Raw genomic sequence first — 72,089 nt, forward strand, 5'->3', positions numbered from 1 at the left:
CACGTCCATCACTTGAAGTCACCGGGTTCCCCCATCACCACACTCCCCCAGGGGTGAATTGCACCCTCGGCGTCCCTAGAATTAAGACTCTCAATTGAGATGTGCTCCTTTTGCTTCCCAGAGTCCGCGTCTGATGTGAGGCAGGGGTAGCAGTCACCATGGTAACCAATCTAATCTAATTTTAATTTGTGCTGAGGATGGGATCCCATAGCCGTAGTCTGAATTAGAGCCGTCTCTTGCCGAAACTCGCCCCCTTTGGTTAAACACACAGAAGGCTTTTTTATATATATATATATCTCGGGAATATGTAGGTTTGGGTTGTTTGTTTTTTTTTAATTTAATCTTAATGAGCCTGCAGACTCTGGCAGGCAGAGGAAAGAGGAACGCGCACACAGAGCGCATCACGCTGCTGAAATCTAACAGCTATGACAAGGGCTTAAAATGAATGAGGGTTGTGGGGGAGCGGGGGCGGGGGCAAGATTAAAACATTCACACTGCGTTTGGAATGGAACCATCACCCCGGGCATAACCACTTCCTCCCACCTCTAACGTTTAGAGCTTCCCAAGCAGAACTGGGCAAATCACTGATTTTTCGGTTTGCTGACAATTAAAAATAAGCATCATCCTAATTTGGGGTTGCTCCAAAACCAAATTTTCCTTAAATTTTGGCAAATCAAAAAGCCAAAACAAAACTCTTCATTTCGCGTCAAAAGACACATTTTGCGGGACCCAACGTGAAACCTTGAAAAGAACTTCTTTATTCAATGAGCTTTTAAAATAAAGTTGTCAAAAATTTCAAAATGAAAAGTCATTTTGAATATTAAAAAAAAAATAAAAAAATCAAACCATTTCATTTCAAAACCATCAAAATGTAACTTTTCCACTTCGGGGGAATTTGTCTTTTTAGAGGTTTTTTTCCCAAACCCAAACAATACAGTGAATTTGACGCACATTTCACTAAATGTTTTGGTCGATCCAAATCCGCATGTTTCACCAAAACAAGTTTCAGTGGAAAAATGTCACGCAGCTCTATTCCCCAAGTTCCTTCCTCTGCCATCCACAGTCACCTCCTTCTGCGGGTCAGCTGCTTCTCATTCAGGGGAGGGCCTGGGAAAGCGAAGAAATTGTCCCAGCTGGAGAGGATTGACAGCTGGATATCAGCTGCAAGTGGGTGGCATTAAAGCCCAAAGGCTTCTCCTATGTTGTATTGAGGCAATGATCTACTCTACATGAAATATCTTTAATGGCTCCTCCCAGGGTTTATCTGATCTCTCTCCTTTCCCTCCCCGCCAGGTGGTCAATGATCATTATCCATCTAATTTTAATTGTAAGATCTTTGAGGCAGGGTTGGTTTTTGTTGTTTTTAATTACAGAAAGGCTGGAACTAGGGACATGAATTTGAACCTCGGTTTCAGAGTAGCGGGGGGGTGGGGGGAGACTTGTATTTGGAATCCTAAATCTGAACTGCCCCCGCCTGCCCAGATTTTTTTGCTAGGGCTTATCTCACAATAAAGAGGCTGTATAATTCATCTCGCTCATGAGAATGTCTGATCCTGCGAGAGTTCCTTAATGTAAGATGGCAGATCTGAACCACCTTCAATCTTATTTGGGTGCCTGAACTGCTAATGCTCCATACCAGCATGAAATTGATACCTATCAACAAGGTCCTCCAGCAAAAAGGAGACAGTCAGGGCTCAAAATTCTGAATATTTCTAATCTTCTTATGTGGCATCTCCGTTACCGGATGTTTGCCAGCATGGTAGCCCATTCTGTACTATCCTCTGCTAATCTCTTGGTGGATGAATAGACCTTTTGAACCACCCAAGCTACCACATTGTCCAGCCCAGATCTTTTTCTGCCTTGCACTGTTGTGCCATCAACTTTCCCTTCCAGTGCCCATAATCATGCATCACCCATTGAATTTCTTAAAATGTGCCTCGCAAATTGAACCTTTCTTTCCACTGTATTAAATAAAATCAGAATACACATTTAAAAAAAAAATCCTAATTAGGCCATCTTTGTGTAACATCACCTTTAGTCATGCCTCGCGATTGAGCCTTTGACCTCCAGGGCTAAAAACATCAGAGCCTTAATACCCTAGCTGGAGGCTACAGTAGACTCACATCCTCCGTGGATCTGACACAGGAAGGGATGCTGACAGCAGGCTGAACAATGACTCACATGTAGACTTCGCAAAGGGGACAAACTATTATTTTCTTTTGCTTTGCCGTTCACGAACTCTTAAAAGCTACGAGCCAGGCGAGAGAGCTGCATGGCTAGCAAGGGAAGAAAAGAAACCGTCCTTGGCTCAAAGCTCGGAGACAGTGGGGTGATTACTCATCACATGATCGCCTTCCCCAGCTGCTACAAAAATGGAGCACTTATGTGTAGCCCACGCACGGAGGAAGGGCCAGGGAGAATCACAGCGGATCAGAACATTGTTCCTTCAAGGTGAAGCTCTGATTTGAAGCTGCTGCCTTAGTTTAGTTTGATGCGAAAAGAGATGAATGTTAGCGCCTGGAGAAGCAGGATCTTGATGGAGGAGATGCTTTTAGATATTGCCGAGTCATGTTACCAAAAGCAAGAGCGAAGACTATGGTCTAGATCCTCAGGTGATGTAAATCAGCATAATTCATAACCTTTGATGGAGCTGCACTGACTTATACCACCTGAGGATCTAGACCATAGTTTCTACTGGCTCATCTTCAGCAAGCTCAAGGAAATCCGTTCATTTAGTCCCACAGTTCACAGCAGGCCTACGTTCAGAAAGGTGCCGAGCGCCTGTGACGTCAGTCAAATTCCACAAACTCACATCCCTGTAGAAAACAGACAAGGCCAGAGAATACCAAACACACGTTGCTGTCTGCTGTCACTCTTAAGGATACCACCGTTGCTCTGACTGCAAGCAGGGCATTAAAGGTCTATGGCAGCAGCAATTAATAATACTTGGACGAGCTAAATCCTCCTCAACGGCCGTGTAAATCCAATCTCACGCAAGCCAAAGGGGTGTGTGTGTTCCTTCCACTAATGGCTCAAAGAGGAGTCAAGAAGGCAATGAGCGCCATAGGACACGGCCAAGAGGAAGCCTGCAGGCTGATTATGAACAATAAGGTGGCAATGCTGAGGCCAGGTGGCTGAAAGCCTCATGCAACTAGAAGCCAAGCTGCCTTTTAAAAGCAACAGTGGCAAGCTAGCATTCCCCTAGGGATGAGCAAAGGGAAGGGTTTCATTGTGGGGAGCATTGCATGAGATTTTACCAATTATTCGCCTTGCCGGGGTTTTTTTTGTCCATGTTAAATTCACTTCCCTAGTTTTTGGATACATCAGATCTAGCCAAACAGCAACCCAGATCCTTAGCTGCTGTAAGCTGGGCCAGCTCCACTGAAGTCCAGTCAGCTCTGCCAATTTACACAGCAGCTTTGTGTCTGTTAAGGGGACGTACGTTAATACCAGCTATGTGAACGGGACTTTTCGTTCATTTCAAATTCACAAATGCTTCTCTCGAGCCAGGACTGCTAAATCTTGTCCGGATCTGAAATTCAGCTCAGTTTTCTGCATCTCGATGAATTTGCTTCCAGTAGTAAATCCAGGCCACACGAAACCAGGAAAGCAAAGTTTAAGCTCTTTGTGGCAGGACCTGGCTTTTTGATCTGTCTTTGTACAGCGCCTAGCGCCAGGGGGTCCTGGTCCATGACTGAGGCTCCTAGATGCTACTGCACTACCAATAACAACACATTTTTAAAAGCAAGATTTGAGGGAACAATTTGTAAATCAATATAAATAATGATCTTTAATGGGCCACTCAAGTCAAATATCACTGGCTAGATTTTAAGCTGGCATAAAATCAGCATCATTTCATTGCCTTCAGTGGAGCCTTGCTGATTTACAGGAGCCGAGGATGCATCCTCAAATATTTTAACAGACAAAGGCGTTTTGTGATACTGCAAGCCACACCTTAGAGAGTGTTGCATCTTAAAGAAGCTGCGAAAATTAAATTGTTTTTTTCATGGTTAGTTTCTTTTTGTTTGAGTTATTCTCACTGCCCTGTGCCTCAGTTTCCCCAGCTGTAAAATGGCGATATTGATGCTGAGCTCCTTTGTAACGTGGTCTGAGATCTGCAGCTAAGTAAGAGCTAGGTATTAATTTGGTTTATAGCCAGCTTCTAGAGGGATTCACTTTCAAATTCTCATGCCCTAGAAATCCTGTTGAATTTCACTGTACAGAACTTTTAACGGGCACTTGGGGGTAGGGCTGTGCTTGGAAGCAAAAGGAAGGTGGGTTTGCTGCAAACCTCAATGTGTCTGTCTGTTCCTCTGCCACACAAAGTGTTGTGGGTGTACAACATGACAACACTAACAAATAAACACAACTCCTTGATTTAGTGGGGTTTGAGAGTATTCAGCACCCGGAAGACTCTGACCCTGAAATTCAGAGGCCTTGCTTCTACCTCGCTTTGCTCCCTGTGTAGTCCAGCGCGAAGTGAGTCTAACATCACCACTCCCATTCAGCTGGGGTTTTCCCCAACTGCTTTGCACAGGTGTAAATAACTACACAACATGCAAGTCAATGGAGAATGAGGCATTCCGGTGGTTGACAGTAAGACAGGACTAGACTGACCCTGGTCCCCAGATCTCATAGAATCATAGAATATCAGGGTTGGAAGGGACCTCAGGAGGTCATTTAGTCCAACCCCCTGTTCAAAGCAGGACCAATCCCCAGACAGATTTTTGCCCCAGATCCCTAAATGGCTCCCTCAAGGATTGAACTCACAACCTTGGGTTTAGCAGGCCAACGCTCAAACCACTGAGCTATCCCTACCCCATAATTTCTGCACAGGTCCACGTGAAAGCATGAGGCATGGCTGCTGTAACACAGTCTCCAGGAGTGTGTACTCAGAGATGGGGTGCATCTGGTTGCTTGCCAGCATTAAAATGAGGAGGTGAAATCTGGGCACCATGACCCTAGAGCCGTGGAGGTAAACAGACAGGTCAATCCAGGAGAGAAGCAATGCAGCGTGGGATAACACTGGGAGGACTGCCAGAGGTGGAAAAGATGATCCAAAATACAGATGCATCCACATGAACCTCTCTCTGGACTAACTCATCCTAAAATAGCCTTAATCCACTTAATCAAAGGAGATTATCCAATTTGCAAGAAGTAGTGAAATAACAACCAAAAAATTGTCTTACATGGGTGCATTGAATCCGAAGAAAACAAATACAAATAATAATACAAATTACCCTCCCCCTCTGTAGACAATCTCTTTTTCATGCTCACATAGCTAGAGAGAGCTGGAAATAGAAATATCCAGTTTTATATTCCTGTGCTCTAACCAGTGTGGCCCTCTGTCTTTGGAGAGCCAGCGTTCTTCCTTTCAAACATTACGTCGTTTGCAACAGAGAAAGCTCTTGGGCAAAGCTGTCAAGATGCATCTCTTGCAAGCGCCTCTTTTCACACACATTTTACTCATGAACATTAGGTCAGGTTTTTCGCTCCATTTACTTTCTTCTTCCCCACTTAAGTTAAGAAAACAACATTTTGTTTAGTACCTCCAAAGTTATTCCATGTTGGTCTGCAATCAAATGACTGGAAAGCTGGCCAATAACTTCCCTCATTAGAAATCACAGGTCTCAAAAATTTGCACTACAGTGGATAGGATCAATAATTCATTGGCAGGAAAGGCGAAAGAAAAGAAAACCTCCCTGAAGTAGGTGGTGGTGGGGAGTCATTGACTTTGATGCCACTAGAAAAGTCCGGCATCATTCCTTGAAGATACACCATGGAGTTAAATTCACAAAACAAATACATACAAGGCTAAGTGGCTGTGTGTGAACAGACAGAGCCTGCTGTTAATAATTCAGTGCTGGTAACACTGCAGTCTTTAGATCTGACATTAATGGGCAGAAAACGCCGGGAGGCCAAATCATTCTTAATTCTTGCAACCAAGCCAAGGCTACAGTGAAGTTCTTTGTATTTTCATTGGTTTAAATGCATTAACCGGCAGATCCTTTGGGTAATTTAGAATAAGACTTAAAATGTAAGCAATGTTTAAAAAGGATGCAAAAACGTATGGCTGACGCAATATATTGACAGACTGCTGGGACTTTTATGCCAGGGAGTGGGCCTTTACGAAAAATGAAAATGAGGCTGCTCCCACACTGGCTGCACTCAGTGAGAAGCACGCGGGAGAGAGCTGCTCCCTGGCTCTGAGTGTCTCCTGTGTTGTGTACTCACATAGGTCCCGAGCTAGAAAAGCTCTGAACTTAAAAGATGCCCTTAAGGACTTCACTAGATCAGGACCCTGTAGCTGTGCCAAGTGGCTGCAGGACGCTAACAGAAAGAATGTGAATTCTGCACCAATGGTGACATTTTATGCCAGCTGTGCACAGGGGTATCCAATTACACAAGGTGCAAGGGGGAGTCAATGCCCTTGTCTCCAAGATGTGCCGATCTGGGCTCTGGTGATAGGCTCTGTTGCACAAGGCGAAATCTCTGAGCCTATAACACAGACTCCTGGGAAAGAATGCCTCTAACCATGGGAATTTGCCTGAGTTTTCCCGACAAGGATTATAAACGTAGGCTTCCACTTTTCATTGCTTTTGGCACGGATTTCCTCAGCCTCCAATTGTGGGGAGAATCAGAACCTTTGACAGAATGTAGCTTCCTCTGTATTCTTGTCCGAACCATTAGCAGACTCTGAAGTAACTGCCCCATGTTAGTAGGGGTGATTGATTGAAATTAAAAAAAAAAAAAAAATCTAATTACAGATTTTCAAAAAACAAATGGGAAAATTTTGGCAGAAAATATTCCCTTTGTTCAGACCATTTGTAGATCTGGTTATAGTGTTTGGAGTTTCAAAATTTCAACAAAATTTGGACGGAGAAAGGAAAAAAATACAAATTTTCCTTCCACCTCAAATATTCTATTTGCTAAATTGTGATTAGTATTTAACGTGTATTGCTGGAACCTGAGTCATGGATAGGGGATCCGTTGTGCTAAATGTTGGGCAAAAACAGTCTCTACCCCTCAAGAACTTAGGTCTGATTGATTAGATAATCCATTGGTGCATTTTTATTTCTCTCCCTTAGCAAAATCCAATTAGAGGTTTGTGTAGCTACTGCATGGTTTCACCAATGCAGCATTGTCCTTTTAAAGTACATTGGTGAAAGATCAGGTTTTTTTAGATAGCTTTGCATTAAATGGTAGAATTTTGTTCTTGAAACTTTCCTTTGCTGTGATAGCTACCAAAAAATGGACACCTCTTCAGCTGCTGCACCGATATGACTGCCAATCACGCTGACCAATAGTGTCGCATTGTTTCCTTGTATTCCCTCAACTGTCCGTCTATATCCACGTGTGCGTTGACGTATATTGTAAGCTAGTTGGGGCATGCACCATCTCTTTGTTCTGTGTTTGTACAGCCCCTAGAGCAATGAAGTCCTGATCTGTCACTGGGACTATGGTAAGGAATGGTGTCCCTAGCCTCTGGGTGGCGATGGATGGCAGGAGAGAGATCACTTGATCATTACCTGTTAGGTTCACTCCCTCTGGGGCACCTGGCATTGGCCACTGTCAGTAGACAGGATACTGGGCTGGATGGACCTTTGGTCTGACCCAGTACGGCCATTCTTATGTTATGTTCTCATACAAATAAATAATGTTGCAAGACTCCTCATGCTCTTTATAGATATGCTATTTCAGAGGAAAGATGGGCCTGAAAGAGGAACTTCAGCTCCAAACAACTGAATTTGGGGAGTCTTTGGACCCAGGATGCCACATCTATCTTCTGGGCTTCTGTAGCCCTGAAAAAAATCAATTATCTGCTTCTGAGCTTCAGCAGTGGAAGATACATCACTCTCCCTCCCCTCCCCCACTACCCTCACTCACCATTGGGCTCTTCTGGGATGAGGCTTCCATATGCCTTGACCCCCTCTGACTGTTCAGGTGAATGTTGGCTGCTCCCCTTCCACTACTTCTGGGGGAGCGACGGGGAGCTTTTCAGATCCAACCCTGGCCCTAATCCACTGGAAGTCTTCCACGGATAGTAGATGATCTGATACACACAAAGGGCAGCAGTCCCTGGTACTTTCTGCTCCCAGTACCGCCCACTACAGCTACACATCCCAGAATCCCTTGCATGTTTGGCTAGAAGTCTGAACCCTGAGACCTTGAGCATCACTGCTCAGTCTGCTTTTATGTGTAAAAAAAAAAAAAAAAAGGGGGGGGGGGAGATGAGAAGCCTTTTTGCTTACTAAGACTTGAGGCCAGGCACGTGTTCCAGAGGGAATTCCTTGAGAGCCCTGACTGAATCATAAAGGGGATGTTAATAATTATTCCATCTTACATTTATATAGCACTTTTCATTACCAAGGGCTCCAGTGTGCACAGGAAGGAAAGTACTTACTGAGTGAGCAGCTGTTTAAGTTTCTTTTAATCTATTCGGTATTTCTTTTTGGCCTCATCATTCAATGTTCGGCTCATGCATTAGCCATGGCCCATCATCCTGCACTCAATAGAGAATTATTAATTTCCTTAGAAGTTTTTCGATGATGCTCTTATTGTAGTCTCTCAGTACCTTAAAACACTAATGAATTTATGTTCACAACACCCATGGGAGGTGAGGTGATATCTTTAGCCTCGTTTTGCAAACGGGGAACCTAGGCACAGAGATTAAAGCCCAAAGGGTCAAAAGTGTCCACTCATTTGAGACATCTAGTTTGAGACGCTTACGCTTTATTTTTCAGAGTACTTAGATTTTCTATGGTACTTTGTACGTTCAGAGCAGAGCTTCCCTTCACCACAGTCGGTTGTGGGGAAAAAAGTCAACCTCTAGAACCATGTTTACCCTCCCCCATGACATAGGTCATCAGCAAGGCTGAGATCTTTGGTGCCATACACAGTCCTCAGCCACTCGTGCTAGCTAGCTAACTGGTAGCAGTAGAAATTTTATTTTATATGTGGCTCTACCACTAGAGGAGGATGGAGACACTTTACCAGTGGGTTTCACAGCTACCTGCTGACAATGATCTGGATGATGGGATGGATTGCACCCTCAGCAAGTTCACAGATGACACTAAACAGGGGGGAGAGGTAGATACATTAGAGGGTAGGGATAGGGTCCAGAGTGACCTAGACAAATTGGAGGATTGGGCCAAAAGAAACCTGACGAGGTTCAACAAGGCCAAGTGCAGAGTCCTGCACTTAGGATGGAAGAATCCCATGCACTGCTATAGGCTGGGGACCGACCGGCTAAGTGGCAGTTCTGCAGAGGACCTGGGGATTACAGTGGACGAGAAGCTGGATATGAGTCAGCAGTGTGCCCTTGTTGCCAAGAAGGCTAACGGCATATTGGGCTGCTTTAGTAGGAGCATTGCCAGCAGATCAAGGGAAGTGATTATTCCCCTCTATTTGGCACTGCTGAGGCCACATCTGGAGTATTGGGTCCAGTTTTGGGCCCCCCACTACAGAAAGGATGTGGACAAATTGGAGAGTCCAGCAGAGGGCAACAAAAATGAGCAGGGGGTTGGGGCACATGACTTACGAGGAGAGGCTGAGGGAACTGGGCTTGTTTAATCTGCAGAAGAGAATATAGTAGAGGACACCCCTGGCTTCAAGGGCTATCACAACACAAATAAATAATGGAGATATGAGTTGACAAAGGGGAATAGGAGACAAACATTTTCCCCAGCAAGCAGCCTGCAGCTGGGAGTCTGAGACTTCACCAAGGACTTTGCTTTTGCTATTTGAGCTGGCTGATAAATTTTCATTGAAAGACTTTTCTGTCAAAACGTTGTGCCAGCTCAAAAGTTTAGGTCAAAAAATGAGAGAGACAGCCACAAGCCTGGTGAAGGCACTCACCTGGGCTGTGGAAGACCCAAATCCAGATTCAGAACAGAGTTGGACATTGGGTCTCCCACATCCCAATTGAGTACCCCAACCACTAGGCTATGCTCGGGTGTGTTTTCATAACAAGTTTCCAAGGTCTTGTTTTCATTCCATATAAATAATATATAAATATATGGAGATATACCTATCTCCTAGAACTGGAAGGGACCCTGAAAGGTCATTGAATCCAGCCCCCTGCCTTCACTAGCAGGACCAAGTACTGATTTTGCCCCAGATCCCTAAGTGGCCCCCTCAAGGATTGAACTCAAAACCCTGGGTTTAGCAGGCTAATGCTCAAACCACTGAGCTATTCCTCCCCCCAGAATTTAATTAAATGCTGTCTATGGGGATGCCTTGCTTATGACTAAATATCAGAAGGGAGCAAAAATTTTGAAGTCTTGAATGGTTTTTTTTGCTAAATAGAATGTGTTTTCCAGTCCACACTGCTATTGATCTTATGTGGATGTTATTCAGATATTACTGTATAAAATTCAGATACATAAGCCAGAAGGGACCAGTCATAGTGCTGGTATTCTGTGCTTCTCTGCTGTGTCTACAGCAGGGGTCGGCAACCTTTCAGAAGTGGTGTGCCAAGTCTTCATTTATTCACTCCGATGTAAGGTTTCGCGTGCCAGTCACACATTTTAACATTTTTAGAAAATGTCACTCTATAAGTCTATATTATGTAACTAAACTATTGTTGTATGTAAAGTAAATAAGGTTTTTAAAATGTTTAAGAAACTTCATTTAAAATTAAATTAACATGCAGAACCCCCTGGCCAGGACCCGGGCAGTGTGAGTGCCACTGAAAATCAGCTCGCGTGCTGCCTTTGGCACGGGTGCCATAGGTTGCCTACTCCTGGTCTACATTTACAAGTGGTGGGTGAAATACACACACTGCACATATATCCAACACAGTATGAAGAGCAGTGTAAACAGTGAGGCACTGATTAGCTGAATAGAGTAAAAACTTAGGGTACATAATATTCTACATATCCAAGCAGTGACTCCCCCGAGTACATTGCTATTTTTAGCAGGGTCGCGTCCCACTGCCAGAGCCTTTCACTGCCGCACGTAGCTATACACTGCATTGTGGACACAGCCTGCAGCTACGCATCCTCTCCCCATCACCGCCAGTGTCCACAAGCCCTTAGGTGACAAACCGGCTCTTACTCTCAGAGATCGTTACCACCAATTTACAGCAATTTGCACAAAATGTGATTAATAAAGCAGCCCATTATCACTACTCCCATTAAGCCCACTGGCAAATAGTATAGATGAAGAGTTCACTTTATGAAGTAGTCTCCTCCTATTGTCAGAAGAGAGATGTGCTTACTGAGAACATCTCCCTCTAAACTTGCAATAGTTTTGCACAAAACCAAACCAGAATACTGCTGCTTTCAAAACTATTTCTTCCAAGGAAAGTGCACTTCTCTACTGCACCCATCACTGTAGTTTAAGCAAGTCAACAAACATATTTTGTGGTGAATGAAATCAAGCGGCAAGGGAAACTGGAGCCATGAGTATGTCTTGGTACAATTATATATTTCCTCAGCATTGTCAGGTCTTTTGGTTGCCATGGCAGTGTGTTTCCATGGAAGTCAAACTTGAAGCCTGTTTCTGCCACTGGAACCGTCCAAAGAAAATTATCAGCCTTGGAAATTAACCAAGCTGCTCTTACCTTGAAAACCAGCCCTCCCACAGCTCCTGAAAAAATAAACATGTCTTTCCATTTCTGACATAGGAGTAAGAGGGAAAAACATACACCTAGGAACATTAGCACCCTTTTGTGTAACGCACAATATGGAAAGTAAACCCTTCTAAAAAGCTTTGCCAAGATTGAGCATGAATAAGGTAGTAAGGTCACTTGAAGATATATTATGCACACAGACTGCAAAATCTTGCAAAATGTTCTGTTCTGCAAGATTTAAAAGAATGTAATTCGGTACTTTGAGATTAATGCAGGTTGATTACTGTTCTTTTAACATCAGTAAGGGGTTAATTAAATGCTGTCTATCGGGATGCCTTGCTTATGACTAAATATCAGTTTACTAAAGGAAACAGTAGGTTAGTGAGTGTCCCTAGCCTCTGTTTGCCCGAAACCAGGAGTGGATGATATCACTTGAGGATGGCCTGTTCTCTTCATTCCCTCTGAAGCACCTGGCATTGGCCACTGTCGGAAGACAGGATAGTGGGCTAGATGGAGCACGAGCCTGACCTGGTGTGGCTGATCTTAGGCTCTAGTTAGATCTTTGATGCTTACCAACAGCCTCACTGCTTATCCTGACGGTCAGATTTCACCTGCCAAGGCCCACATGTGGGAAACAACATACGACAGAAACCCAAAATGAGGGACCAAGTTAATGCAGGAAAGTTTAAATGATATCTGATTCCTCCTTGTAGAGAAATGACTTTCTATAATCTCACCTTCATAATCATGTGAGGTGAAGGGACACCAAGATGTGTGCAGAATATGTGACTAAAGTGAGACATTCCTTGAAAGGGACAATTGTGTTACAAGAAAAATGGTTATGCTGCTCACCAGCTCAGATAAAAGTCATGGGGATGAGTCATCAGGTCCTGAAGGTGAGTGGGGCCTGTGTCACTCTTACCAATCTGTAGAAACACTAATCCTCTTTAGATGGCACCTTGATATGTTGCAACCGGTCAAGGGAGTTCTCTCAACTGCTAACCTAAGTGATTCAGTGGTGATTCACCCTCTTTTATATTGTCCCACCGGCTCTGATGTGATTCAGCAAAGAAATGGAGACACTTTCCAGTAGGCCACCTTAAAGGCACGGCTTGTGAAGACCAGGGCAAAACCATTGATACTCCAAGGACGCAGCTCAGCCAGTACCTAATCTTTCATTCTCCATCTTCAGGAAGCAAGAAAAGTGAAGAATTTAAGCTGCTGGCAAAGGGGTGCACTTGTATAGAAAAATGGCAGACACGTACCAAACATACCAAACTCCTTAGAAAACACTAGGACGTAACATATTTGAAATCATTAATTCTAATATGAAGACACAGGAGGTAGGAGGGGGTAAAAGCATTTAGTGGTAACACAGCTAAAAAGCACTATTAGCCCCTGTATGGATATTGTAGTATTTGGAGCCATAGCTCCTATCTTATTTATCAAGACAAAAAAAAGTGAACCTCCCTCTCCCTTTTGCTGTATTTCCTGCAAGAGAATGTTAACACAGATGCATCTAACGCACATTTTAATGAAGTACCTGGAACAGGATATGACCAGAGGGCTGACTTTAAAATGAAGGTGATCACCAAGGAGGGACTCAACAAGGCTGATGAATGTTTGGCTTTGAATTCCGGCCATGTTCAGAGCTCCTTGAGAAGATTTACTGAACACTACAGGATCTTTCATCTGCTTCTTCCAGTTTTAAGATCGAACACTGCACCCCTCAGTGTTGCAAGCTGTACTCTGCCTAGTGAATTGCTGTTCATTTAAAGACAAGACGGCAAATTTGTGATCATCTGTCCCTGTAGGATCTGAACTTGGTTTGTTCATTAATTTTTAAAAACACATTCAAGATGAAGATTTTGGGACAACATTCAAAACCTTAAAGTTCTTAATGGAGTAAAGAAGTTTGCTTAAAGGTTAGTCAAGTTCAGGAGGTTCACTTAGTTTCTAACTTTGTATGGGAGGAATCTACAACCAGTTTCACAAGGTAATTTTTTTCCTCCGAACGCCTAAAAAATAAGAATCAGCTGAAGTTAGGAGGGATGCAGTCATCTGAGCTCTTAAAATTCATCGTCTCCAAATCTTAATATGTTCCAACTAGAACTTGAGACCACAGGACATCAGGGGACGTTCACAATCTTTTCATAAGCTTTGCTTTGACACCAAATATACATTGTTCACCGGCATTCAAGGGCATGGTCTCAAATTTAAAGGGACGGTTGAGAAATGTCTTCTGGATTCTATGTACCCGAAGGCTAAAATTCTCTTCTATATGCATAGTAGTCTTTACCCATTTACGGTGTAAAACTAGCTATAATGGGCTGCATCGATTGTAAGGGTGCAAATCTTTACATCAATGTGACCACATTTTAAAATCAAAATGACAGTATGACCTACATTTACAAGAGCCGGATGCTACGCTAAGAGATACTGAAGCATCTCTCCTCCATCCCTCCCAGCAGGACCTACAGGGAGCAGCAGCTCTATGATTTTCAAACGGGCAATTCCTCGTTGTATGTTTGTGTGTAAATACACCTCTACCCCGATATAACGCGACCCCATATAACACGAATTTGGATAGAACGCGGTAAAGCAGTGCTCCGGGGGGGCGGGACTGCGCACTCCGGCGGATCAAATCAAGTTGGATATAACACGGTTTCACCTATAACGCAGCAAGATTTTTTGGCTCCCGAGGACAGCGTCATATCGAGGTAGAGGTGTATGTGCATGGTATGCTTCATTTCCTACCGTTCCCTAGAATGAGCAGGGAGAATGGGCCAGTAAGCCAGCAGATCTTCCAAGATCCATGGAGGTGCAATGGCCTCTGCTCAACTGACCTTCCCTCACCTTGACAATGCGGCTTCTTCTACCTCCACTGGACAGTAGCCATCTGCAGAGGTATTGGGCTTGACGCAGGAGATCACTAGGTGAAATTTATGACCTGAGTTACTCAGGAGGTCAGACTAGATGATCATAATGGTTCCTTCTGGCCTTACAAAGCTAGAGATTAGTTTTACCATGAAAGAGATTATTACAACACCAGAGATGGATAAAGAAATAAGACAATATAGAAGTAAATTAAGTTTAATTTTCAGTAGATAAGTTAACAAGAGTGTCACAGAGAGGGGTAAGCAAATTGCTTCCTGAGTTTTCAGTCTCCAAAATCAGACCAAAAAATACATAGTAAAGTATGGAATGTATTAAATCTATAACTTAACATATTTTAAAAAACAAGGCTAAGTACAATTCATAATCTTTACCACTGGCACAATATATAAAATAGTTTAAATAAAGTATAACATTTTCTTATTAGTCACCAATACAGCATGTTGTATAAAAATATTTATATATAAAAATACACAGACACTTACTTCTCAAAAGGCAAATGTGAAACTCTGACAGACTGGGTGATGAAATCTGCTATCGTTCAGATTTCTCCATTTCCACTGGTTTGCTGGATTGGTTTCCAGTGTTCATTCTCTAGCTGTTTGGGATGGTTAATCCAGAAATTTGAAGGCATATTTTTCACCTGCCACGACACATTAGTGTAAATTTTTTAAAATGACTAGCACTTTTGGGTGCCCAGCCTGAGACAACTTAAAGCGGCCAACTTTCGCAGTGTGGGTGCTGAGCGCTTTCTGAAAATTAAGTGCGGTTAAGGTACCTCAAGTTGAATACTTGAAATTGCTAGTGACTTTTGAAAATTTGGGCCAATGCACTTCCATGATAGCTCTTGAACTACCTTGGCTCAGTATGCATAATGTAACAAAACCATTCTGATCTAAACTTCACCCACCTGGTTTGACTGCTGCAAGTGCCTGACCATGCCCCCTCCCCCATCAGACACTATCTTCCCACTAGCTGGAAAAGCTCAGATTTCTCACCAAAATAATACTTGACTGGAACCTGTGCATTCACCCGCCTACATCAAGAAATACAGTCAGGATAACACAGGAAAAAGTAATTAGGGACATGCTCCTCATGAGGTAAAGATTCCCTACATCATTATCCTTAGTGTAACACACATTGGTTTAAAGTTTCTTTGCGAAGACTACTGTATCCGATTCAGATTTAAGAATGTAACTGGCAAGAAATAAAACAATGTTCTGGGTCCACATGCTTGCCTACACCCCCCTCCTCAAAAGATGAAAATCTACTCCCCGGCATTTGTGTTCATTTCCAAGGCCCTGAGCTGGTGACATGCTTGAGCATCCTCAACATCTTGCAGGATGCGCTTAACTCCGACTGAAGCCAATGGGAGTGGAGAGTGCTCATCAAATTGCAGGGTCCAGCCTTAAGCATCCTCTGCACTTCCTGAGTCAGTAGGTGCGAAGGACAAGGGGGGCACTCACGGCCTTTTGGTGGGTTAAAAGAAAGGTACGGAGTAGGTCATTAGCAGCAGCTCCAGCTGATGAACGGACCAGCACCAAGAGGCCCCAAAGGAGCAGCACCATGGTTTCCTACCCAAGGGTGGTTGAGTTGGGGTTGGAAAGCCTTTGTGCTCTGACATGCAAAGCAAGAGAAGAACTTTTCCAAATGTCCTCAAGTCTACATTTTGAAGTGTGCTCTTTTAAGAGAAAACAAGGAAAGCTAGTGGTATATCATCTCTGGTAACAAAGCAGCAACCTTGCTTTCTTTAGTTTAAAAAAAAAATTTCAATTAAATTGTCTTAATCAACCAAATCAGTCAAGCAAAAACATTCCTACAAAATGCATCCATTTAAAGGTACAAGTCCCTTTATAAATGAGCTTCCTACTAAGTCATTAAACCTTGATGTCTATTAGACTTTAAAATACATGAAGTAAAGCTGACCAATCCCATTAGAACCTACAGCAGTGTCCGCATGTCAAAGGGCTGCGTGAGCGACTGGTTGGAAGTCACCATTTTTGGTGGCTTGGGTCATCGCTCTGCGTTTGGCTAAGCGGGATTTGGATGGGGGAGAAAGCTTCATGGAACAAATGGCCTGAGCAATGTTCTCTTGCTCTTCATCCAGCTCGTTCTCATGCTGCGACAGCTGACGGTTAAGGGCAATGGCCTCTGCTGCAAACAGCGTCAGGTCTTTCGTGCTGCTGTTCCTTCTGCAGGAAAAGGAAAATCAGGTTATACAACGTGTGCACAGAAACCATTGGACCCAACTATGCACCTGCCCAGTCTTCTTAAGGAAACATTTGTTTAGCAAGTAAGACACTTTCAGGTTTTGTTTTCACACTTGTACTTGTTAGTACGACTAGTGATTCACATTATAATGTGGATCTGGTCCCATGGTTCGGGCACAAGCCCGGGACTCCAGAAACCTGGGTTCAAGTCCCTTTTCTCTCACTGACTTTGTGATACCTTGGGCGAGTCACATAGTCTCTCTGTACCTCATTTCTCTTCTGTAAAACGTGGATAATAGTTTCCCCTCTGACAGGGGTATTGTGCAGAGGAATACATTAGAAGATTGTGAAGCGTACTGATACTACAATAATGGGGGCCACAGAAGACAGACTTAGAAAGCACTTCAGGAATAAGTTAACCCTGCTGCTATTATGTATTACGGTAACATCTAGAGACCCCAGCCTCTCTATAACTAGACACTGTACATAAACCTCAGTGAGGTAAGTACAATGCTCTTGTTACAGAGGGGAATGAGCCCCAAGAAGTAAAGTGACTCACCCAAAGTGAGGGGGGAGGGATAGCTCAGTGGTTTGAGCATTGGCCTGCTAAACCCAGGGTTGTGAGTTCAATCCTTGAGGGGGCCACTTAGGGATCTGGGGCAAAAATCAGTACTTGGTCCTGCTAGTGAAGGCAGGGGGCTGGACTCAATGACCTTTCAAGGTCCCTTCCAGTTCTAGGAGATGGGATATCTCCATTAATTTATATTTATATTAATTTAAAGAGAGACAGTGATCCAGTGGCAGAGCTAGGAATAGGACCTGGGTGTTCAGACTTGCAAAACCCTTGTCACAGAGCCCGTCGCTCAGAATTTTTCACCAAAACTCTGTCTCTGAGGCCTGACCTTACTCCCTCTTGAATTAATGGCACAATTCCCACTGACGTCAATGGGAGAAGGATCAGACCGTGTGTGTGCAGCAATCATTCACCCATCATTGAAACACAGCTTCCTTAGACAAGGTGCGCCTACACATCTTTCCTCCTGTGCCCCACACCTCCCATCTCGCCCTTCAAATCCCTCCAAGCATCTTAACACAGAGGAATGCCCTTTATTGCCTCTTGCACAACTAATCAAGATTAGATTCATTAGCACAACAAATTATAGCAACCAGATGTGCAACATAATTGTGCTTTCCTTAAAGGAGCGCTCCCAAGTTGTTACCCTATCGCTCTCCCCCATAATCCAGGTGGTGAGATGACTTTAGTCAGTCAGTGTCATCTCAACTAAATCTCTCTTGCTCTCATGCCTTTTTATTCCATGTGGAACACAGGGCCTCCACCACTGCCTTCCATCTTTGGTGGTCTCCTGCTGCACTCTGGGCTTCTTCCCATGCCATTTGGGCAGCTTTCAGTTCTGCTTCTACTGTGCAGGTCCATGTTAGCTTAGGTCTACTTTGTTGCCTCTGGCCCTGAGGGTTCCAGTCCAATGCCTGTCTTGTTATGTTATTCTCAACTAAAGCAACAGATTCTTAACAAGGATGGTTACCTTTGAAGAACTTGTGGCGTGGGTAATCCCCTTTCAGGAGCCTGCTATAAAATTTTAATTACAAAGTTAGGTAAATTTCCTTACTGTACTTGCATTTGTGCTGCCCAAGATTTTCCAACTGAAATCTACTCTCTGCCCACCCACCCCCATCGTTACAACCAAAACACTTCATACTTAATGACAGATTTTCTATTTTCCAAAGACATTAATAGGACAACACATTTCTCAACTTCCCTGTCTTTAAAAGAGATCCCATAGGGATTCAATAATTGCGCAGCTTTAAGGCAGTTTAATAACTGGGAAGCTCTAAATATAGTATGACTACAACAGCAGAACAAGCTATATTTGTATCTAGTTCAAACATGATGTACATGCTCTCCTGAACTGGACACTAACATACAAGATCATGCGAAATATTAAGGGTCCTCAAAGCCCTCACCTAGAATTTACCAGGATTCTTAATCACTGTATTAGAGATATGTCCCCAAAATATTTTCTCCAGTCCAGTGCCTCGCAGGCACAGGGAAAGCTATTTAAATGCACAGGCCAGTAATGCTGGGGAGCAAAAAGAGTGCCTTACGTTAGCACCTAGATAGATTCCTATTAATATCACATATCCATGGTGCTTAATAAAACCACTGGATTTTATTTACTTGATTAAACAAGGCACACACTAATACAGATATGGGCAGTGGCCATGTCTGAAGATGGCGGCTTGCTGTCTGACTCAGGAGAAGCCAATCTGCAATGCTTTAAAAGGATACCTACCCCTTGCAGCCATACATGCTGAAGAACCTGAGCAGCACCGAGTCTTGCTTTGGCATCACGAACTAGCAACTTTGAGATGAGATCTTTGGCATCATTGGATATATGAGACCAGTCCTTGTCCGGAAACTCATACTTGCCTTCCTGGATACTCTCAAAGAGCTTATTCTGCCAAAAGAATATTCATTTACACTAAATATTAACTACAAGAGAAAAGGTTTTGTTCCTGCCCTTTACAACGTTCCAAACCCCAAAACACTACACCCTTCGAAACAGCAGGTCCCAACTTCTCACTCTTAGCTGGAGGGCTTTGGTAGTGTATGTTAAACCCAGCTAGTGACAACGTAACCAGAGGCCCAAACTCCGAGATGCAAGTCTCCTAGCCCACGAGAGGAAGAGGGGTTGCCAAGTCTCAGACTTCAAATTTAAGAGGGGCACTCAGTATATTGGCATCCATAACTCACATTTCTACCTCACCCTCCCCACTTATCAGTTCAAGTTTATTCTCTGAGAGGATCACTAGTTGGGTTCTAGGAAAACCCAGAACAGTTTGCTTTGCAGCCCAATCTCATGTGCCAGCCAGCCCTGTAAAGTTCACACGTTATATATAAAACTCTCCCAAACATCCCAGATTATGCAGTCACCTGACAGACTCTGCAGACTTCTCCCCTGTCCCAGCCGCAGTCCGTGCCACAGTTCCCCACAAAAGGGGGATAGCCACTGAGCATGATATACAAAATCACACCCAGACTCCACAGATCACAGCGCTTGTCGTAGAACGTGGCCTCCTCTGTGAAGACTTCAACCACCTCTGGTGCCATGTATTCCGCGGAACCACACTAGTAAACAGAATTCAAATTCGTTTTCAACGGGAGTGGTGACGAACGATCAATGCAACCAATACAACATGCAAAAAGGGGACCATGAAACTGGATAAGATTGTCATCTTTGATGAACTACTTAGAGTAATGCCAGGTGATTGTAAGAAGTGGTCTAAAGATGGGACTGGGAGTCAAGGTGTACTGAATTTTAATCATGGCTCCGACAGGGGCATCGTAGCTTTGTTAAGTCAGAACGATTCCGCTTTTGCATCCCTCAAGAATAAAATGGGGCTGCGGAGAGGCTTAATGTTTAGAAAGTTCTCTGACCATGCAAAATGCTACGCGAGATATCCGGCTCTAGCTTTCCTAGGTGTGCAGGGGTAAGAGGAGCACAGAGCACTTGAAAATTTTTGAAAAAAAGCTTGTTTAATGCTTATGGTTTTTCAAAATGCAATGCATAGCGAACTAATTCCCTTTATGACAAAAAAAAAATCTAGCAATACAAGTGGACTGTCTTCTATAATTATTTTTTAAATTAACTCCTGCTCCACTGTTAGATTATCCTTTCATTGCACTGCCAAAAATAAACTGTCTGGGTTTATGTAGCAATGTGTGTTACAACTACACAGACAGCGGAAAAGCAGTAATGTAGCTTGAAATTCAGTCTTCTGCACATAATTTAATTGCTCAGTCCTCCGAGGCTCAGCTACCAATTCCAAATATTGGGAAACATACTGAATAATATTGTATAAATATGTCCTGAAAATGCGTTTTAAACCCAATCTAGACCCATAAAATTAAAAGCTACGCCAAAGCCTCCTTATTCAAAAAACACACGAGGAAGGGGAATTTTAGTAATGACGGATTTCACACCACTTAGAAGTGACCAACAAAAAAACAGACAAATAGCTAAATAATCAGCTACTGTACCAGTTGCTGGGCAACAGTCAGAACTACCAGAGAAACAAATACACAAAATTGTAAAAGTTCTCAGAGACCGATCTCTGTCAAGAGAGAGTGTTTAATACACATACAACAAATATTTTAGAATATACAATGCAAAAAAAAAGCTGGTTGGCTTAAGAGGATCACTAGATTTTAGTTAGATGTTTTGGAGAATCCCCAAAATGATGATTCAAGTTGTCTTCCTGGCTGTGAATCACAAAGTCTCAGACTGCACACAAGCACCAACTAATGCACACAGTATGTTACTGCTATCATTTGCTAACTACACCACTGGCTTTTGGATGGCGCAGCAAGATTCGTGATGGCATTTGAGAAGGATATATCATGTGAAAAAGCTACTTGCAGAAACATGTGCAATCAAACAGAATCAAAAGCTGAAACAATTCCATCACAGTCAGTAGCAGATGGACCACCAGGGCACTTTTTCCATCCTTTTATTTTTGTATTGCATCCCCTCAGGACTGAGGAAACAAACCTTTTACAGACCGAAAACCACCTAAGCTGTTTTTGCAGCTGCCCAAGAAATATCCTTTGCATATGCTAACTATATTTCATCTGTTAAACAATGAAAGACACAGAATGTTCATAGCAGGTTCATCCAGGATGGGTAAGGAATGGTGTCTCTAGCCTCTGTTGGTCAGAGGGTGGAGATGGATGGCAGGAGAGAGATTAATTGATCATTACCTGTTAGGTTCACTCCCTCTGGGGCACCTGGCATTGGCTACTGTCGGTAGACAGGCTACTGGGCTGGATGGACCTTTGGTCTGACCCAGTATGGCAGTTCTTATGTAATGGGTGTGACTATTGTCCTTTCCCTCCTCAGATGGAAAATGAGGTAGTGGTTTAGAGATGGACAGTACCTCAGATGAGGTAGTGGTTTAGAGATGGACAGTCCTAGCTACTAGACCCGTGCTCAAAGGGTGCATCTTCTACTGTGATGTGTTTCTTTATTCCTTTACTATTTACAGAATGATTATTTTTAAAAGAGAAGCAACAGAGCTCAGTTACAGTGATTTGATTTCCTCCCCAAACAGAACTTCTCTCCAGTTGGAAGTTCATTATAACTGGAATTGCAATGGGCACATTTTAGTGCTTTGAAACACTTTGTGATTTTTGTTCTGCTTTCCTATTTATAATTTGTATTGAGACAGTGCTCAGAGACATCAGTCAAAATCAGGCATCCGTCATGCAAACTGCTGTACAAACACAAACATGGCTCCTCACCCCCAAAAGTTTACAATTTAATTTCAGACAAGACAACTTGAAAATATAACATATCTCTCGTTTGCAAAAGGCTAGCTGTGTGCATAACTGGATGGTTCTCAGTCATTTACATGGGAGTTCCCTCCCCTATCCCTTAAATAGAGAAAGCCTGCAATCCACAGTCTCTGCGCCTCTAGACAAGGAATAGGTTCTCGGCTCTCTTTGAGCTGTGGCGCAAACCTAGTATCTGATCTCTCCATATTTAGAGTAGTTCCAGTAAGCCTTTTATAACCTGTCCTTTAGCGGTCTCAGTGGTTGCTTTACAGTATAAGTAATGGGGCAGAAAATAGTGGTTTACATACTGGAGTAGTTAATTCAGGAGTAGTTATTGGAGTACATGCACTGTTCAGTTTCACTCCACTGCCAAGGTCAAAGTCACATATTTTCACTGGTGACACCTGAAAATGGGAAGGGAAAAAAAAAAAAAAAAAAAAAGAGTTAAGAGGTTATGGAACCCAGAAACTAACAAAATAATTACATAGGTGTCAGTCCCCGTGGCATGAAAATTTTCACTTTAAAAAGGTATTAAGAAAATAAAAGAGCACCTTTTCTGGAGATTCACACAATATGTTTTCAGGCTTCAGATCCCTATGTGCAATGCCTAAAACATATGAGAAGACACGGATAAAATGTGTGTAGATTCCCTCAAATTTTTATCTCATTCTACCTTTCTTCACTGCAAGGCAGCCTCATAGGGCTATTCTGAGTCTAGGTTTGATATAAAAAGCTATCTAGCCTAAGGTTCCTTAATGACAATAAATAGATGATGAGCAGTGTATATTTGGATGGCACTGTACATGTCCCGCTGTATTTATTTTATGCAATTACATATTTATGAAAGTCAGTAAAGGAAAAAGATCATTTGAAACACTTTGGAATTACTCAGTGCACACCAAAATAATGCCTAAGTGGCTTATTAAAACCAATGAGCTGTAAGAAATATTTACACATACATGCATGGATGACAGTTTAGTGGCCAATCAGAGGGGCTGATGGAATGACCAATCGGGGACCAGAAGGGCCCTATATAAGGGTACGTCTACACTTACCGGAGGGTCCGGCGGCAGGCAATCGATGTTCTGGGATCGATCCCGGAAGTGCTCACCGTCGACGCCGGTACTCCAGCTCGGCGAGAGGAGTACGCGGCATCGACAGGGGAGCCTCCCTGCCGCGTCTGGATCCGCAGTAAGTTCAGACTAAGGTACTTCGAATTCAGCTACGTTATTAACGTAGCTGAATTTGCGTACCTTAGTCCGAAGTGGGGGGTTAGTGGGGACCAGGCCTAAGACTAGCAGCAGAGCAGAGAAGTTCAGTTGCTGGGTGGAGCTCGAGAAGTGAAGATTGGGTGGTGACTGGCTGGCAGAAAGGGCAGCAGCAGTACCGCGGACAGCTCACTGCAGACAGGACTGAAGCCCGGGGAAGGCTGCTGAAGCCCAGGGTGCCTGGCTGGCAGGAAGAGCAGCAGGACCAGCGGAAGTGAGGGTAAGCTGAAGCCCAGGGGGACTGAGCACAGAGCCTGGCCAGGCCAACGAGGTACCCAGATGGGCCCTGTTGGTCTGGTTGAAGACTGAGCCCAAGGAGGCCTGCTGAACCACCACCAGCTGCAGGTACTGAGATGGGCTCCGACTGGGTGGCTGAAGAACGCAGTGCCTCTGGGAAGAAGCTTAAGAGCTACGGCCCCATACCAGGGCCAAAATAAGAACTTGGGACCGTTTACCTCGGAAGGGGGGATAGTGTATGCAGCTCGGCCGGAGGGCTAAGTCGCTGAAGACCTGCCAAGAGAAACATCAGCCGGGGGAGTGCTTGCGAGAGGCAGGCGCTGCCTGATGCAAGACCAAAGAAAAGCAGGCTCACACCTAATTGCGAGAAAAGGGGCCATCCGCGAGAGGTGGGCGTCTCCCCTCCCCCCGTGAGAAGAACTGTGTTTGCAGGCACTATCCGCCAGAGAAAAGGGGACGCCCACGAGAGGTAGGTGCTGACCCCGTTATACCAAAACACAGATAATCGGAGGCATCCAGAAACCCAGAAAAGGGAATAATTTGGAGGTTTGTTTATTTGATTGTTAACTGATTTCTGGAGGGCATCACAGAACAAGTGAGTCTTAAGAAGTCACCTGTAACACCCATCCATACAAACAACATATGAAGGTGGTTTTACAGCACTGAAGCATTTCTTCATGCACCTTAAACTTAAGAAGGGCAGTTATAGCAAATGAACCACCAGAAGTAAATCACTGAACAGCACAACTAACTTGTTTGCAGTTTAATGACCATCACAGCAACACAATTTTTCAAAAGTTGCTAAACTTCGGCACACATGCTATTTACTATTTTGGAGTATGAGAAAGTAAGGGTGCTTTATAAATAAGCAGGTAGGAGAAGAGTCAAAGCCTATTAGTTTAGGACATTAAGCGATTTCCTGCAGTTTAACTACAAAAATAGTTAAATTTCTAACCAAAAGGATTCCTCAAAGTGTTAATACTGGTGCAACCCACCTTTTTGTGTGGAAGAGTGTTGTGATCAAGATTGTGATAAGACAACACGCCTGGGATTTCTAGCTAGTCTCCCAATACTTGTTGCTTTATTTGTCCCCAGCTCCTACAATGTATTTCACTGCTGTGTGTTAAGGTTTTGTGGGTTGCAGATTCTCATTTGCATTTTTGGGTCCATTATGTAACAAATTCACTTTGTAATTACTCCACAGTGCCTTGGAAGGAAAGCAGCCACCTTTTAAATATTCATGCAATGATTTCTTAGCTAGCCATGGGGTTTCTTCCCAAGTGTGCCATGTGAGTGTTCAGGGAAACGATCATTCCCTTAAGTTTTAGAATATCACTAACTGGAAGATTAGTTGTCTTGTTGATAAGGAACATTTGAGTTAAGAAATCACTAGCAGCATTAGCACCATGACAAAATGATGTGTGATAACACTGCTTTAATTTCCTGTTTACTTTAATGTTGTGTGAGCCACTTACTAATTATTTTAATGCCACACAGTAGAACCATAAAGTAAATGGGAAATGAAAGGCGATATTACTGCAGGTGATGCTGCAGCGATGTTCATGCTGTACTGCTCTTCACCAAATGACAAAATCCAAACCAGGACAAACAAAAAGTTGCGTCACTGTTTATGAAGCCATTTTGCAAAAGCTTCCCTTGTCTTCCCTTTCCAAAGGCAAGCTAATGATTGACAGTAATTACCAGAGCAAGAAATGAGCTGAGTGGGGAACTAAGCCATCTTGGATTTTACTACTGACATTTCCCAACACTAAGTGCTTCAATATTAAATGCAAACCATTTTTTTTTTTATAAATTCATCTACTTTTGCTAGACACGCTCCCCTCTCCACGTCTGGGCAAATGTGAAGAAAGCTCAACATGCTGACATCTGTGGTATGCCTTGAACAGGCAATACCCCGGACAAGACAGTAACCTGTATATAGGTTAACGTATGCTTTTACTGTAACCTTAATTTCTGTACTTTCCCTAGACGCTCTGCCTGAACTTCCTGTGGCTCAATTTACCCATCACTCTAAGCCATAACTCTCAAACCACGCCACATGAGGGGCAGATCCTCAGCTGCGGTAAACGGTCATCACTCCATTAGAGTCTCTTCCGCCGCATTTACACTTGGAGATCGTTGCTTCACCTTAGTCGTCATATAGCCAAGCTATTAAGATTAGCAATACATCTTTCTCCATAAATCAGTTCCATCAGCTGATTAGCTAGCTAAAGATCTTCTCTATATTCCACCCCCTAATTTGACTTCTGTACTAAAGTGCATAGAGATATACAATATCCTATATACCTTAAGTCTGCCATTTTATTTGTTCCTCAATTGCTTAACATTACATTAGTAGCCGAAAGCCCATGCTGTTGTACAGGTACAATTTGTAAAGTCACATGTGTATAAACAGCTAAAAATGGCTAAGAACTTATTAACTGGACATCAGACCACAAATCCCACTGATGATTGAACATGAGGATATGCTGAACAAAAACTTTCAACCATGCTTGTAGCTGCTTCAAACCCCTCACGCGGACTCAGACATTTTAGGCTTCAGAGTAACAATCTCGGAATTTTATTACATAGATTCTTTACCTTTTATGGGCTTAATCCAGCAAGGTGCTGAGTGCTATGGCCGCACTCCAACAAAAGACTTAAGCACATGAGTAGCTCTGGGACTTAAAGATAAGCACATGCTTAAGTGCTTTGCTGAACTGGGGCCAGAGTGCTCTTCTGTCAAGATATTTCCTAAACCTAGGGAGCATTTGCAATCCTGATTTGTAGGGTGGAACAAGGGCAAGGAGTAAATACCTTTATACTGTCCATTGTAGACAGAGAGATTTAATGTCTGGTTACATGCAATCTAATTCAGACACATTGATGGTGCAGTGATGAGAGCAGGTGTCAATAAACCAAGTAACTTAATTCAGATAGGACCACCAAACAGCCGAATGGTAATTGTTTTAATTGTGCCCATTGAGTTTTATATCAATATATTAAAGCTGCGCAAAGCACATACAACATATTTAAATTTAGAGCTTGAGAATCCACCCCAAATTGTAAAAAGGATAGGGAACAAATTCTGCAGTGAGATTATTTTCCACAAAAAGACGTGCACATATTTTTGCGCTTGCACAAAGTTCTACTGAAATCAGTTTGTCTTCAAGCAGGCATGAGGATTCGCTTGCTTGCAGCTACTTACCTGGTTGGAGCCTTTAGGCTGGAGAAAAGATCTTACTGTAAAAGTAAGCTGCTGTAACTGACTAGAGCAATTCTCAATAAATATTGTGAAAAGAATCCAGGTAAGACTGAAAGGAGACTGTAAAAAGTAAAAGTAGTTCTGTTCCAATAGCCATCACATGCTGGTTTAAGCACAACACAAAAACAGACCTAACTTTCCATATTAATTCTCCCTGCCTGGTGATTTAAACCTTCCAACAGGAGAGACCCACTTAAACACAACTCTTATTAGAAAATGTTTGGGAAGATAAAGGAAATTTGACATGACTGTAAAGGTTAGCAAAGTTAATGCTTAATGCTGAATATTTATGGATTAAACTTTGTAATTTGTTTGGCATGTAGAACCTCAATCAGGAGCACATAGAAAGGTTTTTTGTTTTGTTTTTTACCTTTTGTATGCAGAAAATCCAGAGCAGACGCAATGTCTCTTACCACCCTGCTGGCTTCCCGTTCATTAAAGTGCTTTCGCTTTTGTATGTGGGCTAGGATCGAACCTGTGAAAGTGACAGGCAAACAGAAGAAGAGAAGCCTATTTGAAGCAGAGCTACTGAATGCAAATACTGCCAGTATCAAACACCAAAGGCCCTGCGTATATTGGGATTGGAGTTGTGTTAGCTTCAACCTCTTTGTAACTAGCACAGGTCTGATCCCAGTGTGAACAGTGCTAAAATTTAGAAGACTATTCATAATTAGATTAGAGTAGGATTTCACGCTTGCTCAATTAACATGTTACATGGGTTTTGTTTCATTTGGTATTAGTTTATATTTTTATGGAAAACATGTCAATGTAACTAGGAACAGAAACTTTAGAATCCTTTATGTCTTTGATTATTCTTTGGATTAGCTTGCTAGTAACTAGCACGTTTGGACAAAACTCAGAATGACAGAAAAAGGATAGAAGGCATACTTGATACACAGTCAGGGCCGGCTCCAGCGTTTTTGCCGCCCCAAGTGGCAAAAAAAAAAAAAAAAAAAAAAAAAAAGCTGCGATCGGCGGCAGCTCTACCGCCACTGTTTCATTCTTCGGCGGCAATTCAGCGGCAGATTCTTCCCTCCGAGAGGGACTGAAGGACCTGCCGCCGAATTGCCGCCGAAAAGCTGGACGTGCCGTCCCTTTCCGTTGGCCCCCCAAGCACCTGCTTGCTGTGCCTGAAGCCGGCCCTGTACACAGTTTTGCAAGAGTGAAAATCTAGCATGTTATAATGAACTGAAAGTGCACAAAAGATACCAAATCAGGGTATTACTGCAGATATGCAAATAGTCTGTGTGTGTAAGATAGCACTGGCCTGGTAGCGAACTTCAAAAACGGATCTAACCATGGCCTAGCACGTGGGCTGCTGCTGAAGGTTTGCCACAGCACAGTGGGACTCTACCTGCTGTGGTACAGAATGACCTGGGTGTCATCTAATTTTGTGTAACCTATGCTTGACTGGTGAATAAATTTTGGCACTTTTGTCCCTCAGTGCCAAAAACAAAACCCCACCCTCTTCTTTTAGATGTGCATTTAAAACTTCCACTAAAGTCAAGGTGAGATGCTTTAGTGGAAGAATGTCCCACTTTGTGCTAGGTCTTGTTCAGGATTCCATTCAGACACAACACTAGTGAACGTAGATCAATTTTCAGACAATATTAGTGTCCCTTTAATACAGGATAAAGATTTTTCCCCCGAATTGGTTCAGATTTTCCTCCAACATAAAATCTTTCAAGGCTTACAGTTAATGTTGACCACTAGGCTCCTACCATAGTGAATGGCCCTAAACTCCTTTTCTTTTTTCCCCCCCCACGCACTCAGCACGATTGTTATATTTACTAGAAAGGTCAGGTAGTGAGGACCAAGGACAAATTCCTGCCTGTTGATATGAAATCCTTGAGGCAGTGCATGTTTATACACTGAGCTACTTCAGTCCTATTATTTTGAATTGGTAGATGCCCAGGAAGGAAACCTCACATACTGTACTATATGGAGGGTGATGTTCCCCCATATTTATCCATCAGGCAGCTGCTGCCACTTTTGCATAGTGGCAACCCATACTAGTGCCAAAAACAGACATAAAATAACCTTTCTACTCCTTTGCGAGATTCCCGTTTATTCATCCCAGGACTGAAATAGCTCTTTTGGCCACAGCGTCACACTGGGAATTCGTGCTCAGCTGATTACAGTGACCCCTGAAAAAGATTTGGGGGCTGTGGTGGATAGAGTCCCCCATCCTGTAAGTATGGCCTCCATGTTTTGTTCTTAGATGTATACATTTACATTTAGACGTACTAAAACGCACATCTGTTTGCTTGCGCCCAGTTTAGCAAGAGATCCAAGTCGTTCCGTATCAGTGACCTGTCCTCTTCATTTTTACAATTTCCCCATTTTTGTCTCATCAGCATCATCACTGATAAAATTTGTTATGTATACCGTATCATTTGTTCAAAAAGGGACTTTTGGGAATGGAGAGAGAAGACCTTTAGGATGCTCTGGAATGAATGATATGTACTTTAAATTCAATCTTGTTCCACATTGAAGTGGGTTAATCATGTAAATTAAGCAACAACAAAAAAAGCTAGATTGAAACATAAGCAATTTATACATTTTGTTTAAAAGCTCTCGGGCCAAGAGATTAGTGATAGTTGAGAGTCTGTTTAACCAATTACCCGGTTATAGTAAGGCATGACTGCAATGGGAAAGTGCAAGTTATGCAACCCTCTGGCTAACTGCACAGCCACATAGCTCGGGCAATGGAGTCCCATACAAATATATTTGCAAAGTGATGTGGGAGCTGAATACAACCTTGCACATAAACCAAATTATAGTCAGAGGTGCCAGACACGCTGCTGAGGACAAAACCAGTATCTGATGGAGTATATGTAGTGTTGCATGTCAGGCACAGGAAATTAGAGCTTCATCCCTAACTCACATTATTTCAAGTGTGTTTCAATGGTACTAGTTGCAATACACAGATATAAAGCTTACACACAGACACCGAGTTCCGATCCCAGCCTCAGCTGGGGAGGTGGGCTGAAGGAGAGAGCCCCTCTTTAACTCATAAGTACACCCACACACACACCCCCAACTGATACAGGAGCTATACACACAGCCCCTTTATTACACTCTGATAAAATGGGTTACAAGTTATTTGGGAAGAGCATGGAAGGAGGGAGGCAGACAGAAAGGGGCCTCATGCTTTCAAAGCATGAACTTAATGTAAGACTGTTCCCATCTTCTATTTGAGATAAGCCTTATTTAGTTAAACTCGTATGGGAAGACTGCAATTCCTGCAAAAGACACAATTCAACACCAAAGAGTTTTGGGACATTATCAGGCAGCATTTTAAAAGGACAAGAGAAGCAGGTTCCTTTTTGAAATATGTCATTACTACTGATGTTTCAAGGGAAAACTTGTATCTAGTGTTTTGCTAAAGAAAAACCATGGATGAACACCGATAACCCTAGCACTATTTCCTGTCAAGCTCCACTTTTGCCTGACTAGCAATGGCAGAAAGCCCACTCCCTTGTGAGGTGGTTAAGACACCCTCCTTACTAACCCATGAGTGCCCAAGCATGCTTAATTGGACGAGCCCTCAAAAGACTCATAAGCAAGCTGTTACAATTCAGTGTCATAAGGCAGAAGCAAAAGTATTATTTGCAACAGCTCCCCATAGCTTTCCAGAAAAATAATAAGTCACTGAATAGCTACATCATATTATTAGGAGGTAAAATGCTGCCACAGAGAATGCTGTGACAATGTGACAGCCTGACAATGTGACATCCGGAGGTGTCTGTATCTGCTAAGATCATGCAAAACATTTCTGAAATTTCACCCTATTTTCTCCCTTTCCCTATTGAGACTATTTGACTTGATAATTATACTCCAAATCTTCCAGCCTAACAAAGTTGAACATTTCATTATTTAACTATAAAGCAGAAGATTTGTAAATGTATGATCAGCTACATCAATATGCACCTTATCATGCATTTAAAATAAATCCTTCATCCTGTTTTGAAGAGATCTCTTTAAAATACTGAAGCAATGACAGATCAAGCTAACTCTTAATAAAAATTCACAAATATGATGTACAATACCTCCTCGCAATTTCTCAAAGACAAGGTAATACCTTGTGTCATCTTCAAAAAATTCTATTAACTCCAAAATGTTCCTTAAAGAGAAAATAAAACAAGCAAACAATGGAAAAAGTGTGTTAAATATTTCTTTATATGCTAAAAATATGAAGTGCTAGAAGTAACCAAAAAATGAAAATATTAATTGGGAAATAGGTTATTTTTGTAGCCTGTGGGATTGAAAAAAATTGTATGTTCACCTTACACAGGTCAGATTCCACTACTTAAATTTTACATAACTGAAAAATAAAGCCGTCTACTAGGCAGGGTTATAAAAAGAGAACAGCTGAATGGTAACAGAGAAAAATGAGCTGTAATAGTTTGCAGTTAATAATTTGGAACAGCATGTCTGTCCTGAAGGCAAGAACAAAAATAATTACTCGCCATTCTTCTCCCCTATAAGTCACAGAGTGGAACTTAACACTGTTTGAAGGAGACAGCAACATCTGTCTGGTAGACTTTGGGCTCAGTGTGATAACCAACAGGTCACAACTAAGTGTTGCTTAGCTAGGTTGTGTTCATTGCGGCAGAAAGTATAAACATCCCTTGTTGCCTTAAGAATTACAACACAAGGTCAGTCTGCATTTAAGTAAATATGAAATTCATACTTTGCACGTTGTCATTAAAGTTTCATTTTTTAATCACTTACGTATTGGATGCACATGAATTGTTAGGTGCATACCAGAAATGGAGATACAATGATACATCCCTCAAAGAATCTAACAAGTTATACCGGTTGTTTTAGAAATGGCCTTACAAAAGCAGTTGTAACACCAGGCAGTATGAAAATGATGCTTAATGAGGTGGTCATTCTTTCAAATTGCCTTTGGTAACTCAACATTATCTCCATCCCTACAGTATTTCCATGGTTAAATGTGTTTGTACAGAGCCTGCCACTGTGGAGTGTAATCCTGCTGCAGAACAAGTAAACAATAAGGAACACTGCAAATGTGGAGATAATGGTATCTAAGGTCTTTTCAGACAAATATGGGACTTTTCATAAATAAATTATTGGAATGAAAGCCATTTAACATTCAAGCATATTACCTCCACGCTGATCTGGCTGCCAATAAGTTTTAAAATTTCATTTCCCCCCCAAATATTTTTTTAAACTTTCAAATAAAATGTAGTAGGCATGTGAGTTACACACCCAAAACATTAAGGCTAAATTAAAGTTGATATGAAGGAGAAAAATGCACTTCTGTCCCTTCCTACACCACCAGTTCTGAGAGACACCTGCTAAAGACGAAAGTAAGCAATACTTACTTGTTACCCTGACATTGATACAATGTTTCTACTTCACGAAAAACACGACTCCGACTGTGTCCGGTATTTTTCTCAATTATCTGTTAAAAGAATTGGAATCTATATTTAAACATGGCTCTGGGGCCCGCATGTACAGTTCTGACTTTGGGTTCAGGAGGTCCGGGTTTAAATCCCAGTCATGCCCTGTCACAGGGAAACATCCATGGCTTGTCTAATTTCACATGTGAAGGCATTCGTCACAGCACTTAATGCAGCACGGGAAGGCATTCAGATACTACAGTAATGAGGGCAATCTAAGAACTGGAAAAGAGTAGAAAAAGGGACATTCAAAATCCAATTACCACATTTTAATTTTACATGGCCGGAAAAGGAAATCCTGAGTTTTTACAAGAAAGAGTTTTATGGCATGACTCAAATCTAGCAATCAAAAGAGAAGAATTGGTTATTACAGGAATCTAAAGACACAGTTTTGACTTCATTGCAAGATGAGAGTTGGTTAGTTAATTCAATAACTTTGCCAAGTGTGATGCATTCACGTGTCTGAGAAACCAGACCTGTTCATCAATACCAGGAAGCTGCAATACAATTCTGCACTTCAGGCACTGCTCAGGGGAAAAAACAAAAGGGTGAGGACTGGAAAAGCAAGGGTGTTACAAAAAAGTTGCAATTAAATGATAGATGTGTGGGCTGGAAGCTTGTGAAGTAGCTACAGGTTCTATCACTGGCTATATCCAATATAATAGTTTCTCACTTTCACAAGCACAAAATTCACCCATAAAAAAGGAAAGCTCAGAAGCGAATATTACTGGTGAGGTATGTACCTTAATGTAGTTTATTCATAAAATTGTTAATGCTCTAGTCTCAGTTTTTAACCTCAACAAATCAAATGATAAAGGCTTTCAGTATCTACAGGGCCAGATTTTTAAAGAGGCTTCAAAACAGCTTCCATTTTTGTCTCTCCAATATTATGTCAGAAGTGATATAGTGTTTAGACAATCAGGTAGTGAGATGTCTAGATATTATCACTTACACTTGCAATTAATCGCTGCCTCAAAACTACAGGCACAAAATGTTTCTTTTTAAAAGCTGGTCGCAAATACTCTCTAATTCCAAAGTTGGTGCCATTAAAGAGTTTGTTGCATCATAGCATTTATCTTTACCAAGGTATTTTCATAGATTCATAGATTCTAGGACTGGAAGGGACCTTGAGAGGTCATCGAGTCCAGTCCCCTGCCCACATGGCAGGACCAAATACTGTCTAGACCATCCCTGATAGACATTTATCTAACCTACTCTTAAATATCTCCAGAGACGGAGATTCCACAACCTCCCTAGGCAATTTATTCCAGTGTTTAACCACCCTGACAGTTAGGAACTTTTTCCTAATGTCCAACCTAGACCTCCCTTGCTGCAGTTTAAACCCATTGCTTCTTGTTCTATCCTTAGAGGCTAAGGTGAACAAGTTTTCCCCCTCCTCCTTATGACACCCTTTTAAATACCTGAAAACTGCTATCATGTCCCCTCTCAGTCTTCTCTTTTCCAAACTAAACAAACCCAATTCTTTCAGCCTTCCTTCATAGGTCATGTTCTCAAGACCTTTAATCATTCTTGTTGCTCTTCTCTGGACCCTTTCCAATTTCTCCACATCTTTTTTAAAATGCGGTGCCCAGAACTGGACACAATACTCCAGCTGAGGCCTAACCAGAGCAGAGTAGAGCGGAAGAATGACTTCCTACACTTTGAATGGGAAACAGCAGTAAATGTAACTATAGTGGTTAGTGGTGCACTCTGTACACTCAAGAGTCCTGTGGCATCTTATAGATTAATAGATGTATAGGAGCATGAGCTTTCGTGGGTGAATACCCACTTCTTCGGATGCATCCAAAGAAGTGGGTATTCACCCACGAAAGCTCATGCTCCAATACGTCTGTTTGTCTAGAAGGTGCCACAGGACTCTTTGCTGCTTTTACAGATCCAGACTAACACGGCTACCCCTTTGATTCTGTACAATGAGCTGCTCTGTCAAAAGCTGATAGCTATTTAATAGGCCACCTTGGACTACTTGCCAATCAGAAATACAGAAGCAATGTGGCAGATCACAAGCTATTCGAACAAGTTGAAGAAAAATGCTTCTGATGGACCTTTTGCCTCCACTTTTATAAATTAAAACACCAGCTGTTAGAATTCCATTCAAAATAGGATGGAAAGGAAAAGCCAGGGAGGTCTAACCATTATAGGGTATATTATTTTGTGTGAACTCTGTCCACTGCTAAAATATTTCAGCTCGTTCCAGAGGGCATGGTACAGAATGTCTATCAATGCTACTTATCACCAGAACTGACCGTTTTGGGTTTTGGTTGTTTTTTTAAATAAAGAGCCCTCCATATTATTGCAGGTACTCTATCACTGATTCAGTGTGAGGAATAAGAGATGCAGCCACAAATGAAAACACTCCCTCCTTGAATTCTAGACTTACTTTTACTGCATATTCTTGCCCATTTTGCAGACTAACAGCACCTTGAACCTTGGCATATGCTCCCTCACCAAGGAGCTCAGCAGTCAGCTTGTACAAGTCTGCCAGAAAAATCAGCACAAAGCAAACATTAGCAGAAGTATTTTGGTGAATTGTAAAGACAAGCTACTGTTTTGATGAGCAGCCCTAATACAACGGCAACTATGAGAACTCCCTTGGTAATAAACTGGGGAAGTTGCATTTATGCAGCATTTTCACTTAGCTGCATCAGCTTTACTTACACTTCCATTTTTATCTGTTCTGATCACCACCCAAACAACACGGGAATGGATTTCCTTGTAAGAGTGAAACTGCAATCCTATTAATATTAGGAAGTGTTTCTAACTCAATGAATGCTGGAATCTCAACTACTTTTCCTATGTTCTCAGTATCTTACCTAATTAGGGATTCAAAGATTAGAAAATCAGCCCTCGGTTTTCAAAGAGGACAATGTTTCATCATTTCTTAATCAGAAAATGCTCTAGGTTTAGAAATCTATAGAATAAATACCTCCTGAAGTTTAAATATTAAAGCTAAAATGATATTTAGGGTAATTACCTCGAGTTTTTGGTTTTCACTCAGTGCTATTTTCCGCAGGTGTTTTTTTTTTTTTTTAATTGATCATAGATTCATAGATTCTAGGACTGGAAGGGACCTCGAGAGGTCATCGAGTCCAGTCCCCTGCCCGCATGGACAGTTACATTGAGCTGTTCTAAAATGGTTTACATTAGCAGGTACATGTTACTTAACAGAAACAGTTTGTATGCAAATATTCTAAAAAACAAACACCTGTTTAGATGTTCTGCACCTTGCCTATTCTAAAAACAAATTTACAATGGAAATACAAAGGCAAAGAGCTCACTATAAGGAATAAAGGCACTGAAGAAAACAAGTGATGAAGAAATAAAAGATGAAGCAGTGTTAATTTTCACTGCACTGGCGAACAGCAATTATTTTGCTTAGAAAATTGAAAGGGGCCAAGAGGACACAGACATTATAAATCAGAGACACTGCAAATTGACACCAACCTTCAAACTTCCCTGGGAGATGGTCTGTGGCTCTGGTCCTCCTTTTTTTCTTTTTCTTTTTGCCGTTATCTACTATGGTGAGAGGCTGACTGCTGACCATCTCTGTGTGGCAGAACAAAGGCAGCTTAAACAAACCTACCCTAAGTTAGGAGGAAATCAACAGGGGTTGCATGTGTGCTCTTAAACTATCCTAAATGTTCACTGCTTTTCTTCATCATTATAGGCGGACATCTCTCCAGCAAAATAAGAAGAAAGCAAAAAAGAATTTGGATGCTAATTAAACACGCACACGAAGTAGTGCTGGTTTGATAAGTAGGACAGAAATACAAGGCAGAAATACAAGCAATTATCATGCATGAAAGTAGCTCCTATTCCTGCTACCACAGTGTATACTAAGTCAGCCCTGCGAGCAGCACTGCTCAGACTGCTGCAAGAGCCACCTGCATGCTACCATCACCTAACAAAGACCCCGGGGGTTAGCAGAATTCAGTGCAAGTACACAGGTGTTGGCAGAGAGTTACAACATTTTATACTTTTTCCAAGTCCTTTTGTTTCAAAAGAAAAGGGGTTCCCATCGCAGCAATTGGGAGAGTCAAGGAACAGGAAGGCACAGAGTCTCAGACAGGTGGGGAAAATGGAGGAACGTAGACTAGACTTGTAAACAAGACAATTAGCATACCAAATCTGACTACTGTTCCATTTCAGCTCATTCCCCAGCTCTGAGCGTGGACATGCTTCACAGACATGTGCAAGCCATAACAAACAATTACACACTAACCTGTCCATAGGGGAGGTTTCTTTCTAAACACAGATCAGTGGTTTGCTTATGCCCTGAAACACAAGTGTTCCTACCCTTTATAGATTTTCTTCTCGTGTTATGTAACTGTGGATTTTATCCCTATCAGTGTCTAGTCCTCATTACCTTCTTATTATGCCCTTGTTTGGACTCAATAACCTCACTCACTCTCTGCCATTAATTTGCATTGTGTACCAAAAAAAACAACAACATATCCTCTTGTTCTTGTACTATAGGAATGGGTACCTAGGAGCATCAGATTTCCCTTTTGTATCATGACCCTTTTATTAGTCTCCTCTCTGAACAGGCCTAATCTTTTCAATATCTCTGCATGTGTAAGCTTTTCCACGCCTCTAATCATGACTATCCATGCTGACAGATACCATGCTAGCTAAAATCAGCGTTCAAACAGTTAAGCACTGTTTTGCCATAACCTTGTCAATCATTTTCCAGAATTCTTGTAGGTAGGATTCCTAAAGAATGAAATGCAAATAATACACTGTTTTACTTTTTTTTTTTTTTTTTTTTTTATAATAAACATAACATACTGCTGTGTTGTGCCACAGAAAACAGAAATCCCTGTAGCAGGTAACATTCTGAGCATACTGGCAAAAGGAAGCAGAGTAGATGTTAAGGGGATCTTGTCAACAAATCTTTTTTTCTTAATTAACCAATTTTTAAAAAGGCTCCAGTTTCTAATGAAGCACCCACTAAATAATACATCTTTTCAATTATTATTGATTTTAAAATAAGGGCTTTTCTGCTCTCCAGTGATGTTTGTAAAGGTCTTTTCAGAATAAGAAGCTATGCAAGTTAAGAGTAAGACAGATTACACAAAGTGCTGTCAAAGGCACAAAATAAGATGGAATACAGAGAAAAGCATTTTTCCTGCCAACACCTTTCAGTGATAGTAATTATGGGAGTCACTTAACTGCCATATGTTGTGTACAAAATTTTCAGGCTAGAGTGATTTGGAAATTGGTGAAAAATCTGTGTCCCTTTAATGTCACTCATTGAAATACTTAATGCATCACTCAAAGCCACAATCATCTTTCAAGTATCAGAGGCGTAGCCGTGTTAGTCTGGATCTGTAAAAAGCAACCGAGTCCTGTGGCACCTTATAGACTAACAGAAGTATTGGAGCATAAGCTTTCGTGGATGAATACCCACTTCGTCAGACGCATGTGGTGGAAATGTCCAGAGGCAGGTATAAACATGCAGGCAAGAATCAGTCTAGAGATAACAAGGTTAGTTCAATCAGGGAGGATGAGGCCCTCTTCTAGCAGTTGAGGTGTGAACACCTAGGGAGGAGAAAATGCTTTTGTAGTTGGCTAGCCATTCAGTCTTTGTTTAATCTTGAGCTGATGATGTCAAATTTGCAAATGAACTGAAGTTCAGCAGTTTCTCTTTGGAGTCTGGTCCTGAAGTTTTTTTTGCTGCAGGATGGCTACCTTTAAATCTGCTATTGTGTGTCCAGGGAGGTTGAACTGTTCTCCTACAGGTTTTTGTATATTGCCATTCCTAATATCTGACTTTCATCTTTCGATCAATGTTACTTTAGACACACCGCAATGAGACTAAAACCTAAGCTTCAAAGAGATGGTTCCTCACACCAGAAAGTAAACTAATCATTTAAACGTAAGTTGAATTAGTGAAAAGTTGACATTTCCAACTTGTGTTCTGTACTAAATTTGTGCACAAACAGGGACGCAAGATTTGTTAATTAGCTTTTTGTTCTGCCTGTGATCTGATTAGGATACCTCTGTATGATGACACCTAGTTTCCTTTTCTGTTGAAACTTTAAGCAAGGAGGAAGCTCATTGCAGTTTTGTTCTCATTAGTCACTCCATTTTGATAAACCACTTCTATGCTTAGGCCCGAGTAGCAACTTGAATGACATGAGAAAACTCCTTTATCCCAGCAACTTGTTTTGAGGCCTCACCTCCTTAATGGAGTGTTCTTTGGAGTAAGTGTTAACAAGAACAAGCCTTTACACTAGTAAAACTGGATAGTTTAATGGGAACAGTCAACTCTGTCACCCAATTAATGGTAATTTTATATTACGGTTTCAGAGGTTTAACCTTCTCCCACAGACATGACTCCCCCATCTTCCCAGCAGTTGATCCTGGTATTGGAGGTTCTAGAACAGCGGTTCTCAAACAGTGGGTTGCAACCTCATTTTAATGGGGTCGCCAAGGCTGGTGTGGGCCCTGGGCCCTAGCAAGTCTGAAGCCCAAGCCCCACTGCCCAGGGCTAAAGTTACATGCCCCCTGTCCAGGGCTTCATCAGCTTTGGCCCCTCCCCCGCCCAGGGCGGTGGGGCTCAGTCTTCAGTTCCCCCTCCTGGGGTAGTGTAGTAATTTTTGTTGTCAGAAGGGGGTCATGGTGCAAGGAAGTTTGAGAACCGCTGGTCTAGAACACGAATGCTAAGTTAATACAGTGAGTGTATTCATTCACTCGTTTTTTTAACTAACATTTTTAGCAGAATATTTGACCTCTTGATAGAGTAATGGGTGAGTAAAAATAACCAGCCATTTTCCAGTCAAGTACACAAAAAATTGCCTATTGGGAGTTTGCCTAGATTGTTTATATACTGGTTAAGAAATGAAAAACAGAAGAAATTAGTTTTCATCACAGCAAGAAGTTAACCTCAGGGTGCCAAAAAAAAGTTCTATACTAGGCCTGGTGTTTACTATATAAATTAATGATTTGGCAACTGTGAATTTTGTCACTTCAGTGCTTCACCACTAACAAAACCCAGACTAGTCAACATCAGATGAATGAGGCACTTCAGAGGGACCTAATCAAGCTAGATGAGAGAACAACATAATGGGAGGTGAAATTCACTGTTGATAAATGCAAAGTTATATGCCTTGGAGGGAATAATTTACACTGAGTTAGTAGTTAATTTAGAAAGAACTCTGGGCATCACTGCAGATAGCTCAATAAAGACCCAGTCTGCTCAATGTGCAGCAGTAGTCAAAAAAACAAATAAACCCAAAATGTTAGGTCCTGTGGCACCTTTGAGACTAACAGAAGTACTGGGAGCATAAGCTTTCGTGGGTAAGAACCTCACTTCTTCTTGCATCTAAAGAAGTGAGGTTCTTACCCACGAAAGCTTATGCTCCCAATATTTCTGTTAGTCTCAAAGGTGCCACAGGACCCTCTGTTGCTTTTTACAGATTCAGACTAACACGGCTACCCCTCTGATACCCAAAATGTTAGGACGCAAATGGAATGGGATAGAAAATAATAGGTCAAAGGTATGCCCTCCTCCGCATTACGGTGTTCTCTTCTTGCAGACTCATCTCAAAAAGGATACAGCAGAACTAGAGAGGGTTCAGAGATTGTTGACAAGAATGATAAGGAGCATGGACAAAGGTATATAAAGAGAGATTGAAAAAAGAGTGGGATTGTTTACCTTAGAAAGTAGACAAATACTAAGTATACAAAAAATAGCAGAATAGATAGTGTGAACAAAAGTTCCGGATTTACTTTCTCTCATAATATGAGGCGACATCCAGAGAAAAAGTCAAAACTGATAAAAGCAAACACTTTTCCATACAACACGCAATTAGCCTGTGGCTTTAGCAGGATTAAAAAAGGATTTAGCATTTATGTGGATAAGTTTTGTAAGACGTACAGACACATGCTTCAGAGCATATGTCAGCCTCTATCAAGGTTAAAAGGAAACTTCTGGGGGCAGGATATCCCACAGCTGCCTACTGGAGGGTTCCAATGAAGTAGCTGGTATTGACCACAGTCAATGCCAGGATGCTGAACGAACTGGACCACTGGTATGACATTCTGGCCACTCCTACATACAGGTTAGACTTGAAACACCTACACAACACTTAGCCACAAAGGCTAGAATTTATTTAGTTTCAGTAGAAGCTAACAACATTCAACCAAAAAAATGTCTTACTCACCAGTAAGAGGACTTTTTAAAACCCCGTCTACAGTATAGACTAATTCCTGCTTCCACTGAAATCAATGGAAATTCTTCCACTGACTTCAGCTGGAGCACTCTCCGGCCTTCTGTCAACAGTGAAAACAAAGACATACTATGCCCACTGACAAGAGATGACAGAATCTGAGAGAAGCTATGGTTCAAACTCTCATAGAATCATAGAATCATAGACGAATTAGGGTTGGAAGGGACCTCAGGAGGTCATCTAGTCCAACCCCCTGCTCAAAGCAGGACCAACCCCAATTAAATCATCCCAGCCAGGGCTTTGTCAAGCCGGGCCTTAAAAACGCCTAAGGATGGAAATTCCACCATCTCCCGAGGTAACCCATTGCACTTCTTCACCATCCTCCTAGTGAAACAGTTTTTCCTAATATCCAACCTAGACCTCCCTCACTGCAATTTGAGACCATTGCTCCTTGTTCTGTCATCTGCCACCACTGAGAACAGCCTAGCTCCATCCTCTTTGGAACCCCCCTTCAGGTAGTTGAAGGCTGCTATCAAATCCCCTCTCATTCTTTTCTTCTGTAGACTAAATAAGCCCAGTTCCCTCAGTCATGTGCCCCAGCCCCCTTGATAATTTTCCCTTCTGTTGGGTCTAGGCATTGCAGCTCTCATTGGAGCCAAAGACGTGAAGCTCTCCTCCTTAGGTGTAATACCAAGGGACAATGGAGCAAGCTAAGGGGAGAATACATTTTGTAGCAACAATTCTGCCTGAGCCTCAAGTATTGCTGCTCTAGTAAGTGCTAGGGTTGGCAGGCCAGCCGGCTGGCCCGGGGTTAACGGTTAAGGTGTGTTAACCGATAAGACTGATGCTTACTGGTTAACCTTTTACATCCCTAGTAAGTGTCTACACACAGGTAAGCTTACTTAGTATTAGAGCCAATGTTAAATACATACAATATTTAAAGTCCTCCATGGGATAGGTCCTGGATACATGAGAAAAGTCTTCTCCTTCCACAACTATGGCCTCCTACAACACTTACGTTCCACTGGATCAATGAATCCATGGACAAGAAGAACAGCACTCATGGGTGCCGAAGACAGAATTTCAGAGAGGTGGGAACAAGAACACAGAACACACTACCAGAAAAGGTAAAAATGACCATAGTTGGGCATTAACTTCTGGTCGCAGTGAAACCTAACTGTTGACATAGCTTCCCCACAAGTACGTACTCCTCTCTCACACATGCAAAAAACCCAAATCAAAAAAGCCTTAATTCTAATCACCGGGGTTGGAAAGACAGGGATATATAATTATCTCTTAAATCCTGGGGGGGCAATTGGGTACTACAGCAATGGATGCCAGCATAAGAACTTGAGAGATAAAAAGTGGATACCTGGTCTGTGTTGGATTGACTTCACTGGAAGAAGGGAGTTTGGGAAGACAGGCTGATTACCATTTGCTTCAAAAACAGGACTTGCTGAAGTAGGATTATTTTGTAACTAAAAAGAAAAGAAAAAAAAAGCATATTCAGAATCACAAATCATTTACCTTTATTATTTATATTACAATAGTGCCTAAAGGCTCCAGAGATCGGGGTCCTGTTACTCTAGGTTCTGTACAGACACACAGCAGGAGACCTTGCAATCCAAAAAGAGACTGTATTCCCAGTTTACAGATGGGGCGCTAATGCACAGTGAGCTTAAATGAACTGCACATGAAATCAGTGACCGACCCAGGGAACTGAACACAGATCTCCCAAGTCTTGGGCCAGCCTTCAAGCACAAAGCCAACTTCCCCCAAGGAAATTTACTATCTTGTTTAGATTAGGAGTACAACTTCTCACTCTCCATAGACATGTACAAATGAGAAAGCCAAGAGTCAGAAAGACAACCTTCGCATACTCTGGGGCAGCGCCTCAGCTGACACAAAACTGCCATAGCTCCATTATCTTCAATGGCGCTACAACAATTTATACCAGTTGAGGATCAGTCCTGCACTCTCAGCACATTCCTTACGTTACTGATAAAACAATTAAGTGGAGTCCTAACGTTATATTCCAACTGCCATAGCATCAAGGGATAATTATTAAGGAGAATCACACACTCCACCTCCCATTTGAAAATGCCCTGGTGACAGGCACAAGGGTCTCCAAAATGACCATATAAAGACATATCTTGCAACCAATCTTGCAGGCTCTGACAGACCATGAGAGTGAAGCTAGGGATCTTCTATTGAAAAGCAGGGCCACCAATACGCAACCATTTATCCCTAGCAACCAACAGTAAAATAGTCCCAGATAACAACTGTCATGGCAAGGCATTGAGAGAAAGAGAGGAATACAAATAGTAATTTGAGCCAGATTCTTTGGAGTTTCGTAGATTATAACCAATGTTCTGAATTTCACCTGGAAATAAATCAAAAGCCAATTCAGAGGACAAATAGCTGGCACAACACACTGAGCCGCCCACTGAGGTAAGTAGTTAAATAAGCACGACAATACATTGGACAATAGAATTTCACTGTAGTCACAGGTAACCAGTGGAAACAAGTGAGAAGACTCCCTTCCAGAACTGCAACTCACTAAGAGCCTTACGACTTTTTCTAGCCAGGGCTTAAAAATTCATATCCTGTTTCTGCTGGCTAATAAGCACCAAGCAGGTGGCCCTCCCTAGTAGAGTAGTCCAAGCATTCTAAATGTAATAAAAACTTTTCTTCTTGGGAATTTGGTTTGTTTACAGGGGCCAAACATTTTCAAGCCAGTTTGCATACAGCTAGACTAAAATCCAAAACTAGGCACCTGAATAGAAGTGGCCTAATTTTCAACAAGATGCTAAACTTACAACTCCCACAGAATTCTACCGCTGTTTGAGTTCAGCACTTTTGAAAGTCAAGCCGTATTTTGACACTGAGGAGCCTAACTTTGGGCATCCAGAATTAAATCTCTCAGAAATTTTCAGCCAAGACCTTCACTTCCCAGAAACTTACCTACATTAGCCACAATTGCACGTGTCAGCCAAATAGGACTTGCTTAGCAGGTGTTGATCTTGCTGGAACACGCTAACCGGGTGAAGTCACAGAAGAACAATGCTACTTTGTTACAAACACTTGTGAAAACGCTTAAGCACAGTGCATTGCAGGCTGCCAAATGCAGAGAGAGGAACTGGTTCAGAGTGAAAAACATATTATTCATTACAGCACTGTGTTAAATCATGTCTCTTTCTCCAGTCAAGTCAATTGTTGCAACATAGGGTAGGATTCAGAGATACACCGAAGGAGGGAAGATACGCGTTTCAAATTCTGTCAAAGAAAAGGCATTGCTACTGTTCACTTATCTATATTAATAATTTGACAAATCACTCTAGTAATTAAAATTGCCTGTGGGTGGTGTAGGGAGTGCCTCTGCTATCATAGTTTGTGTTGGACACTGGTGACCTAAACAGCACGATGAAAAATGAGTCAGAAAAAGATCCCATACCACATACATTCCTGACAAAATGTAAGACTAATCTATTTTGGGATGAAATTCTGAAAATCTACAAGAAGTCTGACTAATCTGGCTCTGTGAAAAGATAAATGTGATAAAATCTACCATGGCCAGTGGCAATCCAGCGCAGCCAACGCCGTTAATGAAGTCTAGCGACCCTGGCTGCAGGGGGGTTTGAGCTACAGCAACTCCTCACTTAAAGCCGTCCCGGTTAACGGTGTTCGTTGTTACGTTGCTGATTCATTAGGGAACATGCTCGTTTAAAGTTGGGCAATGCTCCCTTATAACATTGTTTGGCAGCCGCCCGCTTTGTCCACTGCTTGCAGGAAGAGCAGCCCATTGCAGCTAGTTGGTGGGGGCTTGGAACCAGGGTGGACTGGCAGCTCCCCCATCAGCTCCCCGCTCCCCTAAGTTCCCTGTGCATCAGCTGCCCAACAGGCGATCAATTGCCGGCAGTTCAGCTGTCCCTCCCCCCACTGCCATGTGCTGCTCCTGCCCTCTGCCTCGGAACTGCTCCCCGAAGCCTCCTTCTTGCTGTGCAGGGGAAGGGGAAAGAGGGGGGCTAATGTCAGGGTGTTCCCCTTACCCCTACTCCTCCCCCGCTTACCCCTTCTCCATGTAGAGCAGGGGAGAGACACAACAGGGCTCAGGACAGAGAGAGCTGGCCGCAGCTGCTGTCTCAACTTCCTGATCTTTTTAAAGGCAATGTACTTAAGAGTGTGATGTCAGCATACTTAAAGGGGCAATGCACATCTCCCTCTCTCCCCCACACACAGGGTGTGTGTGTCTGTCTGCCATGCTGTCTCCCCTCCCTCCATTCGTGCTGCCTTGTAGAGTCTGAGGCTACATTAACAACAATGGGTTAACCCTTGAGGGCTCAGCTGAGGGCTAGTTCATCATTTAGCAGTAAGGCAATTCCCTGGGAAATACCCCACCCTCTTCCACCCTCTGACTTCGCCACCTCAACCAAGCTTCACAATCACCATTGCTGTGTACAGTATTAAATTGTTTGTTTAAAACTTATATTGTGTATACATATATATAATATAGTTTTTTGTCTGGTGAAAAAAATTTCCCTGGAACCTAACCCCCCCATTTACATTAATTCTTATGGGGAAATTGGATTCGCTTAACATGGTTTCACTTAAAGTCACATTTTTCAGGAACATAACTACAACATTAAGCGAGGAGTTACTCTACTTAATCAGCATAAGAATGAGTCCAGTGGCCTGTCCTCTACACTTCCTCTGCAATGGCCTCCACACTGCCTTTGATCGCCCATCTTCCAAGTGTACACTGAATGGAGAGGCCAACCCTATCGCTGTTCAGCCACCCACCTCTCTTGCAAGGTAACCATGGGGTTTCTGTGGCATGGAGAGTCAAGTCCTCTCACAATGGGTCAATCTCACACTTTTCAGGCTAGCTCAGATTGATTTTTTTAAATGGATTCCTCCATCTCAAATCTGTTGTTACTTCTCCATGATAACTATTGGAACACTGTTAGAGAACACAGTGGAATATAGGACAAAATATTTGCCGCTTTTAAAGTTTAAATTTCCTCTTGGGAGAAGGTCATGTACTTTTACCACAAAATTTATGGCCACTGATTTTCTGTAGCGGAAATAGATCTATATTAACGTAGGCATTTATACAGCTTTTTAAAAGTGTTCAGAATACCAGCCAGGTAAGCAAGGGCAATTATTTCTATTGGCCAGGTAAAGAGGCAAACAAAGTAAGGTTAAGTGACTTGCACAAGATAATACAATAAGTTAGTTAGCAAGGGCAACAAGCAAGACTTGACAGGTTTCAGAGTAGCAGCCGTGTTAGTCTGTATCCGCAAAAAGAAGAACAGGAGGACTTGTGGCACCTTAGAGCCTAACAAATTTATTAGAGCATAAGCTTGGGCTGTAGTCCACAAAAGCTTATGCTCTAATAAATTTGTTAGGCTCTAAGGTGCCACAAGCAAGACTTGAGGCAACTTAAAAAGAACACTGAAAACTATTAAGTTTATTTATTTATTTTGGGGGGGGGGGGATGGGAAAACCAGTGACCTGGCTGCACTCAACTGCAAATCAATATTAAGGATGAGAAAGGCATAACAGCAGCCAGTGTTTCATTCAGCAGAAAATAAATATGAGAGGGTCAGTCTCATGCAAGGGTTCCCTGGCATATCAATTGATTAATACATTGAGGATCATCTCCTTTCCAGTTTCCTTCAGAGAAGTAAATACGTTGGACTAACAAGAAAGGCGGCTTAATGCTACTGATCAAGGGAAATAAGGACTCAATGATAAGCAGTCTTCATCATGTTTCAGTAAGAATTAAGTTATAAAGTTATTTTGGAACTCAAGAGGAGTTATTTCAAAAAAAGACAAGACAACAGTAATAATACTTAATTTGACTTAAGCAAGTCAATTTCTCTGATTCTTAAATCAGAAAGTTGTTGAACTGTTTTAAATTACAGAAAAAAATATACAGGAGAAGTCAGTTTTGACAGTCACTTATGAAAGACTAGCATTATGATTTTTTTCTCCATCTGATTGCTTAGGGAACTCTCTTCATGATCTCAGAATGAATCATCAAACTCTAATCTGGTTAGCTAATTTCCTATTACTCAAATATAACCAGAGATGGAAGCTTTCTAGGAAGTGGAGTTTGAATTTTTGGTTGCTTTTTTAAATTTCATGAACCTACAAATAGTTTATTTCCTGCTCTTAAGAGACTCCCTCAAATCATATATGATGAGATCTCTTACTGGAAGTTAAGCTATACAACATACTTCCTTACTTAGGCCATGTCTATACTAGCAAGCTTACAGCGGCACAGCTGTACCAATGCAGATGCACCGCTGTGAGATCGCACGTGTAGCTTATCTATGCCGACAGGAGAGAGCTCTCCTATCGACATAATAAAACCACCTCCACGAGTGGTGGTGGCTATGGGAGAAGCTCTCCTGCCTACGTGGCATCATCCACACCAGTGGCGTTTGTCGATGTAACTTGTGTCGCACAGAGGGGTGTTTTTTTCACAACACAGCGTGACATAAATTACATCGACAAATTTTCTCTTAATTAATTGGCCTCTCAGAGTTGGTAAGACAACTCCCACCTTTTTATGCTCTCTGTATGTGTGTATATATATCTCCTCAATATATGTTCCATTCTATATGCATCCGAAGAAGTGGGCTGTAGTCCACGAAAGCTTATGCTCTAATAAATTTGTTAGTCTCTAAGGTGCCACAAGTACTCCTGTTCTTCTTTTTATCGACAAAAGTGGTAATGTAGACAGCCCTACCTATAGTTAAAATATTTATTGGTTGTAAATTACTAAGTGCTAGAAGATAGAAAGTGATTTTTCCTTGCATTACCTTTCTGTACTTTTAATTCTGATTCTTTAGAAAGAGTGAACCATGTTAAACTCCATCTTGAATGCTTTAGGGTATGCTGCCTCGATCAAGCAGTAATGATCTTTTCTATGGCGTAAAGGAATTCTCCCTTACCATAATTAGACTCCTCTTCTAAAAACAAATTCTATCATTTGTATATTCCAATAGTTTTACATTATGAAAGTTCAATGTTCTTTACAAAAAATAAGAGGTTTAGTTTAGCAGTAAGTAGTGACAAATATTCACTGACAGAGTTTAGACTTGCTATCGATGGAACAATTTCAGATTAGCATAGTGACAAGAAATTACACAGGTTCCTGAAAGTAACACGCTAATAGAATTACCATTATTTTCAGTAGAGTAACTCTGAAACAATATGTAATGTCCCGCTCTGACAATCCTGGAGTTTAAAATAGTGTAGTTTTCAAAATACTGGATATTTTAGGTAAAAGCCACTACTAGCTTTGTTTTGCTTGTATATAAACTAGTAAAGATAGATAGTAATACTTGTATTGAAATGAAATAGCCATTTACATTTGACAATTTGTAACCAAGCTAACACCACTTTACCTTTGGCATAACTAATTTTCAGCTATGGAGTCATAATGGCTGATCAATAATCTAGTTAATATTGAAAACTGAGTATTAATTTAGTATCTGAGCTGAACATTTTCAGTTTAAGGCCAACCAGCAAGATTTCATATATTTTGTTCCAATCATTTGCAATTTAGTCACCAACATTTTTTTTAGAAGCCCCCAAAGCTGGAACTGGGAGAAAGTCAAAATGGTACTGAAATGTATTTTTTTTTTAAATTAAGTCTAAATTTACTAGCGAGCTAGCTCAAACTTTGCAATACCGATACTAATGATGCCTTTTCTGCAATTTGTATTTTTTAAGTCTTTACTCAGTTAGAGTTAATCCGAGCTGTAGCCCACATCACGTGTACAAACACACTTGCTACCTTTGAGCCAGTTCTCATATGACAACAACTTGTTTTCATTTACAGAATTCTTTCCACAGACAATCAGAACTACAGCAATGCCAAAAATATTTTTCCAGTAAGGCACAGGCTCTGGCTATGTCTACACTTAAACCATTACAGTGGCACTGCTGTGAGCTGCTGTAGCATTTCGGAATAGCCACTCACTACAGTGACAAGACGGGCTCACCGTAGTTAATCCATCTCCCCCAGAGGCGGTAGCTAGGTTGACAGAAGAATTCTTAAGACTGCTTTTAAAGTTAGCTAAAATATTGCTTTTAAAATTAAGTTCTAAAACTGTCTGCATACTGGAACAAATTTCCCCCCAAAACTGAGAATATACAACTTCAGAATGCATGCAAGTGTGAAGACACATGGATCAAACATAATGGGAAACTTGTCGGCAGTTAAGAGTGACGTTAATACTCTATATGCTTTACCTTAGAAGAACAGAGGAAGTTCTTCAGTTCCGCAATTTTATTTTGCCTCACAATATCCGGCATCTAGAAGGAATAAAGAAGAACTTATTTTTGAAGAATGTCAAAGTGCACTCCTTACTTCCTCAGTCATTAGAACATACACTGAAAAACTCAGATGAGCTTCTACATGTAGTCTCTTTATTTGAAAAAAGCTTTTAAGGCCATTTAATTGAGCAGAAATATAAAAATATTTTAATCACTATTGTTTTAAATTACATGTACAAGAGCTCCTAGCATCAGAGTAGATAGGGCTAAGTTTTGGCTACTGAATAGCCTTTTGAGATAGTATCATACTTCCATGCAGGAGTTGTTAACAGTATACTGTTTCCGTCATGCATTTGCTGTGATTCGTCTTATACTGCTTTAAAAGAACACAAAAGATAGAATTTTTACCAAATACTAAGAGATACCTGCATTGAAACTAAACAGCCGTTCAACATGTTTCAGAGGGTTTGCAATTCTTAATTTTAAGACAGAAGAAAAATATAGTAAATACTGAACTCCAAGTAGCAAGGATTAAAATTAGGGCTGTCGATTAATCGCAGTTAACTTGTACGATTAATTCAAAAAACTGAATTGCAATTAATTGCAGTTTTAATCACACTGTTAAATAATAGAATACAAACTGAAATGTATTATACATATTTTGGATGTTTTCTACATTTTCAAATATATTGATTTCAATTATAACAGAATATAAAGTATACAGGGTTCACTTTATATTATTTTTTATTACAAATATTTGCACTGTAAAAACAACAATAGAAATAGTATTTTTCAATTCACCTCATACAAGTACTGTAGTGCAATCTCTATTGTGAAAGTGCAATTTACAAATGTAGATTTTTTTTTGGTTATGTAACTGCACTCAAAAACAAAATGTAAAACTTTAGCACCCGCAAATCCACTCAGTCCTCCTCCTTGTTCAGCCAATCGCTAAGACAAAAAACAGTTTGTTTGCATATATGGGAGACAATGCTGCCCACTTATTTATAATGTCATCTGAAAGTGAGAACAGGCATTCGCATGGCACTTTTGTAACTAGCATTGCAAGATATTTACGTGCCAGATATGCTAAACATTCATATGCCCCTTCATGCTTCGGCCACCATTCCAGAGGACCCGCTTCTGTGCTGATGACGCTCGTTAAAAAAATAATGCATTAATTAAATTTGTGACTGAACTCCTTGGGGGAGAATTGTATGTCTCCTGCTCTCTTTTATACCTGCATTCTGCCACATATTTCATGTTATAGCACATGTTCGTTTTAAGAACACTTTCAGTGCAGATCTGACAAAACGCAAAGAAGGTACCAATGTGAGATTTCTAAAGATAACTATAACACTCAACCCAAGGTTTAAGAATCTGAACTGCCTTCCAAAATCTGAGAGGGACGAGGTGTGGAGCATGCTTTCAGAAGTCTTAAAAGAGCAACATTCCGATGCAGAAACTACAGAACCCGAACCACCAAAAAGGAAAATCAACCTTCTGCTGGTGGCATCTGACTCAGATGAAAATGAATGTGCATCGGACTGCACTGCATTGGCTTGTTATCAAGCAGAACCCGTCATCAGCATAGACGCATGTCCTCTGGAATGGTGGTTGAAGCATAAACGGACATATGAATCTTTAGAATATCTAGCACGTAAATATATTGCGACACCAGTTACAATAGTGCCATGTGAACGCCTGTTTTCACTTTCAGGTGACATTCTAAACAAGGAACGGGCAGCATTAGCTCCTGCAAATATAAACCAACTTGTTTGTCTGAGGGACTGGCTGAACAAGAAGTAGGACTGAGTGGACTTGTAGGCTCTAAAGTTTTACATTGTTATATTTTTGAATGCAGTTATTTTTTGTACATACTTCTACATTTGTAAGTTCAACTTTCATGATAAACCAATTGCACTACAGTATTGTATTAGGTGAATTGAAAAATACTGTTTCTTTTGTTTTTTTACAGTGCAAATATTTGTAATAAAAAATACATATCAAATGAGCACTGTACACTTTGTATTCTGTATTGTAATTGAAATCAATATATTTGAAAATGTAGAAAACATCCAAAATATTTAAATAAATGGTATTCTATTATTGTTTAACAGTGTGATTAATCGTGCGATTAATCACGATTAATATTTTTAATTGCTAGAAAGCCCTAATTAAAATATCTAAAAAACACAGTAAATATTTATTTTAACAGTGAACATAGGGACAGGTATATTTCCCCATCTTCCCCCCTCACCCCCCAAAATATATTCTTAAGAGGAAACATCAATTTGATCACAGCACGTCTCTCGCTATATACATTACAGAATACCCTGAGTTTGATGCTCAATAAGTACAATAAGAGTCTTCCATGTTTTATGTTGCAAAGATGCGGCTCCAAGACTTGAAGCTCCTTCACATAGTACTCAGCTCTCAAATGTTCAGCTATATTGCTGTACAGCATAACTACAGTTTTATTGTATTGCTTCTGAAGTGATAATACTAGGATGTAGATTTATAGCAGGGGATGCAAAACACACCTTCAAAAAGTTGCTACAGTTCTGAATACTTTTTTTTTTTTTTTAAATACAGCTTTAAGTGAAGCCCTGGATTCTTATCTTAGAGGCCAAAAAGGCCAAATTCTCCAAGATCAGAAAAAAAAGAAAAACCTTAACTCTGCTAGCAGAGTCCAATAGTCCCAAGAATGGTTGGGGACACCATTGGCCAAGCCCAACAACAGTCAGTTGTCAGGCTGTTGTAACCTCTGCAAGGGCAGTGAAAGCCAAACCCACTAAATCCACTCTGTCCTCACTCAGGCTAAACTCCCATTCCAGTTCCATTTACTGTCCCAGCCCCCACACTGGGGCACCCAGTCCCACGAGGTGGTGCGGGAAAGGGAGGGCGCCCCAGCCTGGGGGGGATAAAGGGTGGGGGAGAGGACCCCAGCCCCCACACTCGGACACCCCAGCCTAGGGGGGATAAAGGGTGGGGGAGAGGATCCCAGCTCCCACAGTAGGACAGCCCGGTCTGGGGCAATAAGGGGTGGGGGAGGGTGCCCCGGCCTAGAGAGGTGATAAAGGGTGGGGGAGAGGACCCCGACCCACACACACTAGGGTGCCCCGGCCTGCAAGGGGTAAGGGGTGGGGGAGAGGACCCCGGCCCCCACATTAGGGCGCCCTGAACTGCAGGGGGTAAGAGGACCCCGGCCCCCACACTGGGGCGCCCCGGACAAGGGGGGGGGAAGAGGTGGGGGAGGGACCCGGGGTCCATGGGGGATAAGGGGCGGGGGTGGAGGATAAGGAGCGGGGGAGGGCACCCCGGGGGCCATGGGGGATAAGGGGCGGGGGTGGAGGATAAGGGGTGGGAGAGGGCACCCCGGGGTCCATGGGGGATAAGGGGCGGGGGTGGAGGATAAGGGGCGGGGGAGGGCACCCCGGGGGCCATGGGGGAAAAGGGGCGGGGGTGGAGGATAAGGGGTGGGGGAGGGCACCCCGGGGTCCATGGGGGATAAGGGGCGGGGGGGAGGGACCCGGGGTCCATGGGGGATAAGGGGCGGGGGAGGGCACCCCGGGGGCCATGGGGGATAAGGGGCGGGGGTGGAGGATAAGGGGTGGGGGAGGGCACCCCGGGGTCCATGGGGGATAAGGGGCGGGGGTGGAGGATAAGGGGGGGGGAGGGCACCCCGGGGGCCATGGGGGATAAGGGGCGGGGGGGAGGGCACCCCGGGGGCCATGGGGGATAAGGGGCGGGGGTGGAGGATAAGGGGGGGGGAGGGCACCCCGGGGGCCATGGGGGATAAGGGGCGGGGGGGAGGGCACCCCGGGGGCCATGGGGGATAAGGGGCGGGGGTGGAGGATAAGGGGGGGGGAGGGCACCCCGGGGGCCATGGGGGATAAGGGGCGGGGGGGAGGGCACCCCGGGGGCCATGGGGGATAAGGGGCGGGGGTGGAGGATAAGGGGGGGGGAGGGACCCGGGGTCCATGGGGGATAAGGGGCGGGGGCCCAGGCTGTGAGGGGCTCCGGAGCGCCCCCCCTCTTACCTCCATCGCTGCCGCAGCACGTCCCGCTCAGTCACCTGGCTGAGGGGTGGGGGGACGCTGCAGAGGGGGCTGGGAGGAAGCAGCTTAGCGCAGGCGCATGGCGGACCGGAGACCAGTGGCGGAAGTCGGGGAAGGGAAGTGGAGGTGTGCGCAAGCGCACCGCGGACAGGCGGGGAAATCGTGCGCAGACGCAATCGTTGGCGGCGGCGCGTGGGGGGGGGGAATTGCTCAAGTCAAGGCGCTCTGAGGGAGAGCGGGGGAGGGGAGTGCGGAAGCTGCGCGCAAGCGCAGCGCTACCGGGAGGGAAAGAGCCTGGGGGCGGAGCCAATCGAAGCCACAAGCCACGCCCCCCCGGCCATGGGGCCTAGTGGGATGACAGGGGTCAGGCACTGCTCAGGCCCCACTACCCTGGGTTGGCAGATGAGGGCCAGTGGGGGGGACATCCTGGCACAGAGCTGTGGGGGCGTCGCTCCCCCCGGGGCCCCAAGGCTGCACGGTGGCTCTGCCCCGCGTGGGTCGCGTCCTTTAGCCAGTCGCTGGGCAGCTCCGCAGGGGCCTGTCCCCTCACCCTAAGCCACTGGTGAGCGCGCCCGGCCCTGCGTAGCCATGGGGTCAGGCCGTGGCTGTGGATGGGGGGCTCAGGGGTAGCTGGGTGAGGCTGCGGCTAGTGGGCGGGGGGGCTAGATCTGCTAGGGAGCACGTAACAGCCGTACGGGGTCAGGCCGTGGTTGTGGATGGGGGGCCCAGGGGTAGCTGGGTGAGGCTGCGGCTAGTGGGCGGGGGGGCTAGATCTGCTAGGGAGCACGTAACAGCCGTACGGGGTCAGGCCGTGGCTGTGGATGGGGGGCTCAGGGGTAGCTGGGTGAGGCTGCGGCTAGTGGGCGGGGGGGCTAGATCTGCTAGGGAGCACGTAACAGCCGTACGGGGTCAGGCCAACAGCCCATCGAGCCCTGTGTCCTGTCTGCCAACAGTGGCCAATGCCAGGTGTCCCCGAGGGAATGAACAGAACCGGGCAGTTGTCGAGTCATCCATTCTCTGTCGTCTAGTCCCAGCTTCTGGCACTCAGCGGTTTAGAGACACGTACAGCATGGACTTGCAGCCAGGGCCGTCCCTACCTATTCTGGGACCCTATGCAGCCCGCACATGGGGCACAAGGCCTCCACGCGGGGGGGTATAGCCCCAGGCCTCCGTGGGGTGGGGGAGCTGGCTCAGGGGGGAACCACCCCCCCAACATTCGCCAGCGGCGCAGCTGGGGCCAGGTTCCTACACTTCCTGTCACCGGTGCGTGCAGGCCCGGCCCTGCTGCAGTACTGTAGCTAGCAGGGTGCAGGGGAAGCTGCCGCTTCCCCCACCTTTCCAAAAGCGGCCAGAGGAGCGGGGCGGGGGGCGGCATGCGACCTGCAGCGCGGCCCCGCAGCCGTGGCCGTGGCCAGCTGCCATGGGGGGGCGGCGGGCACAGCCGGAGGAGCGGGGGGGTGCAGCATGGCGGCTGGCAGCTGCGGCCGGAGGAGCGAGGGGGGGGGAGGCACGGGGGTGGCACGGCAGGGCCGGAGGAGCCATGGGGGGAAGGGGCGGTGCAGCCGGAGGAGGAGCCAAGGGGGGGGTGCCTTTTTTATGTTTGCTCCCCCTCCTCTTAGAAACTGGCTACGCCACTGCCCTGCTGCAGTCTTCAGGGGTGGGAAGCGGCAGGGCTGGGGCAGGAAGAGGCGGAGCAGGGCAGGGGTTTTGGAGAAGGGGTGGAGTGGGGGCAGGGCTGGGGCAGAGCAGGGGTGGGAAGAGGCAGGGCTGGGGCAGGAAGAGGCGGAGCAGGGCAGGGGTTTTGGAGAAGGGATGGAGTGTGGGCAGGGCTGGGGATGGGGAGGGAAGAGGTGGAGCAGGGCAGGGGTTTGGGGAAGGGGTGGAGTGGGGGCAGGGCTGGGGCAGAGCAGGGGTGGGAAGAGGCGGGGCTGGGGTGGGAAGAGGCGGAGCAGGGCAGGGGTTTGGGGGAAGGGGTGGGGTGGGGCAGAGCAGGGGTGGGAAGAGGCGGGGCTGGGGCGGGAAGAGGCGGAGCAGGGCAGGGGTTTTGGGAAAGGGGTGGAGTGGGGGCAGGGCTGGGGCAGAGCAGGGGTGGGAAGAGGCGGGGTAGGGGCGGGGAGCCTGGGGAAGAGGTGGGGCAGGGGCTAGAGCAGTATGCAGCTGCGCAGGGCACCAGAAAATTTGGTGCCCCAAATTCCCTGGTGCCCTACACGGCTGCGTACGGGTAAGGACACCCTGACCATCTTGACTAATAGCCATTGAGGGACCTATTCTCCATGACCTCATCTAGTTCTTTTTTGAACCCAGTTAGACTTTTGGCCTTCACAGCATCCCCTGGCACCAATAGGTAGGAAGTACTGAAGCTCTCTTTTGGAGGGGGGGAAGAATTTCTGGGGCTTCTAGCAACAGGTAGCTCCTGGAGGAGTCTGTAGTGGATGCTGGGGGCAAGGGGCTCTTAGCCTATCATTTTGACTTATGTCCCCACCCCTCTTTGACCTCACCATTGGCTCCCTTTTCTGTATCACATCAAACATAAGCTACTTGTCTTCACTCCCCACCTTACGTATGCTTTCCTACTTAGTATCCAGAGGTCAGTTTGGCCAATGATGCAAGCCTCCATGGCCCACTTGTTACATTTTGAAAGAAGCACCTTTGTGCTTTCTCTCATACTGCTCTTCGTGCTTGTCAAGAGTGCCCCGTAAGCATCCACAAAACCAACTCATTATTCTCCTTCAAAACCCTACTTAAAACTCTTCTTTGTTGTGAAGCCCACAAAAAACTTGTCAATGGTGAGGCTGCTGCCGTGCAGAGACCCCTGCCTGTCATCTTGATCATATAGTTTCTTTGTTTCCTTGTACTCCCTTGTCAGTGTTTGTATCCACCCATTGTCGCTTGTCTATTACTTAGATTGTAAACTCCTAAGGGCAGGAATTGTCTTTTGGTTCTGTGTTTGTACAGAACCGAGCACAATGGGGTGCTGGACTGTGACTGGGGCTTCTAAGGGCTCGGACAGTACAAATAAATAATGAGTCAGCCTATTGCAGCTCAGAAGTGAGGAAACCTGAGACCAGTATTGAACCTGATACCTTGACCCAGATCCTCAAAGATAGTTAGGCTCCTAAATTCCAGCACTGGTGCTGCTGTCCCCAGATCCTTCTCCAGCCACCATCACTGACTCCAGGGCTCTGGTTCCAGCTCTGGGGAGGGAGATGAGGGCTCTAGTCATCTGCATGGCAGGCACTAGTGTGACTTCTAGTGGCCAAAAGGCTCATCTGCACACAAATGCCTGCAACCTTCCCATAGTTCAATTGGATTCATGAAAATCCTGCTGAGATACTGGAATGTCTGATTGGGCTTCCAAATGCATGACCATCATTTGAGATGCAGACACTTGAGAGTCCTGAACGTGTACTGAGGGAAGAGCCCAGTAGAGAGCTTTGGCATCAGTGATGGTATTTCCCCTACAAAGGGAAAACCAACCAGCTAAAAAGATCTTGTAAACTGCAGAGGATCAGAAAACCTCCTAAATGGGGAGCCGGGAGCCTGGAGACTTTGGTTCTATTCCTGGCCCTGTTACTGGCCTTCTGTGGGACTGTGATCAAGTCACTTTCCCTTTTGGGGCCTCTGTTTTCTCCTCCCTCTCTTTGTTTGTCTTTTTTTTTTTATTTAGATTGTAAAGTTGCTGGATCAGTCTCTTTCTGTTGGTACTGCGCCCTGCACAATGGGCCCCAAGCTTGATTGGGGCCTCTGGATGCTAACTGTAATGCAAATAATAGTTATAAATATTTGTAAATAAATGTAATGAACAAGAAAACAAAATTCAGGATATATGCTGCCTAAAGTGTCAGAAAATGTCCAGTCAGGTTCTGAAAATGCAAGCGTCAATTTAACTTTTCATACTATAGTGAATGTTTATTCTGGTTACACAATAGAGCACAACAAGGACATTTATCTCATGGAAATCTTTTATTCAAGAACATCGATTTGACTCAAGTATTTTCACAGAAAGTTAATACTGTGTTATATTTATACCTGTGGCATCCCCTACACATCACACAGCTGATATTTTGAAACATATCTCCTTTATCTGTTTTCTCTCATTTCACATACTCACAGCTGGCGTGCTACATAAACCACAGGTTTCTTAGCGATTTCCAGTTTAGCCTCAGGATCCAGGAAGATGCTTGCATATGTGAACAGTCTGTCCGATAACACAAAGCACAAGTCTTCCACATCTTTGCCTTCACGGCTGTATGGCTAAAGTCAGTGGGAGTTGTGTTATGTCTCCAGAAATCGTGTAGACCAAATATCCCTCCAAGTAGATCAGATTAAGAAGAAGAAGAAAAATAAAGTAACATTCAAAATAAAATTAGCACAGTGTCTCCTCATTTGCAAGCTACAGCCGTCCTTGGGTTCAGTCTAAAACTATGAGGCCAGCTGCAATTGTGGCCAACTGACAAATCGTTTGTGTTTTGTCACATGCTCTCCATCTTTTGTGTTCTGCATCTGATCGCTACCATTGTTAAATCTCCATACGCCACATAGTGCATCTAAGTGTCTGAAAGCAGAGTAACTTCTCTGATGAGAACAAGACCACTCTAATCCCCCAGTTTCTTGGTGCAATGCCATCTCCACCAATGGTGACGAGAATGCTTTTGTTCTAGATTTACTGCTAGTGGGCCAAATTCTACCCCTTCCTTTGCCTTCTGTCCCTTCCTATGGCATGTAGGACCTTGGCTGCAATGCAACCAGAGCAGCAACACTGCATGGGAATGGGGGCAAGATGTCAACATCTGCACCCCTTGCATACCATAGAGGTGCACTTTTCTAGGTCTCTCATCTCAGCACGAAGAGGGGATTGAGCAGGGGTAGATCCAGGGGAACCGAGACACACAGAGCTGAGTGAAATCTCATTCTGGGCCAGAATCTCAGAAGGACATTTCAGTGCTGTAGGTAACAAATTGAAAATCTGCACCTTCTGCTGCCTCATGGGCAGGAATGGTGTCCCTAGCCTCTATTTGCCAGAAGCTGGGAATGGGCAACAGGGGATGATTCCCTGTTCTGTTCATTCTCTCTGGGGCACCTGGTACCTGGCCACTGTCAGAAGACAGGATACTGGGCTAGATGGACCCTTGGTCTGACCCAGTAGGGCCATTCTTATGTTCTCAAGCCTGAACAGTAGCCAATGACTAATCAACGACCAAACCTCATCTTCTTAACCTCTAATCACAGACATTTTATTAGACAGAGTTTTCCTATTTTACACTCTTCTGATTTGCTAAACTTCTTAGTTTCCCGAAGATCCCTCCTCATCTCCCCAGAATGGCTTTGGTCCCCCCTCCTGGCGTCCTTTTTGCCATTCACAGATCAAGATGCACTCTTTGTTTGTGATCATTGCAGCCACAGGACATGAGAATCACAACGGCAGTGAGCCAAGGCAGAAGAAATTAAGCAAACTGCTTTTGAATTTATTGTATAAATATTGTGGGATAAGGACTTTGTTGTGATGACTTTACCTTTTAAAATAATAAAAGAAGGATCAAGGCCATATTGTGTTAGGTGATCTACAAATGAATATAGTTTACATTTCTCCATTTAAATTCTACCTGCCTGATGGGGATCTTCTACGTTACAGGGTGAATTCCATTGAACGACAGGGAATTCCTGACAAATGAAAAATATGTTATTTTCCTGCAGAACAGATGGAATATGAAGGCTCCACACAGGAGCATCATTAAATGATAAAAACCAGTATCAAATATCAGAGGGTAGCCATGTTAGTCTGTATCCGCAAAAACAACAAGGAGTCCAGTGGCACCTTAAAGACTAACAGATATAAGTATCAAGTATATATCACAAGCATCAGAAGAGGACATACCGTGTTTATGCAGCCAGTAAGCAAGTCCTGTTTCAATGCAGTTGAGCTCTGCAGTGACCCAGTTCTAAATTAAGAAGCTCCAGTCCACCTCTGCAGTTAAAAAGGCCTGAGGGAAGACGGTTATCCATGGTGAGTAGTTCCCGATATAGGAACGATCAGGGGAGTTGGATGACGTGTGGACAAATAGCACTGGAGCTGAAGAGCTCTGCTACTATTCACTTGGGCTGACATTTACAAAGGTCATCGGTTTCAGCGACATTACAAAATCTGCCGTTTGGAGGGGTAAAGCAACTAAACGCAAACTTTGTAGCGCTAACGTCCATATGAAATGAAAAGAAACATAAAAATAGATTAAACTAAGGAGCAACAAGGAGCAACTGACAAGTAACACTACTTGGCTGCCTTAAAACACCCACCATCCAATGATCTCAAGAACATTAATACATTAAGCCGCTCAACACTCTTGTACATAGGAACCGACTTCCCCGCTTTCCCCTGGGTGCTCGAGCCCCACTCCACCCCTTCCATGCGGCCCTGCCCCGCCCCGCCTCTTCCCACTCCTGCCCCACCCCTATTCCAACCCCTTCCCCAAAGGCCCTACCTCCCTCCCTGCCCCTATTCCAACTCCTTCCCCAAATCCTCACTCTGGCCCCGCCTCTTCCCCACCTCCTCCCCTGAGCGCACCACGTTCCTGCTCCTCCCACCCCCCCGCCCCCGGAGTGTGCAAACAGCTGTTTGGTGGTGGCCAGGGGAAGCGCTGGGAGGTAGGTGGAGGAGCGGGGACGCGGCACGCTCGGGGGTAGGGAATATAAGGTGGGTGGGGAGGAGGCGGGCCGGGGGGTGAGGGAAGCTTGGTTGCCAGTGGGTGCAGAGCACCCACTAATTTTTCCTCGTGGGTGCTCCAGCCCCGAAGCACCCATGGAGTCGGCACCTATGCTCTTGTAAGGAGGAAAACATTCCCATTTGACAGAGGTTAAGTGACAATCACACAGGAAAACTGTGGTCAAGCGTTCCACATAGCGTTCCATAGACATTATACAGGTTTCAGAGTGGTAGCCGTATTAGTTATAAGCAAAAGGAATGAGGAGTACGTGTGGCACTTTAGAGACTAACAAATTTATTTGAACATAAGCTTCTGTGGGCTTCATCGGATGCATGGAGTGGAAAATACAGTAGGAAGATATATATACACAGAGGACATGATAAAAATGGGTGTTGCCATACCAACTATAACGAGGGTAATCAGTTAAGGTGGGCTATTAGCAGCAGGAGAAAAAAGTAGTCTAGTGATAATCAGAATGGCCCATTTCCAACCGTTGATAAGAAGGTGTGAGTAAATGTACGGGGGGGGGGGGGAATTAGCATGATTACCCTCGTTATAGTGGGTATGGCAACACCCATTTTTTCATGTCCTCTGTGTATATGTATCTTCCTACTGTATTTTCCACTGCATGCATCCGATGAAGTGGGTTTCAGCCCCTGAAAGCTTATGTTCAAATGAATTTGTTAGTCTCTAAGGTGCCACAAGTACTCCTCGTTCTTTTTGCAGCCATTATACAGGCATCACTCCAGATATCCTGTCACCTGAATGGGAATCAGAGTGAAATTCACCCTATGCTGCAGGTTCAACAGTTGAAGCTTAAACAATGCATAGGCTTTGTGGTGCCCTTTGCACAGGAATCAATTAGGACTTAAATGGCTCTTCGGGGGTGCATGGGGTTTGTGCTGGCCCCTCTTTATTGGGTGGATTGTGCCCCATTATTTTGAAGGATTACCAGGAGAAAATAGCACTTCCCTTCCAGGTATATAGAGTAGTTTTCTTGTTTATTTACCCCCCCCCTCCTTTAAATAGTTTGTGCCAGGTTGTTACACCACCTAAGGGGGCCATACAAGAGAGCAAAACCCCACACCACTGTCCTGTGTAGCTACCCTGTCACTTGCCCCATTGCAGCTCAGACACATGGTGTGAGCCGGGGCTGCACACCAGTTATTCCGCTGGCTCCCCTAGGTGTGTGGATGATGGAGTGGGCAGAGACATTTAACACCCCCCCCCATGCCAACGAGCATCATGGAGCTGGCACAAGGGGGAAGTAAGCTACACCCTAGTCATAGAGGTTAAGGCCAGAAGGGACCATTAGATCATCTAATCTGAGCTCCTGTGTAGATAACCCAGGCCAGAGAATTTCAGCTGGTTACCACGGCACTGAGCCCCAAAACGTGGCTCAAGCATACTTCCAACAAGGTATCCAGTCTTGATCCAAAAACCTCAAGAGAATCCACCAGTTCCCTGGGTACTTTGTACATCTCTGTTAAATAGCGGTGCCTTATTTCTCTTTGAATTTGTCTGGCTTTAACTCCCAGCCATGGGTTCTAGTTCTGCCTTTCTCCATTAGATTAAAGAGCCTGTTAGTGGCCAGTATTTTCTCCCTGTGAAGGTACTTATACACTGCAATCAATATAAAGGGACCCCAGTAAGTTACTTCAGCCCAGATCTTCAAGGGTAGTTCGGCTCCTAGCTTCCACTGAAGTCAGTAGGACTTAGGAACCAAAATACATTTGAAGAGGTGAGCCTTCCTTTTCCAGGAGCAAGGAGGGAATTGTCACTCAGGCACAATTCCTTCCCAGAGCGCCTTCTGGCATGACCCGCTGCACATCCACCCCTTACACAAGGCTAAATTAGTCTCAGGCCTGGTCTATGCTTAAAATTTTGATCGACCTAGCCACATTGCTCAGGGGTGTAAGAAATTCAGTGTAGAGGCAGATAGGTCGATGGTAGAATTTGGACCTAGCTACTGCCATTCGGGGAGGTGGATTACCTGCATCAAAAGGGAAAATCCCATCCATCGCTGTAGGACGTGTCTACCCTCCGGCACTTCAGCAGCATGGCTACAACACTGCAGCACCTGTAGTGTAGACATGGCATCAGTCTAACCCAGCAGTTCTCAAACTGTGGGTCGGGACCCCAAAGTGGGCCGGGACCCTGTTTTAATGGGGTCGCCAGGGCTGGCTTAGACTTGCTGGGGCCCAAGCCCAAGCCCAAGGACTTCAGCCCTGGGTGGCAGGGCTCAGGTTACAGGCGCCCTGGCTTGGGGAGGTGGGGCTTTGGCTTTCCTCTCCCACACCTGGGATGGCGGGGCACGGGCAGGTTCAGGCTTCGGTGGTGGGGTCCTGTAGTAATTTTTGTTGTCAGAAGGGGATCGCGGTGCAATGACGTTTGAGAACCCCTGGTCTAACCCTTTCTAACAAATAAAAGAAAGGAAGTGTTCTTTAGTGTCTTCTTTGGGCTTTATTTTTTGCTTTCAGTAGCTTTTCAAAGCACACTGCCACCTAAAAAGGGGATTCTGCTCCCAGGAAATCATTACGCTGATATTCCCAGAATTAATCTTCTAAAATGGCAGCAGAAAGAACAATTATGGTTATTTGCTAAGGTGCCATCTACCGAGCACACTAAAATAACTAATTTTTCCCGGGGCCATTCCTTTTTATTTACTCTGTTAATGGCTTTGCAGGTAGCTGTTGGCTTTTAAACTATGCTGTGGACAGCAGCAAGAAGAAACAGACCCTCCATGTGAGGAACCACTGGCTTCTAAACAAAGACGAGAACATTAGTAAAATTAGGTTTGGATTTTACTAGCATTTCAGCAGTTTGATTGGATCACAGCACATTGGCCAGTCTATTTTGATTAGAATGAATACAAAAAAATGGATGGCCAGAATTTTCAAACCTCTGCTGCCTAAAACCAGGCACTTACATCCATAATAAGGCACCCAGATAGGTTTGGCCTGGTTTTCAAGAGCACTGACTCTATGGAGCTCGAAAAATTAGGCCATATGTTTAGGAGACTAAATATGGATTTAAGTTTAAATAGTTTGAGCTCTTTAGTTCTGGAGGCAATGAGGACCATGCTCATTCTTCTCTCATGGGAGAGTTTCACCATCTAGATACATCTGTGAAAGTTCTGTTTCCTGCATTCTAAAGCCTTATGCTATGGGTCTACAGTTTCATTTTCCCAGTGGACTACAACTGGACTACAAGCTCCGTATGCACTCACTTGTGCAGCTGGTATTGAAGCCTGCATGGTGGCATCCTTACTTATATTTTTAACAAGCTAGCTAGAGTACAGCTCGCACAGGTATGTCTATATGAGCTGCCATTCACAAACCCAGCTACAGTACAGACATATTCTCAATTATTGCCAAGCTGTCCTACGGTGGCTTAAGAGCCTGAGTGCCAACCTCAGGTCAGACTGTTAAGAAGCAGGGCACAAACCCCAAACTGGTTGTGCATTCCACACTCAGAGTTCCCCCAACCGATCATCAGGTGTGAACTCCTCAAGTTCTGTAACAGCCTTAACGTGGAGTCCCAGGCAGCCCCCTTTGGTACTCCGGTCTATCTTGCCACCTAAATCACAACAATGTTCAGGTTACTCTCAATCCCCAATGACCAATCACTTACCCCAGGTCAATTGCACTTCAGATCGTACACCCCAAAAAAACGCTTGTAGCCAATCCTAAATTAATAAACCTTTAGTTAATTTATTAAAGGAAAAGAAATAAGAGTTATTTCCAAGGTTATAGCAAAAAAAAACCTACACAAACAAATGAGTTACAGTCCTAAGTTTCAAAAGGTAGTAGAGACTTCTATAATAAGCAAGCTCTATATGTCCCACAGGGCGAAGCCAGGCCAAGAACTGGGGATCTTTTACTTATGGTTAGTAATCTTTTCCCCTCATGCCAGGTCTACACTACAGACCTATATCGGCATAACGATGTCGTTCAGGGGTGTGGACTTAGGAGTATCTTCATGTTAGCACTACAAGGAGATGCTGTGTTGATGCACCATTTTAAGTGTAGATCTGCCCTCAGACTCCAAGCAGCGTAAGAGATGGAGTTGCTTCCCTTCCCCCAGCGTTCATGGGGTAAATCCATGTGAAAATCTCCTCTTCGTGGGTCTTGAGGGGCAGCAATCGAAGTTTTTTGTCTTCTGATGCTCCACCATGGTTTGCCTGGTGCCTTCTTCTGTTAGCCAGGCAATAACACCTCCTGTGGCAAACTAATATTTTTCCCACTTGGTAATGCTTCTCTCCCAACTGGTGATTTATAAATGGCAAACATTTCAATACACCTCTACCCCGATATAACGCGACCCGATATAACACAAATTCGGATATAACGTGGTAAAGAAGCGCTCCAGGGGGGCGGGGCTGCACGCTCTGGCGAATCAAAGCAAGTTCGATATAATGTGGTTTCACCTATAACGCTGTAAGATTTTTTGGCTTCTGAGGACAGAGTTATATCGGGGTAGAGGTGTATTACCTTGTAACATGGGATACCGATATAAGTGAGCGACGCATGGAGCAATCAACAAGCATTTCATAAAGTCTAAATACATTTTTATAAATCTAGTCCCTGTTTAACATTATTAACACACTGAGCCAGACTGGTTTCCAGCTATGCGTTGGTCCGTGTTCAGTTAAGGCCTGGAAGCCTTGGTCTGAACTGACACCTGATCTGCCAGCATCAGACACATAAGCCACCAATCTGCTACTAGATGATGGAAACTTGCAATCACCACTGACCTGGATTTGAACAGGCAAATTACAGATGAAGAATTCATCCCAGACTCTTCAGCCGTTCGGCCCTTCATTGCACCCACATTTTAACAAGCCTTTAGCAGGAAGAAAGCCCCAATGTATTAAGAGGGCATGCAATATTTAGAGGGTAGGAGATACGCCTTGTCTTTCTAAAGGGAATGACAAAGAATTCTTGTCAATTCACCATCTCTCCTGCTTCATGGAGTAGGCAGCTTCTTCAGAGCTAAATTTATGATTGATTGCCTAGCATATGTCAGCTCTGCACTGCTAGACTTGACAGGAGCTTGTTCTGTGCTAATCATGTATAATTTTTCTTTGCTTTCTCCCTATTTATGGAGCTTTATCTCACATTCCAAATACAACTCACATAAATACCATTATTATGTTCCACAGCAAAGTTTGATCTTAGATTTGCTGGGAAGCATTCAACAACTTGAGATTCTGGCTGTGTAATGGGTTTCAGTCCTTTTGGCCCTGAAATTTCTTTGCAGGCTTACTTCTCCTTACATATGCTCATGGTGAAATAAAAAAAATCAAGCACGTCTCCAGCAGTTTGTAACTGTTTTTTAAAAATATGGCTTGAATGCTGGAATTCACTGTATTCTTAAGAGGAACCACATAGGTTTTTCCAGAAACTCTTTGAAGGTGAAGTGAAGTTACCTGTTCAGTTGCAAAAAAAGAAATCTCTCATTCAGCAATGGGGACAGTCTCCCCAGAGTGCAATCCAGCTCTGTTGCTACGGGATGTTGTACTTTACATATTATACAGCTTCCAACCTTGTAATTGCCAGCTACCTGTATTTCCACTGAACTAGCCTTCAGTCCCCATCACCATTCCACTCTATAAACCTCCTCTGCAGGTGCTAATAAAAGTTAACTCTTTGGATACTGAGAAACAAGGAAGGCCTCTGGCTTTCATCACGGCCCAGATGCAGTTCACGTCTAGTATACCCCAGTGCACACCTTTCCATCAAAGAAGAGTCTAGTGGTCAAATAATGAGAGAAGTGTTCTTAATTTACAGCACTGTCAACTGAAGCAAGCATTTTGGAAAGGAAAAAAAAAATCCAGGGTTTCATCCCTTCTGGACCCCTCTCAAGGGGAAAAGCCCTCAGAAGGTGAGCTGTTTCCCTTAGAAGCAAGCTTCCTTATTGGTTATCAGTGAGCAACTTTGATCTGGCAATCGAGTGACTCATTATCACTGATTAGAGCTGGGTGAATTTTTTTTAGCAAATGGTACATTTGCCCAAAAATGCATATTTCCGGGCACTGAAACTATTTGCAAATTTGGGTTGAATTCAGTGAATAGTTTCAGTAAAACAAAACAAAACAAAACAAAAAAACAACAACCTGGAAATGTCAAAATGTTCCATTGTTCCAATGTTTTGGCATTTCATTTTGAAACGGTGTTTCGTTTTGGAATCTACCTAATTAAAAAACAACACACACACACACATTGAAAAACACCCTGAAAAAAATCTGAAATTAAAAAAAAACAAAAACAAATTTTGGTTTTGGCAAGAAAGACTTCAAAAAAAAAAGTTTCTGTTCAAACTGAATCGAATACATTTTCATATTTTTCAGTACAGCCCTTAGTGAAAAATCCATTACTTGATGAGCTCTATCACTGCTCATGGCTGAAAGGTATACGAACACCAAGAAGGGAGAACAATTGTATATGGTTATGGAACGTGGTCTAGCGAGGAGTAATGAGATGATATGGAAGAACAGACGTTTTAGGTAGAATCTCAAGAGAACCAAGTTTCCTGATGGTGAGTTTTATTAAGTTATGTAATAGTCTCCCCCATGGGAACTGGTGGAAGACCTTGGGCTTTGGATATTTAAAACTAGACTGGGCACTAGAAAAAATATTGCAGGCAGCAATCCTGCAATAGCAGCGAGATGGATTAGATGGTTCAAAAGGTCTTTAGAGAGACAAGGTGGATGAGGGGATATCATCTCACCCACCTGGTCTCTCTAATGTCCTGGGACTGACACAGCTACAACAACACTGCATACAAGAGGCCTTTATTAATCTAATCATTCCTATGATTTCTAAGATGGGGGAGAGTCAGTTATTCATGGATAACAAAAGGGGCTGAGAGAGTAAACATACGGCTGATTACATTAAAAATAGCCACAAATTCAGAGAAATTCACACTCCCTCCCAGAGTATGAGCCTGGCCAGATGGAACAGGAGGGTACACAGCCAATTTGTAAGGCAATGATAAATGCACAAGGACTTACTCCCCACTCCACACTGGCATTGCTAGGAGAAGCTAGACATGCAGAAAACAAATTGGTTTTCCTTGGTGGCTTCTCCATACTCAGCAGTGCTGCCTTGAATATCTGAATTCCAAGGGCCCACGCCGGGCTCTGCTGAAGTCAATGAAAAAAATCTACATTGACTTCAACAGGGCCAGGATTTCACTCCCACTGCATAACAGGACTGTGTCACTGGGGACTGCCGCGGCTCCCCAGCTCCACACATGTGCTGTCATTCCCAGCTTCAGTCAAGGAGGTTCATTCTTTTATAATGGTTCATGAACAGAACGCAGTCTTAACTCAATACCTGGTCCCCAGGCTTCAGGGCCACCCAGCTCCTCACCTCTGCTCCCCTCCTGGAGCTGCAGCCAGGGGCTTGCTTCCTTGAGCCCCTGCCCCCGTTACCCACCACAGGAGTCAGCTCCACTCCACCATGACTGTGCTCCCTAGGGCTCAGTTATCTCAGTCCTTCCTCTCAGCTACCTACGAGCAGCCCTTTATAGGCCCAGGTGTAGCGCAGCCCTCTTTAATTAGCTGGATTCGGCTCACCTGCTCCAGGCCAGGGTCGCCCGGCTCAATCTCGCCACAGAGACCTACTTCTCTGGGACAGACTGGCCATTAGGGTCTAATCCTGCTAACCTTACTCCAATGACCAAATCTTCTTCATATGAATGCTGCCTTTGCTTGAACAGCATTATTTGCAAAAATAGAGCGTACTCATAGGAGAGCTATAGGATTAAACAATGGATTGGACATTGGTATGGCTAAGAAGAATATAGATTCATAAATTCATCTCTACTGTTCAGGGCCAGAACAGACCATGAAATCTTCTAGTCTGATGTTCTGCACATCACAGGTCATTACATTTCACCCAGTTGCCCCTGTATGGAGCCTAGTAACTGAAGTTTGGCTGAAGCATCTCCTCCAGAAAGGCACCTGAAGACATCAAGAGATAGAAAGTCCAAGACTTCCCTTGGCTCTAGTGGTCAATCGCCCTCATTGATAAGAGATAATATCAGGGGTTTTAATAGCAAATATTTAACAAATTAAACAAGAGCTTTGGAAGGACTATTAACCCTTCTGCTCCCCTTCTGCTCCAGGACATGAGTCGACATCAAATGGGGGTCAGGAGAAACCTTCCTCAGAGCTGTTTATCTCCTAACTGCCTACCACATGATTTCTTGCATCTTTCTCGGAAGCAGCCTGTACTCGTCAGCTGGTGACACAATACTGGGCTAGAGGGATCACAGCAATTACCGTGTTTGTGGTAAAGGTTGCAGGATTGGAACCCGAGACATTGAAAGCAGTTTCTGGGTTTGTCTGCATGTCATGTTACTACCGGGTACAGCAGGGTGTGAATCTACAGTGCTGTTCGTAATGTACTGTTCGTCACTGCTTCAGTGCAGTGAAAGTCATGGAGTTACCAGTGTAATAAACCAGGCTGCACTCTGGGACTCTCAGAGTGTTCTAGCAGGGTCCACACAAGACGTTACTGCACAGCAAGCTGGTGTGCTGTAGATTCACACCCTGACTTGCTGCGTGGTAACTTGCCATGTAGACAAGCACCTAGAAACATACTAACTCACATGTCCCATTCGTTTTTCCTCCTTCCCACTCTCTGCCAGGTCCTTAGATGTTCCCCCATGAGCTGACACACAGTTAACACATACCTCCATGATTCCCTTCACTCCCCACTATCCATCTCCACGCACTGCATCCTAGATATTCCACCTGAACAACCTACAGTCCTGATCCTGATCCTACAAGTCTGTATTCCCAGGAATAGTCCATGGCCACTGGCTTCAAAGGGTCTGCTCTACTCCAACGAATCCGGGCTATACGAGCAAGGATATATGTATGACTGCTCATTGTCCCCCTGGTGGTTCCTATAGAAATATTTTGTTTTTCTCCACAAGAGGAGTCTCTAGGTCATTTCTTTTGGTTGCTCTCTAAATATTGAGAGGAAGAGAATGAGATGTAAAATGCTGAGATCTTATCTGCTTGGCATGAATAGTAGAGCTGACATTGTCAAAGCTGTGTAAGGGATTTGGACATTCCATTCCCATTAAAATGAATTGGGGAGAGAGTGTCCAACTACCTTAGGTTCCCTGTGACATTTTCCATAAGAGCAGCAGTTTGCCCTAATATCCTTGGCCAACATTTTTCCACTCTCTCACTTTGTGCACTGTATGTTCCTCCCCAATGAGCTGCCACCTCCATCCCAGAGGTGTCTGCATTTCAGTGGTGCTGGATGTATGTATTAGTTTGAAATTCTGGCCCTCTTGACTTGGCAGAACCGTACTTTAATTCAATAGAGTCTGAAATTCATCACTAGTTTGTGAAATGGACCCCTTGACATGAGAGGTGCTATACACATGTAATATATCATTATCCCTGGGAATATGCAACAAGCATGCTTCTTTGCTTGGTTGGAGTGAAGTGGATTGCTTGCAATGCTCTATAGACTCTGTTTTGGGTGTTGGAAAGCATTACGCTGAGGATGATGGTTTTAATGAATTTGGGAGCTCAAGGGACATGTCACAGAAAGACGTTTACAGTAATTGCTTAGAACAGAAGTGGGAGGCTAATTTTTAAGTGGTGACACCTTTAAACGCAGAGCCTGGTTACGCTAAGTTCCTTTTTTTATTTACTCAATTATTTGTTAAGTCTAACACAGTGATAGTGCACGTAAATTGAGGAGGTCAGGCAAGAGCTACCTGAGAGAGAAGCTGGAACAGCTCCTACTTCTACAGAACAGTGATCAGCACATGTCCCAGCCAGGGCATTTTACATGACTTACTGGGACTGCCCTGAAAGTGGCCTTTAAGAAATAAGTACACAGTCATTAAGAGGTCAAATGAAAAGTCACAGCATCAGAAACCCAGAAACTTCTCCACAAAAGCCTCTCCGTTCTTACCCAGCCACCCTGAATAGTCAGACAACAGGGAAGGTGGTTCCGTACTCTGTTTGCCCAATAACCAAGAGAAAAGAAAGTAGGGAACCTACATGCCTGGCCACTAGATTGTTGGGACGCAGTCCCAAACAGTGTATGTAGGGCCAAATTTGTATGGTGGAGAGAGGATACTGGAGAAGATGGACCATGGATCTGATCCAGTCTGGCAGTTTTCTGTCCTTATATAAGCCGGTAGAAGTTCATTGAAGTTAATGGCCCGTGGTGAATTTGATCCATCGTGTATCATTGTAGCCCCCTCCTCTAATGGATACATGAAAAAAAACAAACTATTAGATCCATCCCTCTGCAAGGGTGGGTATATAGTCCCCTGAGAGAGAAAATATCAGGTAATTCAATTGATATAACAAATAGGCGTAGATGGCTACGTAGGACCAGACCAGTGGGCATCCAAAGACTAGGACCAAGTGCTTCAAAGGAAGGTGAAAGAAGCCCCTAGTGGAAAATGATGGAAAAACCTTCCCACAGGGGAAACCCGAATTTCATATCCCTTCCCAACTGTTGAATTGTGTAGGTTGGGTCCTTTTTTCCTTTCTCCTAAATCCCATCTTAAATAACCATAGATGTTCCCATTGGTTTAACTCTGTGAGAGGCTAAGGCCTCACTGAAGGTAATGGGAATTAAGGTCTTTCACAGCTTCATAGATTCGAAGGCCACAAGGGACCATTGTGATCAGCTAGTCTGACCTCCTGTACAACACAGGCCCGAGAACTTCCTAGAGCAGATCTTTTAGAAAAACATCCGATCTTGATTGAAAAAAACTGTCAGGGGATGGAGAATCCACCATGACCCTGGGTAAATTGTTCCAATGGTTAATTACTCTCACTGTTAAAAACGTACACCCGATTTCCAGTCTGAATTTGTCTAGCTTCAACTTCCAGCCACTGGATCATGTTATATTTCTCTGAGAGAAGGAAGAGCCAGAAATGGGCATGAGATTCCTGCAGCTGTTGCACTCGTGCCAAATACAAAGGTAAAATAACCTCTCGGCTCCTACTCAAGACTCCTTGGTTTATGCATCCCAGGATCTCATTATCTCTCTTGGCCACAGTGTCATACGGGGAGCTCATGTTCAGCTGGAGCAGGGACTGTCTTTTTGCTCTGTGTTTGTACAGCGCCTAACACAATGGGGTCGTGGTCCATGACTGGGGCTCCTAGGAGTGACAGCAATACAAATAATAAAATAATCATAAATAATAAGTATTCAGCGCTTTGCAGAATCAGGCTCAGAAAAGTCATCTATCACCTTGAAATGGAGAGAATAATTAATGCACACTCTAATGTAGCCTTTAAATAAAAACTGTGATAAGAGTTGGAGGAAGGAAACAAAGGAATAATAAAGATGGGGCCAAATTACTGTCATTTAAATTAAAAAACAAAAGATAGTTTTCTTCAGCGGTTACAAAAAACATCAGAACTTTCCACTTTCTCAAAGAGAAGCTCATTTCTCACATTAACGTGTCACCTTCTTCAGCGAACACGCCTACCAAAAGAGCAGCATATGTAACCGTTCTGTGATAGATGTCGCAGGTGGAAAATAGGCACAGATCTCTCCACAAGTGAAATTAACTTGTCAGCTGCAAAAGTTTCAGCTGAAGGGGAAAGTAGCTTTGGGATTGAAAATTACACCAGTTAGATTTATTTATATTCTGTAGTGGAACATCACCAGGTCTGGTTCTCCTCTCATGCCCATGGATCAGAACTACCTCCATTAAAACCAGCGGCGTCACTGTAATGCACACATTCTCAACCTGGAGGCTGCAACTTCTTCTGCATATTTCTAAATGGGAGGAAAGTCCCGGAATGGAAGAGTTTGAGAAGCCCTACCTTAGTGCAACCTTCTCTTATCTATTTGCTGTCAGGGAATTTTATATGACCAGGTAGTCTGGACAAGCACTACCTGTGAAGTACACCACCAGTCAATGATAATCCAAGGAAAGCTCATTAGTGCTAAAGTTCGGGGGCAGATGCAGGTAGCCCTTGTGAGAATGGATGTTAGCTCACCCAGCCCACCATGCCTCAGCCTCCCCTTCTGTAATGTGTTGGAAATAGTTTTGTCCTGTCTTCACTAGCAGTTACATTGGTTTCCTTGCCACATAAGACGGAACCTTTGCTACCACTCAGCAGCAGCAACGGGCCTCTTTGCTAGTGTGGATGGACCCCAGATCTTTCTCTGCTGTCATAGAATCATAGACGATTAGGGTTGGAAGTGACCTCAGGAGGTCAACTAGTCCAACCTTCTGCTCGAGGCAGGACCAACACCAACTAAATCATCCCAGCCAGGACTTTGTCAAGCGGGCCTTAAAAACCTCTACGGATGGAGATTCCACCATCTCTCTAGGTAACCCATTCCAGTGCTTCACCACCCTCCTAGTGAAATAGTGTTTCCTGATATCCAACCTAGACCTCCCCCACTGCAACTTGAGACCATTGCTCCTTGTTCTGTCATCTGCAATCACTGAGAACAGCCTAGCTCCATCCTCTTTGGAACCCCCTTTCAGGTAGCTGAAGGCTGCTATTAAATCCCCCCTCACTCTTCTCTTCTGCAGACTAAATAACCCCAGTTCCCTCAGCCTCGCCTCATAAGTCATGTGCCCCAGTCCCCTA

At 43.7% G+C, this 72,089-nt stretch overlaps 1 protein-coding gene across 3 annotated transcripts; it reads right to left on the reverse strand.

The window, feature by feature from the left end:
- Positions 1–14,652: 14,652 nt before the first annotated feature.
- Positions 14,653–52,901, reverse strand: MKNK1 (MAPK interacting serine/threonine kinase 1). 3 transcript variants are annotated; one of them, XM_008167942.4, is made up of 14 exons: positions 52,763–52,901; positions 48,696–48,758; positions 41,800–41,905; positions 35,698–35,799; positions 34,634–34,731; positions 32,158–32,237; positions 30,856–30,929; positions 27,174–27,278; positions 22,585–22,640; positions 22,342–22,437; positions 19,634–19,828; positions 18,993–19,157; positions 18,225–18,268; positions 14,653–16,662 (listed from the first exon to the last, which is right to left on the reverse strand). In XM_008167942.4, exons 1-14 carry the CDS (start codon positions 52,766–52,768, stop codon positions 16,431–16,433), a joined length of 1,422 nt encoding a protein of 473 aa, XP_008166164.2. In that variant the 5' UTR covers positions 52,769–52,901; the 3' UTR covers positions 14,653–16,430. The 3 variants fall into 3 exon arrangements, with proteins under 3 accessions (XP_008166164.2, XP_008166165.2, XP_042700959.1); XM_008167943.4 differs by lacking the exon at positions 18,225–18,268; XM_042845025.2 differs by lacking the exon at positions 41,800–41,905 and having other exon boundaries at positions 52,763–52,889.
- Positions 52,902–72,089: the final 19,188 nt, after the last annotated feature.

This window comes from Chrysemys picta, chromosome 8, assembly GCF_011386835.1.
Source record: "Chrysemys picta bellii isolate R12L10 chromosome 8, ASM1138683v2, whole genome shotgun sequence".
Lineage (NCBI taxonomy): Eukaryota > Metazoa > Chordata > Testudines > Emydidae > Chrysemys > Chrysemys picta.

What these genes read in the sequence shown, in the direction of transcription:
- MKNK1 (XM_008167942.4), bottom strand. An exon ending in TATCAATGTCAGGGTAACAA is followed by an intron (nt 30,930 to 32,157) that starts GTAAGTATTGCT and finishes TTTCTCTTTAAG; the next exon opens with GAACATTTTGGAGTTAATAG. An exon ending in GGATTTTCTGCATACAAAAG is followed by an intron (nt 22,641 to 27,173) that starts GTAAAAAACAAA and finishes CATATGTTTTAG; the next exon opens with GCATTGCACATAGGGATCTG.